The following is a 60,338-nucleotide window of genomic DNA, read 5'->3' as shown; positions in this document are numbered from 1 at the left end:
CATGTTGTAGGACGTCATTCCTTTTTATGGCCAAATAACACTCCATGGGATGGGTACACCCCATTTTGTTTATATATTCAGTTGATGGACATTTGAGTTGTTTCCATTTTTTGGCTGTTATAAGTGATGCTGCGATGAACATGCGTGTATAAGCTTTTGTGTGGATGTACATTTTTATTGCTCTTGGATCTACATCTAGGAGTCAGATTGCTGGGTCAAATGGTAGCTGTGTGTTTAACTTTTTTTTTTTTTTTTTGGTGAGGATGATCAGCCCTGAGCTAACATCTGCTAATCCTCCTCTTTTTGCTGAGGAAGACTGGCCCTGGGCTAACATCCGTGCCCATCTTCCTCTACTTTATATGGGACACCGCCACAGTGTGGCTTGACAAGCGATGCCTCGGTGCGTGCCTGGGATCCGAACCTGCGAAACCCGTGCCGCCGAAGGGGAGCACGTGAAGTTAACTGCTGCCCCACCGGGCCGGCCCCAATCTTCGCTTTCTTGATAGTGTCCTTTGATGCACAAAAAAGTTTTTACTTTTGATAAAGTCCAATTTATGCATTTTGTTCTTGGTGCTTTAGGTGTCATATTTCCTCATTCTTTTTTTACAGCTTCATCGTATTCCACTGTGTGGCTGGACAATAATTCATTTAACTAGTTGCCTGTGGGTGGACACTTGGGTTGTGTCCTGTCTTTGACATTGTAAGCCTTTTATATAATGGCATTTTTGCGTGTGAAGGTGGGTCCATGGGACACACTTGGGAAGTGGGATTGCTGTGACAGATGTCAAACACCTGTCATTTGGTAGATCTAGACAAACCTGCCGGGAGGGAGGGAGGGAGATATTGCCATTGGAATCATATGCTAATTTATACTCCCACCAGCCGTGCTCGAGTGCGTGTCCCACGGCCTTGCCAACAGCGTGGCTATTTTTTTTTTAATTTTATTTATTTATTTTTCCCCCAAAGCCCCAGTAGATAGTTGTATGTCATAGCTGCACATCCCTCTAGTTGCTGTATGTGGGACGCGGCCTCGGCGTGGCCGGAGAAGCGGTGCGTCGGTGCGCGCCCGGGATCAGAACCCGGGCTGCCAGGAGCGGAGCGCGCGCACTTAACCGCTAAGCCACGGGGCCGGCCCAGCGTGGCTATTAAAGTAAGTAAAATTAAACATTCAGTCTTTCAGTTATCCTGAAGTGCTGAGTAGTCACATGTGGCTGGTGGCTAATGAACTGGACAGTGTAGATATAGAACATTTCCACCGTCACAGAAAGTTCTGCTGGGCAGTTCTGGTAAGGACTTGTACAGGGACCTTGACTTTACATTCTAATAGGACCCCCCTGGCTGCAGGTGGACCGTGGCCTCAGGGCCCCTGCAGAGGCGGGAGAGCAGAGAGGAGGTGACTGCAATAGTTCGGGCGGGAGAGGCTGGAGGGGTAGGCGAGGGTGACCGTGGAGCGGGCAGAAGTGGTCGATTCTGGCTGCGTTTTGAAGGTGGCCGGGATTTGCTGGTCACGGGCATGTGGGGGTGAGGGAGAGAGAAGTCGAGGGTGACTCCCAGGTGTCTGGCCTGAGCCCCTGGAAAGAGGGAGGTGCCATTGACTCAGCGGGGGGAGGACAAGGTCGGGGGAGCCGGGAGACCAGAGTTCTGTGTGGGGCCTGCTCTGTGTGAGGTGCAGGCTGACGTCCCAGGTAGATGTGTCTCATGGGCATCAAGTTGTTTTTCTGGCCTAGAGAATGACGTGCTTTTGGTCACCAAGTTAGAGCAAAGCCAGAAAGGAGGGAGAGGCAGGATCACATGCCTAAGACGGGGCGAAGGTCAAGGGCAGCGATGGGCAGTGGAAGGAGCCCAGCCTTTGAAGCTTAGAGTCTCACAGTTGTGTTTCTGAGCCACGCAGGTCCATTTTCCTTCCAGGAAATGGACGAATACCTCTTCATAGGCTTGTGGTAAGGCTCACAGTGAGCACAGTGAGAGGTGGGGTACCTGGCAGGCAGGAGATACTGCAGAAACGTTTGTTACCTCTCCCGTCTGTTACGCCTCACTATGAAGGTGGTGGGATGAGATCCACACCCTCACCTGACATTCAAGACCCTGTTGATCTGGGCCCTACTGATTCTCCAGCCTTGTCTACTGACATCTCCCGCTGTCATCCCGCTGCAGGGCCTTTGCACTTGCTGTACCTGCTTCCTGGTGCACGTGCTCCCCAGAGAGTCACATCGCTGGCCCTTTCTCCTCCTTCAGGTCTCTGTTCTCTAGCTCCTCCTAGCCCTGAGACTCAGGCTACAAAGCTGCCCGAGATGGACACTCCCAAGGTGTCACAGTGTTGGGGGATGGAGCCCCCATGACTTGCCTCAAATCATGTTGATCTGGATTGCCCCATTCACTTATTCACCAAATCTCTACTGATACCTGTGGGCGGGATGCTGTGTAAAATGCTGGCAATACAGCAGCGAACAAGATGGGTGAGGTCCCTGCCCTCACAGTTGCAAGAGGGACAGACAATAAACAGGTAAAAAGATAATCTAATGTCAGGTAGGGACAAATGACGATGAGAAAGGAAGCAGGGTGCAGAGCTGGGTGGAGAATGACAGGGAGTGCTTCACTAGATGGGGAAAAACGGAGGGAGTGATTGGCATAGTGGATGAGAGCAGAAGTGCACGGTCAACAATAATGACCAGCATTTACTGGGCACCTTCTGCATGCCAGGTCATGTTATAACCTCATTGAATCGTCACATCCATCCCCAAAACAGTTGCTTAAAACAGCATTGACTTATTCTTCTCACAACTCTGTGGATTGGCTGCTGGTTCCTCTGCTGGTTTCACCTGGGCTCGTTCATGCAGCTTCACTCAACTTGCAGCTGTGCTGGAAGGTCCACGATGGCCTCACTCATACGCCCAGCAGTGGGTGCTGGTGGCTGCCTGGGGCATCTCAGTTCTGTGGGTGGCCTCTCAATGTCCAGAAGGCTAGGCTGGCTTCTTTACATGGCATTCTCAGGGCAGCATTTCAAGAGTCCTAGAGTCTCTTCCTGGCATTTTTATTGATCCAAGCAAGTCAAAGAACAGCCTGGAGCCTCCTCGTTCCTCCTTGGCTCCCTTGCATCACATGCCCATTCTTGGACCAATCACTGGCAGGGGATAAGATTACCCATAGACCCATCGGGTCCTCCCAAGGATCTGGGGATGGGGTCTCTTCCCTGAGCTGGGCTCTTGGGGGAGGGGCCATTGCTAGCCACTGTTAATGATGGGTGCAATTCCTTTCCAGGCATTTTACAGGCCCAAATAAATGCAAAGGGTCTTCCTGCCTGCTAGGCTTACACTGAGAACCCTTTCTGGGAGAGTCTTGGGACCGAGACCTGACTGGGGCCCAGATCCTGGGCAAAATCATGCAATGGTTTTCCTTTTCCTAGGAGCAGGTGGGAAGAACAGATTAAGACTATGTTTTCTCTTTTTTTGCTGAGGAATATTCACCCTGAGCTCACATCTGTGCCAGTCTTTCTCTATTTTGTATGTGGGTCACCACCACAGCATGGCCGCCCACAAGTGGTGTAGGTCTGTGCCTGGAAACCAAACCTGGGCCGCTGAAGCAGAGTGCATCAGACTTAACCGTTAGGCTACTGGGCTGGCCCCAAGACCCTGTTTTAAAAACTAGAATAAGGGGCTGGCCTGCTGGCACAGCAGTTAAGGGTGCGTGCTCTGCTTTGGTGGCCCAGGGTTCGCAGGTTCGGATCCCGGGCGTGCACCGACGCACCACCTGTCAAGCCGTGCTGTGGCGGCGTCCCATGTAAAGTAGAGGAAGATGGGCACAGATGTTAGCCTAGGGCCAATCTTCCTCAGCAAAAAAAAAAAAAAAAACAGAGGAGGATTGGCATCAGATGTTAGCTCAGGGCTCATCTTCCTCACACATACACACAAAAAGAAACTAGAATAAAACATAGGTGATTAAAATAAAACCCTTTTTAAATAATAATTTCAAATTTATAGAAAAGTTGCAAGAATAGTACAATAAAATTCCATCTCTCCTTCACTCAGATTCCCCAGTTGTCAACATTTTGCTACACTTGATCTATCATTCTTTCTCTGTGTGTGTGTAATTTTTGGAACCATTTAAGAGTCAGTTGGAGACACTGTGTCCTTTTACTCCTAAATAAAATACTTTAGTGCGCATCTCCTAAGAACAAGGACATTCTCTTACATGACCACTGTGTAGTTTTCAAAATCAGGAAGTTTAACATGGATACAATGTTATCATATAATTTTTATTGTTCATATGTTCATATTCAAATCCCTCTAATTGTCCCAATAATGAACCCAAATCTTTATTCTTTTTTTTTTGGTGAGGAAGATTGGCCCTGAGCTAACATCTGTTGCCCACCTTCCTCTTTTTGCTTGAGGAAGATTCGCCCTGAGCTAACATCTGTGCCAATCCTCCTCTATTTGGCATGTGGGTCACTGCCACAGCATGGCTTGATGAGTGGTATAGGTCCATGCCCAGGATCCGAGCTTGTGAACCCTGGGCCACCAGAGCGGAGTGTGCCAAACTTAACCGCTATGCCACTGGACTGGCCCCTTCAAATCTTTATTCTTAAACTAGTGACTTCCAAGGTCATTGCACCTCTTCCAAAGAGGTAAAACGTGAACCTGCCCAAAGAGAAGAAAATCAGTAACATCCACAAATCTGCTTAAAGAATCTGTGCTTGCTTAGAAATCCTACCCGCAGGCTCCCACATCTAGAGCAGTGGTTGTCAACTGGGGACAACTTGGGCCCCCAGGGCGTATTTGGCAGTGTCCGGAGACATTTGTGGCTGTCACATTGTGGGTGGTGACATGCTGCTGGCATCTCGTGGGTAGAAGCCAGGAATACTGCTGGACATCCTGCCACGCACAGGACAGCCCACCACAGAGAATCCTCCAGCCCCAAATGACTGCGGTGCTGAGGCTGGGAAACTCGGGTCTATGAAGTTGGGGAGAGACCCTTCCTCTGTGGCCATCGGAGCACCCGGATCTGAAATTCAACGCAGCGATTCTGCTTCTCTCCAGCTACCCGGGAAACCACACTGCTACAGGCACACAGGCCCAGCCAGGTCTGCTTACGATGGCTCCACGCTGGAACCAACCCGAAGGCCCGTTAGGAGGAGACCGGGCACATCAAACAGTGCGGTCACGCGGTGCTACAGCTCCTCGCTGGGCTCTGCTTGCTCGTCTGTGAAGTGGGGCTGGGGAGGCAGGACGGGAAGGATGCCAGGAATCGTGGGCCCAGCTGCTGCCTTATGACTAGGAGCGTAACTGCTTCTGACTCACGCGGGCCCGATGCGCTGGGATTATGTGCTGACATGTCTCGGGGTTTTTATCGACGTGTCGGGAGGTGGCCGGGAATGTCTCTCCGTTGGAATCAAGGGCGGGGCCTCTGCTGAGTCACTTCTGGCCCCTGAGGACCCAGCTCAGGGTCTGGCTCATTGTAAAAGCAACTGCCATTTCTTTAGTGCCAACCGTACACCAGGCTCAGCGCCGAGTCGGCATGGTCACTCGCACAACTCCCGCGCGGGGGGAGCACGTTTACTCTCTTGTCTCCATTTTATAAATGAGGAAACTGAGGCTCAGAGAGGTCATGACACACAGCCGCGCGAGGCGGAATCGGGATGCAAACCTAAGACGAGTCAAATTGCAAAGTCCGTGCTGTTTCCGGTCTGCTGCATGTTTTCCACTTACGGTCGGTGCTCAGAAAGGCTGTGAGTGCCAAATGGACAATACATTCATCGGTAATAGAAACCCCGGTTTCAGCAGAAAACATGGCCGCCCAGCTGTGTTAGCTGACTGACTACAGTTCCCAGCCTCCCTTGCAGCAGTGTAGGACACGTGACTAATTCAGGCCAATAGAATGAGAGGGGAAGTGGCACAAACATTCTTTTTGTGCCCCTAAAAATGTTGAAGTCTACTTGCTTTTCTCTACTTCCCACTGGCGGGAATGTAGACGTGAGGGCAGAGCTAGAGCAGTCACCTTGGACCGTGAGATGGAAACGGCTGGTTGAAGATGGAAGAGAAAATATAAGATAGCAAGCATCTGGGTCCCTGACACCATAAAGCTGCCGTCCAAACCCGGACTGCTCTCATTCAGATTGATGTGAGAGGAAAATTAGCTGTTTTCTTGTCTAGGAGACACTTGTTATTGGAGCCTTCCTTACAGCATTGAGCCTGTATCTCAACAGTGCCTTTATTAAATGAATGTATGGATGATTGAATGACGGGGGAGCAGCGATCCAGCCCCACACACATATAAAAATGCACGAAGACCGCACTGGAGCCTAGACGGCAGCATTGTCCAAATGCAGTGGACAAGTGTGTGGCCATAGGAACCAGTTCCAAACCTGGCCCTTCTACTAGCTTGCTGTGTGCCTCTGGATAACCCACGTACCCTCTCTGGGCCCAACACTCCTTGGTTGTAAACCAGGCTTAGCAAGCTCATGGAATCTGTGCAATTTAAAGATGAATCTTTGCAATTCCATTTCTAGGAATCCATTCCCAGAGAAATTCTCACCTCACAGCCCACGAACACAGGTGCAAGGATGTAACTTGGTTTGCGGAGCAAAATCTTGGAACTATCCTTAGAGGTGATTGAATAAACTATGACATGTTCATGTTCTGGAGTGCTAGACAGCTGACTGTGGCCGTGAGGAATTCTCTGGGGACGCTTGCTGGCACAGAATGATACTGCAGCCCAGCCCAGCAAGGCATTGGGAATTTCCAGAGCAAGAGAGGTTCAGGGAAGCTGTGTGGACAGTCTGGGGAGCCACAGAGCAGGGAGAGATTTGGAAGGAAGGCCCAGGCAAGGAGACTGGCCTGGGTGTGGAGGTTGAGAGCACAGACCTGGGTTTGAATTCCAGCTTCACTTCTTCCTAGCTGGGTGCGCCTGGGCAGATTTGGGACTTTCTCTGAACCTAAGTTTCTTCTTCTATAAAATGAGGCTCCTAGGGTCCACCTTACAGATGTCTGGTGAGGATTCAATGAGAGAATTCATTCATTTGATTATTTATTGAACCAACATTGAGCCCCTATGATGTGGGAGATTGATTGGCACTAAGGATACACCCAGACCTGGGTCCTGCCCTCGTGGGGCTTACGGTCTAGTGGGGGGAAGACAATAAACAAGTAAACAGGCAGATAAGATAATCTCAGGTGTTGAGGAGGGGCTCTGGGGGTGGAGGCATGTTATGAATAGGGTGCCCGGGAGGGCTTCTCTGAGGAGGTTTGAGCAGAGGCCTGAAGGAGCCGCATCTTGTGTATATAGACTACAACGTATAAGATGCCAGTGGGAGAGCGTGGCACACAGTAAATCTCAATAAATGGTGGGTCATCGTCTTATCACACAAAGGAAAGGGATTAAAGGGAGATGGGGATCCATCTCCAGGGTCTGATGCAGTACAGAGTGAGAAGATTCCTTAGGGCCTGGTGGGCAGAGGAGCAGCCCCTGGACCCGAGCAGACCCAGCTCTGGGAGGCCTTGGGCAAACCACTGTCTGGGCCTCTGTTTCCTCAAATGAGGCTGATAATGCCCATTGTGAGACTGCGGGTTGTTATGGGCTGAATTATGTCCCTGCCAAATCCATATATTGAAGTCTTAGCCCGTAGTACCTCAGAATGTGACTGTATTTGGAGACAGGGTCTTTAAAGAGGTGATTAAGTTAAAATGATAGAGTGGGCCCTGATCCATTACTACTGATGTCCTTATGAGAAGAGGAGATTAGGACACAGACACTTAGAGGGGAGACCATGTGAGGACACAGGGAGAGGACCACCGTCTACAGGCCAAGGAGAGGCTGCAGAAGGAACCAGCCCTGCAGATATCTTGGTCTTAGACTTCCAGCCTCCAGAACCATGAGAAAATAAACTTCCGTGGTGTAAGCCAGTCTGTGGTACTTGACTGTGGCAGCCATAACAAACTAATACGGGTGACGTATGATACAGACAGGCACACAAGAGGCCCTTGTTAGAGGCTGCTTTCCTTGGCCCGGAGCCTGACTAGTGAATCCTCGGCATCTCTGCAGGCTCAGAGTCAGTCTCGAGGTCGCCGCCGTTACTCTGAAGCTTGGCCCAGTGTGCCTCTGGATTGCCTCGCCTGGGGAGCCAGCCCACTTAATTTCTGCCCTCCCCTCTGGTTCATTACTCCATCAATCCACAAACGTCACGTGGTACCACTGTGGCCGTCCTGTAAATTATGGCGTGGCCGGTGTATCAGCTGGGGTCCAGTCTGGAAAGCGGAGACCACTCTCAGCATTTCAAACAGAAGGAATGGAGTACAGGGAGTTGCTCACACAGATGATGAGCCGCCAGAAGGGCAGGATGAGGCACCTCAGGATAAGCCACAGCTGGAGGCCAGAGGGACAGAAGGGGGATGTGGTGTCACTGGGTACAAAACCCAGGGCTGGCACCATGGTGGGGGCTGCCGGGTGGGAACCGGGACCAGGGAGGGAGGGCCTGTGGGGCAGGGACTGGTCCTCCTTGTCCTCGGATCCATTCCCTGCCCTTCTGCTGTTCTGCTCTGAATGAAGAGGGGCTGACCTCAGCAGGCTGCAGTTCCCAGGGTGACATCTCATTGGCCAAGGGTGGTCCTGGTGGGAGACTGGAGGCTGGAGGGAGGGAGAAGCCGGGGTATTGCTCCTCTCCTTACACCTTCTGCTGCACCTCCATCAACCACTGGGTCTCCCCAAGGTTCCAGCTCCCGCGGGACAGTCCACTGTGCGTCCAGCTTTGGAGTGACCACAGGCCCCGCGCTACTGTAGTGTGACCTCCTCCCTCCGTCCCTCCAGCTGAGAGGTGGCAATGGCCCTCTGCTGCTGCAAATCTCTGAGCTTCTTCACAGCCTCTTGTTTGGTTTCTAGGCTCCTCCATCATCTCCATAACCAGTTCCCTGCTGGAAAGTCTCTTTGTTTAAATGCTCGGTGGTTTCCTTTCCCGATAGGAGGACAGGCCCTCAGAGCACCCTGGCAAGTGGCCAGCCCAGGAGGCCTGTCCAGCCCCCTCGTCCTTCTTGCAGATAAAAACCCTGCGGCCTGCAGGTGGGAGAGGCAGCTGGGTGTTAGGGATCAAAGGGTGGCCCTGGAGTCAGACAGGCCTCCTTTTGTCCTAGCTCTGCCACTTGTCAGCTCTGTAAACTTCATCAAGTCACTTCCCCTCCCTGAGGCCTCAATTCCCTCACCTGTCACGTGGGACAAGGATCCTACCCATCGACTCAGGGCTGTTCTGAGGATTTGATGAGATGTGGCATGGAAAGAACTCAGCCACAAACTTGAAAAAGAGTAGGAGAGAGGAGACTTCCCCTATAGCAGTTAAAAGGCATACCCGACTATAATAAAATCAGTGGGGTGCTGGCACAAGGAGAGAGCAGTCGTGCCGCAGCAGTCCACGGGTACGCGAGAACTAAGTGCACAATCATGGTGGCCTCCCCGGAAAGGAGAGGTCGTTCGGAAGATGGTGTTGGGAAACTGGCCCCAAATAAAACTGGATCCTTACCTCACACTGCAAACAAAGGTGGACTCTAGGTGGGTTAAAGACGTAACGTGAAGAGCAAAATTATAAAATTAGTAAATGTTACATACACACAATGGGGTACTATTCAGCCATAAAAAGGAATGAAATTTTGACATGTGCTACAACATAGATGGACCTTGAAAACATTACACGGAGTGAAATAAGCCAGACACAGAAGGACAAACGTTGTATGATCCACTCATGTGAGTACCTAGAATAGGCAAATTCACAGACAGAAGGTCGAATGGTGGTTACCAGAAGCTGGGGGGCGGGGCATGGGGAGTTATTGTTTATGGGTACAGAGTTCATGTTGGGGGTGATGAAAAAGTTTTGAATATAGATAGTGGTGATGGGTACACAGCATTGTGAATGTCATTAATGCCACTGAATTGGACACTTACAAATGGTTAAAATAAATATTGTGTTTTATATATTTTACCACATACACACAAAAGTTTACCCCCACCCCAAAATCAGTAGAAGAAAAGTCAGAAAGTATCTTTATGCCTAGAGGTGAGAAAGGACTTGTTAAAGCAAATTTCAAAAGCACAAGTGGAAAGAACCCAATTCAAAAATGGTCAAAGAATTTGAATAGGCATCTCTCCAAAGAAGATATACAAATGGCCAATATGCACATGAAAAGATGCTCAACATCATTAGTCATCAGGGAAATGCAGATCGATACCACAATGAGATACCGCTTCACACCCATTAGGACGGCTATTATATATACATATAAACAAAACAGAAACTAACAAGTATTGGCGAGGATGTGGAGAAATTGGAACCCTTGTGCATTGCTGGTGGGATGTAAAATAGCGCAGCTGGTTGGAAAACAGTATGGCAGTCCTCAAAAAGTTAAACATAGAGTTACCATATGATCTCCAATTCCACCTCTAGGTATATACCTAAATGAGTTGAAAACGGACTCAAACAGATTCTTGTACACCCATGTTCATAGCAGCAGTATTCATAACAGCCAAAAGGAGGAAACAACCCAAATATCCATTGACAGATGAATGGACATACAAAATGTGTTATATACATACAATGGAATATTGCTCAGCCTTAAAAAGGAACGAAATTCTGACACATTCTACAACATGCATGAATCCTGAAAATATTATGCTAAGGGAAATAAGCCATACACAAAAGGACAAACATTGTATGATTTCATTTATATGAGGCACTTAGAGTAGTCAAATTCAAAGAGACAGAAAGTCAATTAGATGTTTCCAGGGGCTGGGGTAGGAGGATGAGGTGGGGCATTGTTTAATGGGTACAGAGTTTCTGTTTGGGATGATTAGAAAGTTCTGGAGGTGCCGGCCCGCTGGCGTAGTGGTTAAGTTCATGCGCTCGGCTTTGGCAGCCCGGGGTCTGTGGGTTTGGATCCTGGGCCCGGACCTATACACTGCTCATCAAGCCATGCTGTGGCGGCGTCCCACATACAAAATAGAGGAAGATGGGCACAGATGTTGGCTCAGGGACAATCTTCCTCACACACACACACAAAAAAGAAATATTTAAAAAAACAAAATAAAATAAAAAGTTCTGGAGATGGATGGTGGTGATAGTTGCACAACATGTGAATGTATTTAAAGCTACTGAATTGTACCCTTAAAAACAGCTAAAATGGTAAATTTTATGTTATCTATATTTCACCACAATAAAAAAAGCACAAATGTATAAAAGGCAAAAAAACATTAAAAAAGGTATTTTGATTACATCCAAACTGAGGAATTCTGGCCAAAGGATACCATGGACAAAGGAGAGAGATGTAAGAGTGTGAAGACACTGTCATGTCTAAAATTGCAGTGCTTAGAATATGCAAGAAACTTGCAAATAAACGACGACAGAAAAGCCAGCAGCCCCAGTGGAAACAGGGCAACGGATGTGAAGAGCAATTTACAGCAGAGGAAAACCACAAGCGCACGAAGAAGGCTCAGACTCGTCAGTACGAGGAAACGCAAATGAAAACAACCAGGAGACACCACTTTACACCCAGCAGAGGGGTAAAAATCAAAAACGGGGTGGCCCCCAGATCTTGGTTTCAGAATGCCGTTCTGCACTGAAAGGAGCCAGGGCTGGGGCACAAAAAGTAGAAACTCAGCCCGGAACATATTGTCGTGCTAGAAAATAAGGACGACGGAAGGACACAGGAGCCCACCAAAGGGGGCTTACACTGGCTAAATCTGGGTCAGTTTGAGCACCCAAATAAATAATAATAGTGACGGATTTATAACCCAGGGAATAAAATAAAATCCATGAGTCCATACTGATATAAAGGAATAAACAAATAATTGGGGGCATGGGGATTTTAAGATACGTCCACAAATTGTTTGACACCCTTCTCTTTGAGAGGTGGAATCCAATGCCTCCCCCTTGCATGGGGGCTGGACTCAGCGACTTGATTCTAATGAGTAGAATGTGGCGGAAGTGATGCTGTGTCAGCAAAGGAGGTCACAAAAGGCGTTGTGGGTCTCCGCTCTCTCCATCACTCTCTCTGGGGGAGGACAGCTTCCATGTCATGAGGACACTCAAGCAGCCCAGTGAAGAGGCCCATGTGGCGAGGAACGGAGGCCCCCCACAACAGCCGTGTGAGGGGGCCGTCTCCGAAGTGGATCCCTCAGCACTGAGTGTCCCATACAACCACCACTGGCCACATACGGCTGGAAGGACTCACAACGTGGCTGGTCCAACCTGGAACGTGCTGTGTTCGATGTCCACTGAATTTCAAAGACAGCATGAATAAAAAGATGCCAAATATCTTGGTAATACTTTTTAATATTGAGAACATGTTGAAATGAGAAAAGTTTAGATATATTGGGTTATGTAAAATATATTACTAAAATGAATTTCACTGGCTGCTAGGAAATTTAAAAGTAAGCAGGTGGTTCCATTGTGGCTCACATTTTATTTCTCCTGGACAGTGAAGCCCCAGCCCCAGCCGAGCTTTCAGATAACTGTCGCCCCAGCTGACATCTTGACTGCAACTTCAGAGACTCTAAGCCAGAACCTTCCAGCCAAACCACTCTTGAATTCTTGAGCCACAAAAACGGTGAGAAAATGAATGATTATTATCTTAAGCTGCTAAGTTTTGGGGTCATTTATTACATAGCCATAGATAGATTGATTGAAGCAAGCATATTAATGGATGTTAAAGTTAGTGGGTGAACGGTGAGGAGTAACAGGATATTTAAATAGTTAATCTCCCCATAAGATACTTATTCGTTACAGAGGGAAAAACAGTAACTCAACAGTGGTGAAACCTGGCAGGGGTCGCCTTGACCAAGTGACCAATTAATATCACCAGTAACAGGACAAATGGCTCTCAGGCGTCTCCCGATGGGGCCACCGAGGAGGACATAACACCACCTGGGTGGTTCCTGACGAAGGTGCGTGGCCTGAGTCCAGCCATGAGGAAACCTCAGACAGAGTCGAAGGAGGGACGTTCTACAAAATGACTGGCCTGGCCTCTTCAAAAGTGTCGAGGTCGTGAATGAGGAGAGACTGAGGAACTGTTCCCAATTACAGGAGACCAGAGAGAAAGGGCAGCTAAATGCAGAGTAGGTTGCAGACACCAGTACAGCTCATCCCTAAGCACTTCCGCATGCATATCTTAGCTAGGGCTCAATATTTGTTTCTCTGTCCGTAGAACTTACATCCAGTGAAATGCACACATCTTAGGTGTACTTTATTTTTGGCAAATGCATCTCCCTGTGTTATCCAAACTCTTTCCATGATATGGAACACCAAGTGGGTTGAACTGTGTCCTCAAAAAAATATAGTCAAGTCCTAACTCTTGGTACCTGTGAATGTGAAATAGGGTCTTACAGATGCAACCAAGTTAAGATGAGATTATACTGGATTAGGCTGGGCCCTAAATCCAATGACTGGTGTTTTATAAGAGAAAAGAGAAGGAGATTTGGACACAGACACACCCGGGGGAAGAAGACTATGCGAAGACGGAGGCAGAGATGGGAGTGATGCAGCCACGAGCCAAGGGGCACCAAGGACTCCGGCCGCCACCAGGAGCTGGAAGAGACTGGGAAGGATTCTCCCCGAGAGCCTTCAGAGGGGGCACGGCTCTGATCTCAGACTTCTGGCCTCCAGAACTGTTAGAGAATAAATGTGTGTTGTTTTAAGCTGCCTAGTTCGTGGTACTCTGTCGTAGCAGCCCTGGAAAGTAATACAGAACATTCGCCATCACTGCAAAAATCACCCTCGTGCCCCTGCCCAGTCCATCCCGCCCACCCCCAGCTTGGGGCACCCTCCATTCTGATATTTTCCACCGTAGATTCATTTGCTTATGCTAGAGCTTCATCTACCTGGAGCCATGCAGGATGTATTCTTTTGTGTCCACTGTCTTTCACTTGGCGCTAGATTTTGGAGATTCACCCAAGTTGGCGCATCTTTCAGTGGTCGGCACACCTGTAATTAAAGTCAATTTGCTTGAGGAGGAAGCACATTTTGAAGTTGAGAGGAGTGGACAATAAGGATGGGAAATTTGTCCCCAAAGCTGGGCTGGGAGCCCCCTGCCCTGGGGCCTGACCACGCAGGTCACAACCCACTGGGGCTTTCTCAGGTCAGAGCCGCTGCGGGGGTTGGAGGCTGGGCTCCATCGCCACCTGGTGGTGATTCTAGGCGATGCAAGGAGATGCCAGCACTGGGCCCAGCTGGGTGGGGAGACGGCGGGTCAGGCAGGTGTGTCTTTCCCTGGGTTGGGCCCCAAACCACTGGGCACCTACTCAGCACCTGCATGGGTGTGTGTGTGTGTGTGCATGCGTGCGTGTGTGTACAGGGATGACCTAGAGAGGAACTAACCCCAGTAGGGGCAGAATAAGATCCTAGAGGCACGAAGTATAGGGAGCATAGAGGAAGCAGGGAGTAATTTTTACTCGGACCTTCAGGGAAAATTTCTCTGGGTGTTTCTCAGCTGCAGGTGGAAGGGAAGGGTGTTAGAGGCAGAGGGAACAGCATGAGCAAAGGTGTGGAGGCAGGACCGTGCAATGTAAGGCTTTCTAAACCCAAACAAATAACAAGGTAATATGTATCCATGGTGAACATTTTAAAGTTAGGAAAGGACCCACCTCCCACCTCAGGCCCCCAGCCCTCCCCTCGTGCTAGACTGACTTTAGGGGCTCCAGTGAACCAGCCTCCGGGTATGTGTGCCCTTGTGTCACCCCCTGCCCTCGCATCTGGGCTGACCAATAGAATGAGACAGAAATGGTGGTGTGCCAGTTTGGGGCTTAAGCCTAGAGAAGGCCTAAGGCTTTCACTTCTGTGCTCTGGGGAAGCCAGCTGCTGTGTGAGGAGTATGGCTACTGTGCTGGGGAGACCACGTGGAAAGGCCACACAGAGAGGCCACATAGAGAGGCCACATGGAGAGAACACCAGGAGAGACAACTTGGACCACGTGCAGGGGCCACGTGGAAAGGCCACACGTGCAGAGGCCACTTGGAGAGGCCACGTGAGGAGGAAGAAACTACCTACCGGAGGAACCGAGAACTATGCCGGCAGACACACGCTCCAGCCACCATCAGCCACTGGGCCATCCTCGCTGAGGTGCCATACATGGGAACAAAGAAGTCACCTTGGGTGTTCCAGCCAGCAGCCAGCACTGGAACAGAGACAAGCTGTCCCCTGTGCCCTGTCCAAGATTCCTGACCCACAGGGTCATGAGCAAAAAAAATGGTGGTTGTTTTAAGCCACTAAGTGTTGGGGTGTATCGTTACAGAACAACAGAGCACCCCTGGCCCGAGGCTGTCACTGCTGCCAGTTTCCTGTGTCCCTTCCAGCGGGAGACTACATCCTCAAACACACACACGAGATTTCCGTGTCTCCCTTCATTTATGTGGGAGTGTGCACCCCACACGTTTTGGCTGCACTTGGCTTTTTTCTCTTAATGATAGATCTTGGAGATGGTTCTAGATGGGTGCTGTTCCATACAGTAGTCACCAGCCACATTGAATTAAAATGGAATGAAATGAAAAATTCAGTTCCTCAGTCACACCAGCCACATCTCAAGGGCTCAATGGCCACAGGTGGCTGGTAGCTCCCATATGGCACAGCCCAGATGTAGAATATCCCCACCATCCCGGAAAGTTCTATGGGACAGCGCTGGTCTAGATCCTCCCCCCACAGAGCTGCCTCAGTCTTTCTAGCAGCTGCATGGAATTTCCCGGTAACGATGGCCACGGATGTTATCTCACAAGATTTTGCTGTCACAGTGTCCGTTGGTCTTTGTGCAGGTGCGAGAGTCTCAGTCGTGTAAATGCCCAGCGACGGTTCCCATTTTGATAGCTATGGCCCAGTCACAGCTGGAGGCGCTCCCACTTTGCACAGCCACTACAAGTAAGAGCACCAATTTCCCCACACCTCAGCAACACTGTGTGGAACTCACAATCAAACAGATTTTCTAGCTAATGGTGAATGCTTTCAAGACAAACACCACTCCACCAGGGTACTGCTCTGCCCTGCTCTTCTCTCACGCCACAGCGTCAGTGGGCATCTTTCCCTGACATTGTATGAAGATCGACCTTGTCGTTTAAACAAAAATTGTAAAAGTCACGTAACGTAAAATTTACCATCTTAACTATTTTTTTTTGGTGAGGAAGATTAGCCCTGAGCTAACATCCGATGCCAATCCTCCTCTTTTTGCTGAGGAAGAGTGGCCCTGGGCTAACATCCATGCCCATCTTCCTCCACTTTATATGGGACGCCGCCACAGCATGGCTTAGACAAGCGGTGCGTCAGTGCGCTCCTGGGATCCGAACCTGCAAACTCCGGGCCACCAAATTGGAGCGTGCTAACTTAACCACTGTGCCACCGGACTAGGCCCCCATCTTAACTATTTTTAAGTGTTCAGTTCAGTGGCATTAAGTAACATTCATATCATGTGCAACCATCACCACCATCCATCTCCAGAACTTTTTCTTCTTCCCAAACTGAAACTCTATACTCCTTAAACAAGTCCCCATTCCTCCCTCCCCGGCCTCTGACAATCACCATTCTACTTTCTGTCTCTTTGAGTCTACTCTAGGTGCCTCATATAAGTGCAATCATACAGTATTTATCCTTTTGTGACTGGCTCATTTCACTCAGCATAATGTCCTCAAGGTTCATAATGTCCTCAAGATTCATAATGTCCTCAAGGTTCATCTATGTTGTAGCAGGTGTCAGAATTTCCTTCCTTTTTAAGGCTCAGTAATATTCCATTGTATGGATAGACCACGCTTTGTTTATCCATTCATACACTGATGGACACTTGGGTTGTTTCCACCTTGTGGCTACTGTGAATAATGCTGCTATGAACATGGGTGTACAAATACCTCTTCCAGACTCTGTTTTCAATTCTTTTGGGTATATACCTAGAAGTGGAGTTGCTGGATCACATGGTAGTTCTATTTGCAATTTTTTGAGGACCTGCCATACTGTTTCCTATAGTGGCTGCACCATTTCACATTCCCACCAATAGTGCACAAGGGTTCCAATTTTTCTATATCTTCACCAACATTTGTTACTTTCTGTTTTTCTTGATAGTAGCCATCCTAAGGGGTGTGAGGTGGTCTCTCATTGTGGTTTGGATTTGCATTTCCCTACTGATTAGTGGTGTTGGGATCTTTTCATGGGCTTCTTGGCCATTCATCTCTCTTCTTTGGAGAAATGTCTGTTCAAGTCCTTTGCCCATTTTTTTTTTTTTTTGTGAGGAGATCAGCTTTGAGCTAACATCTGCCAATCCTCCTCTTTTTTTTGCTGAGGAAGACTGGCCCTGGGCTAACATCTGTGCCCATCTTCCTCCACTTTATATGGGATGCCACCACAGCATGGCTTGCCAAGCAGGGCATCAGTGCACACCCAGGATCCAAACTGGCGAACCCCGGGCCGCTGCAGCGGAGCGCGCGCACTTAACCACTTGCGCCACCAGGCCAGTCCTATCCTTTGCCCATTTTTAATTGGGGTTTTTGTTGTTGTTGAGTTGTAGGAGTTCCTTATATATTCTGGATATTAGTCTCTTCTCAGATACCTGATTGCAAGTATTCTCTCCCATCCTCTAGGCTGCTTTGCTCTCCGTTGATCGTTCCTTTGACACACAGAAGTCTTAAACTTTGATGTAGTCCAATTTATCTATTTTGTCTTTTGTTGCCAGTTTTTGGTGTCATATACCTTGTCCCTTTAAATGGCTGCGCGGTGGTCCCTTGTGTGGCTGATCTATAACTGGATCTATCAGCAAATCCTGAAGGTTTTCCTTTCAAAACAGATTCAGAATTTGACCACCTCTCCCCGCCTCCATGCCCACCACCCTGGGGGAGTCACCATCATCTACCTGCATGACCGCGGTCCCTCCTCACGGGCTCCCTGCTTCTGCCCTTACCTCCAGCGCAGCCCACCCCTCCACGCAGACCAAGGGACCTGTTAGAACCTAAGTCAGCTCCTGTCCCTCCTCTGCTCAGAACTCTCCAAAGTCTTCAGGTTGGCACACAAAGCCCTGCATGATATGGGCCCACTATTTCTGAGATAATTTCCTGCCACTCTCCCTCTGCTCCACCCACAACTACACAGGGCTGGGCATGCTCCTACCTCAGGGCCTTTGCACTTGCTGCCTGCCTGCTACTCCCCCCGCAGATATCTGCATGGCCTACTCCCTCATGCATTCATGTTTTTGCTCAAATGTCACCTCAGTGAGGCCTCCCCTGACCACTATAATCTGAAGTTAAAATCAAATCCCCCAGCCTGCTCTATCCCCCTCCTCTGCTGTATTTTTCTCCATGGTACTTACTAGAATCTAACACAATGCATACTTTACTCAATTATCTTGTCTATTGTTTGTCTTCCCCAAGGGGAATGTTAGCTCCACGAGAACAGGAATCGCGCTGTCTCGTTCATGAATGTCTTGTTCTGTCTCTAGGGCCTGAACTACGATAGATGCCAAAAATTTGGGGGAATGACGAAGTGAAAGTGAGCACTTTTTTGTCTGTTTGCGGGACATTTTTATGTCTTTCAGTGGCCTGCTCGTGTCCTGTGAGCATCTCTCATATCCATAGTGCCGACCTCTGTATCACAAAGCAAGGTACCCAGTAGGTCCTCAACCAAGAGGATTCGTTTAAAGCAAGCCTGCATTCCCAGAGCCTGCCACGTGGGGGCAGCATATGTCCAGGCAAGTTTCACCAGTCAGCCCTAGCGTCTCCCAGGACGCCAGAATTCTGGATCCCAGGATATTGGGGCCTGGCAGCCCTTGGGGACCTAATCTTGGCCCCATTTAGCAGATGGGGAAAGTGAGGCCTCAAAGAAGAGGCGTGGTGGGGAAAATCCCAGACATTGGAATCAGGGGACCTGGCTTTTAAGTCCGACTCTTTCGCCAGTGGAGCACTGTGGTCTTGAGGGAAGTCCTAGCCCTCTCTGGGCCTGTCTCCCATCTGCCTGCTTGGTGAGTTTTTCATCACTTGCTGCGGTCAGGCCCTTTGTGGGGCTAAGGGGAGGTCTGATTCACTTCCATGTGTTGGGGCGGGCCAGCGGGCCCAGAACACCCGAGAGAGGTGAGATCATTATCCTCATTTTATAGGTCAGGGCCTGAGGTCTAGGGAGGACCCCGGAGTGCCACAGCCAGGAGGGCACAGAGCTGAACAAAAGTCCACCCTGCGGTCCCCCCACTCCAGAGGCATCTCCATGGACCATCTCCAGTGGTTCCCCCTTCAGCCTTATTTTTCTACTCGCTGGCTGATTTCTAATCCCCTCTGCAAACATTTTTACCACTCTCCGTCAAAGAGCAACAATGGGACTCCCTTTGAGCAAGTCACCTCGGTTTTCTCCTCCCGAAAATGGGGCTAAGGGACAGCTGCAGAGACTGGGGCAAGGAATTCTGAAAGCAGTCTGGGGCAGAGGAGGGCGGGTATCCGGGTGGGAGGGCGCCTGTTCCTCCCCAGCCTCGTCTGTCTCCTGCCCACCACTCGCAGCCACGTGGGCCCAGCCCACGGCTTCTGGTTTTAAAAGAGAAGCTGGAAATTTGAATTTTGATGTGAAGTCTCCCGATTTTTAAATGTTGGCAATAAAATCATTAAAAAGAAAAAAAAAGCAAAACACCATGGGGTTGTACTGAACCTGTCTGTGGGTTGGATTTGGCTGCTGGCTGCCAGTTTGCGACCCTTCCCTGAACAGGTCCTACAAACACCTACGCCGACGGTAGCTGGGAGAGGTCATCGTGGGTGGCGGCGGGCGGATCCTGGTTTCTGGGCTCCGCTGCCTGCAGGCCACCAGGGTGTGCTCTGGCCTCTGGGCCACAGGAGCTCAGCCTCCATCCATCACCCCTCCTCGGGGCAAGGCCGAGCGTTCGTGCTGGGGCGGCAGGCAGGGCCTGTTGAGCAACGAGCCTTGGAAAAACAAGGGCTTACGTCACCGTGCACGCTGCCTCCCCGCAGGACACCTGGGGTGGCAGCAGGTGGGAACCGCCAGAGTCCCCGTCAGGCCGATGGCGACTCCTGGGCAGGGAAGGGGGGAGCAAAGGCTCAGTGTCTGGCGGGTGAGGACCACCCTAGAGGCTGGGGGGCCGCGTCAGGTCCTTGGGGCTGGCCCCCAGGGTCTGGGTTGCCCCTTGACTCACTGTGTGACCCAGGCCATGCTTCTCTGGACCTCGTTTTTCCATTCAGAAAATGGGGTTCACACCGCCAGACCTGTTATGACTTGTTAGAAACCCAGAGGGGAAGGTCAGGCTGGAAAGACTTCAGTCCTCCCCACACCTTTAATGTGACCTTGAGCAGGCACCCTTAGCCCAGCTGGGCCTCAGTTTCCTCATCTGTAAAGTGGAGATAATAACAGGACCTGCTTTCCACAAATTATCAGGAGGATTAAATGAGTTAATACATGCAAGGAGCTTAAAATGTGGTTCAGAGACAGTGGAAGATTGGCTTGAGGACACACAGCAAATCCTCCAATAAGCTCCAGACCCCCCACCGTCAGGTCTCTGCATTTCCCCAGAACCCTGAGAGGTGAGGGGTACTGAGGCTCAGAGAGGGGAGCCATCTTGCCTGAGGTCACACAGCCCAGCTAACAGGGGAACCTCACCTTCTTCTCAACCTCCTCCATTCATTGAGGACCCTCTGTATGCCAGGCACTGTTCCAGGCACCAGGGGAACAGCAGTGAACAAAACAACAAAAATCCATGCCTGGAGGGGCTGCCGTGGGGAGGGGGCAACAGGGACAGAAAGCAAGATGGATAGGTGAGATAATTTTGATCGTAATGAGAATGTGAAGGAAATAAAGCAGGGGGGTGTGGAAGGAATGACTGAGGGCCTGGGACTTTTGATGGGGAGGTCAGGGAGGGCTTCCTGGAGGAGGGAACCTTTGGGCTGAGCCCTGAGGAGCTGCCGTGGGCAGAGGTGGGGGAACAGTGTTCTCGGTCCAGAGGGAACAGCAAATGCCTTCATTCACTGGTAAATTCTGGGCATGCCCGGCCCAGGAGTTCCAGTATTTGAGGGCCCGTCCTCATGGAGCGAGCAGTCTGTGGGGAGACTGAGGCAGACAAGACGACTAGGATAATGGTAGCAGCGATACGGCTGGGAAGGAAGTTCACTGCAGATGGGGCAGGGAGGGCCTCTGGGAGGCGGTGTCCCTCCAGCTCAGCCCTGAATGTCCCACTTTGCAGCTTGGAAGGTCTGGCTGGGTGGCCCCGGGGCCTTGGATCCCTCCTTGGCCCAGAGGCTGCTGGGAGGGTGCAGAAAGCCAGCAGGCCAGGACAGTGGTTCATCCGTCCCTCCCTGCCTCCCACCCCCAAGGGCGCTAGGAGCGGTCATTTCTCCAGCTCTCCGGGGCGGAGGTCACCCCTACTCAGCAGATAACGCCAAAGGTTGAGCAATGCCCGCCTGCCAGCCAGGGCCAGGGCTGGGGTCAGTGGGCCGGGGGTCAGCCCCAGGCTGGCTGGGAGCTCCTGCCTGGGCGGCCTGGGCCAGGAGTGGCAGAGGGGGGCCCAAGGAGCTGCCCAAATGGCCCAGGAATGGGGCCCGAGAGGGAGAGCATACTTTCAAGTCCAGGAAGGCTCATCGCCCATTGCCCACCTGTGAACCTGGGGCAGCAAAGCCCCCTCCTGGTAGGGTGAAAAGTGAGCCCCGGAGCCAGGCCCACCCTTGACGCACAGTAGGGAGTGGGTAAAAATGGGGGCAGTCCCTTATCTCTCCTGTGTGGCCCCCTCCCCACCAGCCTCAGAAACAGGAGTTTCGGCCTCACGTTGGCAAATAGGTCTTAGGGTGTCCAGGCAAGTGCCTTTCTTTGAGACGAATGGGGGACATGAGGCCATGTGACCTCGGGGGTGCTGTGCCCCCTCTGGGCCTCTCTGTACCCTCTGGGGGGCCCTTCTTTCTGCCGTGCCTCCCAGTAGAGTTAAAACTTCAGCCTTATGTTTGGGAGTCTGCGGAGGAGACTAATACAACTGATAACAGTAAGGACACCTGCGTGGACATACGCGCAGAGAAGTGACTCGCCCGCGGTCACACCGTGTGGCAGAGCGGAGCACCCCGGGCCCCCTTCCACCCTCCCCGGGCCCCAGGTCAGAGCGGGGTGGGGCTGCACAAGACCCAGGTGTGCCCTAAAGGGGCGGGCAGGTGCGGTGGGCGGGGCTAGGGGAAGGGCGCGAACTACGTGGGCAGAGGCCCCAGTGCGTCCCTAACCGGCCCCCCCCACCCCTTCTCCCATGCAGGTGGCTTTAAGAGGGAAGTCGCCGCAGGCGTGGAATCCCCTCCTTCCAGGAGCTGGGGATGGGGGCAAGTTTAGGGGCGGGGCCGCGCCCGGGGAAGGGCCGTGGAGATGGGTCACCTCTCCAGGAGCCAGAGCTGGGGTTGGAGTGTCCAGGATCCGGCGTGGGGAGCGCCCCCTCTGCGGGGCGTCGGGGCTGGGCGCCGCCGATCCTGAAGCCACCGCCTCGTCCAGCAGAGGGCGGGCGGCGGCCGCGTTTGGGGTCGGGGAAGGCGATCGCGTCGCCCCCTCTCCGGATTCTCCGCCCTTCCAGGACAGCCTCCAGCCCAGAGGGGGCGGTCCGGGGGCGGGGTCGCGCCTCCTCTTCTCGCTCCCAATCCCGGGGCCGCCGGGTGGGGGGGCCGGGGGCGTGAGGCCGCCCCCGGGGCCCGGGGACCCCCGAGGGCGCGTTCCCGGGCTCAGGTCCGGCCGCCGCGCCCCGCCGCCTCTCTCCCGGGGGTCTCGGGCGGCCACGGCCGCGGCCTCCCCGTCCCGGCGGCGGCGGGAGGGACCGGGGCGTCAGCCAGGCGTGACGCAGCCGTTACCATGGTCCGCCTTTATAAATAACCGGGCTCCGGAGAAACTTTAGCGAGTCAGAGCCGCGCACGGGACCGGGAAGGGGACCCACTCGAGGGTCCAGCCGCCAGCCCCCGCACTAATAGCGGCCACCCCGGCGGCAGCGGTAGCGGCAGCGGCAGCGGCAGCAGAGACACCGCGGCGACATCGGAGCCGGGAGGCCGCGCCACCTGCGGCCCGGCCGGAGCGGGCAGCCCCAGGCCCCCTCCCCGGGCACCCGCGTTCATGCAACGCCTGGTGGCCTGGGACCCAGCATGTCTCCCCCTGCCGCCGCCGCCTGCCTTTAAATCCATGGAAGTGGCCAACTTCTACTACGAGGCGGACTGCTTGGCTGCTGCGTACGGCGGCAAGGCGGCCCCCGTGGCGCCCCCCGCGGCCAGACCCGGGCCGCGCCCCCCCGCCGGCGAGCTGGGTAGCATCGGCGACCACGAGCGCGCCATCGACTTCAGCCCGTACCTGGAGACGCTGGGCGCGCCGCAGGCCCCGGCGCCGGCCACGGCCACGGACACCTTCGAGGCGGCTCCGCCCGCGCCCGCCCCCGCGCCCGCCTCCTCCGGGCAGCACCACGACTTCCTCTCCGACCTCTTCTCCGACGACTACGGGGGCAAGAACTGCAAGAAGGCGGCCGAGTACGGCTACGTGAGCCTGGGCCGCCTGGGGGCCGCCAAGGGCGCGCTGCACCCCGGCTGCTTCGCGCCCCTGCACCCGCCGCCCCCGCCGCCGCCGCCGCCGCCGCCCGCCGAGCTCAAGGCGGAGCCGGGCTTCGAGCCCGCGGACTGCAAGCGGAAGGAGGAGGCCGGAGCGCCGGGCGGCGGCGCCGCAGGCATGGCGGCGGGCTTTCCGTACGCGCTGCGCGCCTACCTCGGCTACCAGGCGGTGCCGAGCGGCAGCAGCGGCAGCCTGTCCACGTCCTCGTCGTCCAGCCCGCCCGGCACGCCGAGCCCCGCCGACGCCAAGGCGCCCCCGGCCGCCTGCTACGCGGGGGCGGCGCCCGCGCCCTCGCAGGTCAAGAGCAAGGCCAAGAAGGCGGTCGACAAGCACAGCGACGAGTACAAGATCCGGCGCGAGCGCAACAACATCGCGGTGCGCAAGAGCCGCGACAAGGCCAAGATGCGCAACCTGGAGACGCAGCACAAGGTCCTGGAGCTCACGGCCGAGAACGAGCGGCTGCAGAAGAAGGTGGAGCAGCTGTCGCGCGAGCTCAGCACCCTGCGGAACTTGTTCAAGCAGCTGCCCGAGCCCCTGCTCGCCTCCTCCGGCCACTGCTAGCGCGGCCCCCGCGCGCGTCCCCCTGCCGGCCGGCCCCCGCGCTGCCGGGACTCCGGGCGGCGCCCCGGCCCTGGTGGCGCCGGCGGAACTTGGGCACTGGGGCGCTTGGCGGCGCGGGGAGCTCGTCGGTAACTTTAATATTTTATTATATATATATCTATATTTTTGTCCAAACCAGCCGCACGCGCAGAGGGCGCGCCCGCCCGCGGTGTTATTTAAAGAAGAAATGTCTATGTGTACAGATGAATGACGAACTCTGCCTGTCCCTCTGCCCCTCTCCAGGCGCCGGCGGGCGGGCCGGTGTCGAAGTTGATGCAATCGGCTTAAACATGGCTGAACGCGTGTGTACACGGGACTGACGCAACCCACGTGTAACTGTCAGCCGGGCCCGGAGTAATCGCTTAAATATGTTCCTGCGGGGTTGTTGCTGTTGCTGTTGTTTTTATTGTTGTTGTTGTTGTTTTTTGGTCTTTTTTTTTTTGTATTATAAAAAATAATCTATTTCTATGAGAAAAGAGGCGTCTGTATATTTGGGAATCTTTTCCGTTTCAAGCATTAAGAACACTTTTAATAAACTTTTTTTTTTTTTTGAGAATGGTTAAAAAGCCTTTTGGGGGCAGTAGTTGGCTTTTGATTTTTTTTCTTTGTTTTGGATTGATACGGTTTTATTTTTGCTTTTCTGGTGTGTCGGGGGGTTGCTGTGTGTGTGCGTGGGCTGCTATTATTTTTGGCTTTTTTGGGGGTTGGGTGGGGGTGTTACAGCTGGTTTTTCTCCTCCTCTGCTGCTCTCCGCCCCGGGTCTGTGCTTGGAGATGGGGGTACCAGGTCTGGGGGGGAGGGGCAGAGGAGTGCTGGGTCAGGCTTACGCGGTGACTCAGCGCCCCGGGGTGCTGGGGAGGAGAGCCTGGGAACCTTGCTTGGGGAGGGGTCGGGGACCTCTGGCTGGTCCTGAGTGCCAGGCTCGGGTTTAGGGGGGCCTGGAGGTCTGTGACCTCTGCACGGTGTTTGGGGAGCAGTCAGGCAGGCCGGGTTATGTAGGAGGAGGGGGTACAGGTCTTGGTCCTGCTGAGCCCAGGTTGGAGAAGACTCTTTGGGTAAGTGTAGTGGGGCGGGCTGTTTAAAAACTACTTTGCGTGTGTGTATATATTTTAAGAGAGGAGGCTGGGTGCGTGGGCGAGCTTGTGTGTGTGTGTCCCTGGCTGGTGTGTGTGTCCCTGGCCGGCGGGAGGGAAGAAGCTGGGCCGGGTGGAGGGAGGTGGAGGAAGGGTGCTCCCTTTCCTTGGGACCCGACATTTACCACTTGTCCTCTCTCCAGATGTGGACACGAGGCCCGGCCTGCCCTGCTTGCTCAAGGTGGCTGAGCTCAGATTTGAGCCCGGGGCCACTGTCCCTGAGTCCCTGGGACAGAAACGGCTCGGGGTAAGGCTTTTGCTTCCCTGCCCCCCATACGCTCCCGCGCCCCCACGCTGCACCCCCACCCCCGTCGCAGCCCCGGACAGCATTCCTGAGAGTCGAGGATGTCGACGGGGGTTGGAGGGGTTGGTGGATCCCCGGCCGGCGGCCGCGGTGCCTGGCACGCAGGAGGTGTTATATAAGCCTTTGCTCTTGTTATTATTTTTCCCTGGGAGTCAGCCCAGTACCCGCGACAGCACATGGGCTCAGCCGCCCCTCGGATTTACCTGCTGGAGGGCGGGGGCTGGGCGCCGGACCTGGGGAAGGGGGCGACTCAGTCTTTCTGGGGGGCGCGGAGGGTCACAGCAGAGGAAGGAATCTCTCCGGTCCCGCTCTCCCCTTTGTCACGGAGAGTTGCCTCGTGGCTGCCGCTCACCCATTTTGCAGAAGACACAAAGGAGCTGAGCGGGGAGCAGCCCGGCCGAAGCCGAAGAGCGACCCCCACGCGCCCCTTTCCTGGCGCTGCCTCGGAGCCAGCCTTGAGTGCCGCTCTTTACACACTCACAGCCTGCTTGAATCGACGTAAGCGCCTCGTGGAGGGTGTTACACCCATTTCACAAAAGTAAACTGAGCCCACAGAAGTGGGGTTAGTGCCCAGGGTGGAACGGGCTGGAGCGGGTTAGGGAGCTGAGTCTGCCTCCCGAGTCTCCCGGGAAAGCTGGGGGCCGGGAGTCTGGTTTGTAACCCCAGCCCCCGCCCCCAGTCCTGCGCCGTGCGCGGGGGCTCCTTGCCCAGCCCCAAGTTCAGGCGCCCCCAGCGCCAGAGTTAAGTGACTTGCGCCCTGTTTCCCAATTTGGAAGCAACAGAAAGGGGATTTGAACCCAAGCCCATCTGATGGCCCCTGAAGAAGGCTGGGAAAAATGGTTAATAGGTCGAGGGCTCTGGTGGTGGCCTGGGTTGCCTGGTATGGGAGCACTGTGGACGGAGCTGTGCCCAAAGACATGGGGAGATGTCATAGATTGGGGGACACCCACCCCATGGATCTGTAGGCTAGGAGGGCTAAAGGCTTGCGGGGAGGGGGGACCAGACCATTCAGAAGTTGGGAAAGGAGAGTAGGAGGGGGCAAAGGGGCACTAGGGGGGCCCAGGAGGCCAGAGACGCACCTCGAGGAAGAGGAACAATAGTGGATGCGAGTTCGGTGCTTATGACATGCAAAGAAAGCCCCACTCCGAGGCCTTGGCACAGATGGACCTGCTCGATCCTTCCGTCCGCCCCAGAAGGCTGGTCGTGTTAACCGCAGGCCCATTTAGTGGGTTGACCACTGAGGCTGGCTGGGAACCCCAGGCCATGTTTGCTCAGGATGGGAGAGTTGCGAGAAGACGTTCACACCGCATGGCCTTATGCAGTGGCCCATGGCCTGGTGATTTTACCAAAAGGGAAAGTGGGTGTCAGAAATGAAAGCTGGAGACACTGGGCGGGGGGCGTGCTGGCTACTATAATTGGCTCATCAGCCTCTTGGAGGCCGGGGCTTTCGTTATTGGTGTTTCCCTGCCCTGCAAACAGGCTCAGCGAGGGGCAGTGACCTGTCCGAGGCTGCACAACTAAGAATAGTAGAAATTGGGGTAAGAAAGAGAAGAGGGACTTCCCCATCTAAACACCTAAAGAACGTGTCCTCCTCCCCCAGACTCCTGTCCAGACCTCCTGGGACTGTTTTGTCCTTGTTTCTGAGATTTATTTGTCCAGTTGTTTTTCTCATTTATTCAACATGCATTGATTGAACACCTGCTGTGTGTCAGGCCCTATGCGGGGTGCTGGGGACATGTGGTGACCCAGATGGAGGTGACAATTTATGGGGAGAGACAGACACTAAGTGTCCAGTAACTGGAACAAGATGATGACAGGTGGGGACAAGGGCTCTGAAGGAAGGAAAGTGGGTGGGAGTGGCGGGGAGGTGGCATCTGAGCAGACACCTGAGCAGGTGAGGTGTGAGGGGGACGGGCCTCGGTTCGTCGAGCGCCAGCTCTACACCACGTGTGTGCTTTCCGGGCCTTGTATCCCTAGAACAATCCAATGACTCTGGTGCTGCTTATCACCCCCCTCCCCAGTTGGGGAAACTGAGGCACAGAGAGATGAAGTCACTGGCCCCACAGCTGGTGAGTGACTCATGTGAGATCTGAACCTGAGAGTCCTTCTCCTGCCTCCGCCGTGGCCCCAAACCGCTCATTTGCTCTGCTTGCCTGTCCGGCCCCCCAACCCCCACCTGGAATCCTTTCTCAGCGTGGCTGACGTGCTGGGTGACCTGGGATGGAGACCCTGTGGCCCCAGCTGGCCAGCTGGCCGCACCTTCTTGGGGGTTTTCAACCTCGTACTGGCTGTGGCCACATGCAGGGGAGGGAGGGGGCCCAGAGTGAGCGGGGATTCAGGGGGCTTACAACCTGTCAGAGTCTGAGCCCCTCCTGGGTCCCTTTGAGGCCAGGAGGTAGGAGTCCCATGTCACAGAGTGGGGACCTGAGGCTCTGAGAGGGGACATCACTTGCCCAGAAAGTAGACAAGTTGGTGTTTGGATCCACGCCTGTCCGAGCCCCACGCTCAGCTCCTTTCCCGTCTGCCAGTCGCTGCACTGTGGGGGGGGGGGCAGATGTGTGGACCCCAAGTTTACACCCTTTGAGGGGTAAGATCCCAGGGCAAGAAAAAAACGCTCTGAGCTTTGTCCCTTACTTGCTGGGTGACCTCAGGCAAGATGCTCAGCCTCTTTGGGCCTGGGCTGCCATTCACATATTCAGCCAACATCAAGCGAGCACTTCCTGTGGGCCCGTGGTGGTCCCTCTGCCCCTGGAGCTGATGTTCTGGTGTGAGAGACGGACGACGAACAGCCAGCGGGTTGGCCAGCTAGTTTCAGATTGTGATAAAGGCCTTCAGGAAGACAGAGTGGAGGCAGTGGCGGAGGGTGACTGGGGAGGGTGTTCAGAGAGCATTCCAGGCAGAAGGAGCAGCAGGTGCAAAGGCCCTGAGACAGGGCCGAGCTCACTGTGTTAGGGAGAGAGAGAGGAGCTAGCGTGGCTAGAGCAGAGGCAGCCGGGGAGGAGTGGGAGAGGAGGACAGAGGGGTGGCAGGGTCCTTCCTGCAGGGCTGTGGAGGCCAGGGTGAGGCTGAGAGAGGTTGTTTTGAGGATGAACGAGTGGGTGAACCCGCCAGGGCCTGGCACCCGGAAAGCCCTTGACAAGTTTGTCGATGGGGCCAAACAGGCCCCTCGGCCTTGGGAGGAGGCAAAGTGCAGTGGGTGAAGGGCACAGGGGGGCCGCCTGCCCGGGCCCAGGAGACCTCGTGGGTGAGGAGCCTCTGACCCAGGGCCTGGAGCCACGGGAGCCGTTCAGCAGGCAGGAATGAGGGGAAGGGCATGCCAGGAGGGGGTGCCGGAGGAGCGGAGGCTGGGAGCCAAGAGAGGGAGAGTTCTTCGGGAAGCCGTGATTGCAGGAGAGAGGGCACCGAGGAGGGAGAGAGGCCCAGCTGCAGAGGGAGGCAGGGCCCGGTCTCCCTGAGGCCTCCAGGGTGGGGCTGGGGGGTTTTAGGGGACAGGCAGGAGGCTGGACCCTGGGAGGGGTGTTTTCTTTTTATTTGATTTCCCAATAATGCACGATCATGGTGGGAGGGTTGGTGAATGCAGAGTATCAATAAAAGAAGGAAATAGAAAGCACCCATAATTCCACTACCCAGAAATAAACCCTGTTAACACCTGCTGTGTGGCTTTGGGCAAGTCGCTTTACCTCTCTGTGCCTCAGTTTCCTTGTTTATGAAATGGAATAGTACTAGTACCTGCCTCATAAGGTTGTTGTGAGGGTTAGATGAGTTAATCCGTGCACCATATTTAGAGCAGCGCCAGCACACACATCGTTATTATTAACGAAATCATTACCATTTTGGTGGGTTAAGAATCCAGATGCTGGAATTTGGCCACCTGTATTCTGGCTCTGAATCCACCATTTCCTGGCTGTGTGATTTGTGGTAAGTTACTGCATCTTGCTGTGCCTCAGTTTCCCCATCTGTAATAAGAAGATAATAAAATTCCTCGTAGTGTTTTGTAAAGATTTGACAGGTTAGTTCATGCAGGGTGATTGCAGAGAGAGGGCTCTGTATTCAGCAGTTGTTATTTCCTTCCAGAACTTTTGTTCCATGTGTATTTTTTCTTCATGGTAGCTAACACTGCCTGATGTTCACCCCCTCCTTCTTCCTTAGCAAGGAGACCCCTCTATTGTGAAGGGCAAGTGTCCTTCTAAGAGACTACATTTCCCAGCTTCTCTTGTAGCTAGGGATGACCAATGGGATATAAATAGAAGTTATAGGTAAGGTTTCCAGGAAAGCTGTTTAAAAGGGGCTGATTCAGCTGTGAGGCACATTGCCTCCCTCCTCTGCAAACCCCACCACGACCACTTCTTTATACTTCCTGCCTGGAACTCAGATGTGATGGCTGGAGCTTCAGGGACCATCTTGAACTATGAGGCAAACATTGAAGCATGGAAGCCACATACTGAGGGTGGTGAAACCAGAAGATAAAAGACGACTTGTATTCTTGATGGTGGTGGAATAGCCACACCAGTCCTTGCTATCTTGCTCTGGACTTGTTTACATGATAGAAAAATAAATCTCTGCTATTGAGGTCTCTGTCATTTTGGCTTCCTGTTACTGGCAGCTGAATCTATTTCTAACTGATACATTTGCCAAAACGGAATCAACCTGTGTGAGCTGTTTTGTGACCTGCATTTCTTAGTGATGCCCCAGTGCTTCCTTGTCTGAGAATGTTCTACTGACACTATTGCACATGAGTGCAGAACAAGGGACTTGCTCTTTGCTTAGGAAGAATAGTTTCCTTCAGATGTGGTGGAAGGATTTCTTTTAATTCATTTTAATTACAGAAGTCATGCATGAAGACATTCTGCCATGAAAATTTTCTGCCTGTCCTCGGGTTTCTCCCCTGAGACTCTGAAATCTCAGTGTGCATCAGGCCAGGCTTGAACCAGGCTCTTGGAATGGACAGAATCTCTTTTGCTAACCCCAGCGAGAGCAAATCCTGCTCCCCACCCTCCATGTGTGATCCACCTAGCACCAGCATGCTAGGACCAGGCACCCCACACCACCCCGGATAACCCCTCTGCCCCATGCTGCCAGCACCACCTGCTCCACCCAGCCCTCGGCCTGCCAGGGCTGGGAGCCACCTTTGCCAGCCTGCCTGGGGCCGGCCCAGCTAGGATCTGTGCGAGGTGAGCCTGGAGGCTGGGGAGCCGGGCCGGGTGAGCTTTTATTTTTGTAGCTGTCACCAGATCCCTGCCTCACAGGCCCCAGCCCTGGAGTGCTGGTGGGGACGGAGGTGGCCGGGAGGAGGAAGGCTCCCGAGAGAAGCTCGTGGGTGGAGGTCAGTAGGCTGTGGAGGAGAGAGAGCTGGGGCAGGAGTCAGGGCGACCTGGCTGCTTACTTGAGCCAGGCCTCAGTCCTCATATGCCAGACGGGCCAGCCAGCAAGCTCGAGTTGCTGACCCTGGGGGTGTTGTGAGGAGTGTCCTGATGATGGGGACCCTTTCCCTCCTGTAGTCTTGAAGCTCAGGGGCAGAGAGCTCACCGTGCTTCCCGGTCTAGGACGAGATTGCCGTCAGTCCCTGCAAGGCCTGCATTGCATTTGGTTTATTTTCCCCCTTCATCTCGGCTCCCCACCTCCATTCTGCCCACTTTTCACAGCCCCCACCCCAATGTGGTTGATATCTGTCCTGATAGACACATCAAGTTGTTTTCTGTCTTTTCTTCTTAGTGAAATATACACACACAGGAAAGTGCACACAACAGAGAAATGCAGCTCAGTGGCTTTGCCCCACGTGGACTTGTGCATGTGACCAGCATCCAGATCAAGACACAGACCATTCCAGCGCCCCAGGAGCCCCTCGTGCCCCTTCTAGTCACCCCCCACCTAAGGGTAATCATTATTCTGATTTCTAACAGCACACATTAATTTTGCCTGTTTCTGCACTTTATATAGGTGGAATCACACAATATGCATTCTTTTCTGTCTGACTTCTTTTATTAAATGTTGTGACTTTAACATTCATCCAGGTTGTTGTGTGTATCAAGATTTGTTCCTTTTGTTACTGAAGAGAAGTCCACTGCACGGATATACCACAACACGTTTACCCGTTTGATTGCTGGGGGACATTTAGGTTGTTTCCAGCTTTTAGCTCTTTAGAATTGGACCATGATGAACATTCTAGAATACATCTTTTGGTGAACACACATATGTATTTCAGTTGGGCACATACCCAGGAGTGCCTTGCTGAGTCATAGGAAATGCTATGAGTATGTGTTTTAATTCCTGTTAATGGTGTTCAACCCTAGATCTTACTCTATTTCTTACTTTTTTTCTGTTTAAAGAAAACTTTCTATCTTAGTCCATTCAGGTGCTATAACAGAATACCATAGGCTGGGAGGCTCATAAACAGCAGAAATTGATCTCGAGAAGTTCTGGATGCTGAGAAGTTCAAGATCAGGTTGCCGGCGGATTTGTGTCTGGTGAGGACCCGTCCCCGGATTCACAGATGCTGTGTCCTCACAAGGTGAAAGGGGCAGGGGAGCTCTCTGGGGCATCTTATAAGGGCACGAATCCCATTCATGAGGGCTCCAAACTCATGGCCTAATCACCTCCCAAAGTCCCACCTCCTAATGCCTGCACCTTGGGTTATTTCAACACATGAATTTTGGACGACACAGACCTTCAATCTATAGCACTTTTTATTTTGAAAAAGAGCTCAAAGTTATAGAAAAGTTACAAAAACAGTACAAAGAACATTTTTTTCCTGAATTATTTGAGAATAAATTGCTGCCCTGTTGCCATATCACCCCCCATACTTTGATATATAGTTCCTACAAACAAGGATGTTTCCTATATAACTACAATGTAACCATTGAAATCAGGAAATTAACGGGATACATTACCGCCATCTACTCAGACACATTCAAGTTTCATCAATTGCCCCAATAATGTCCAGTAAAAGGATACAATTTGGGATACATGTTGCATTTAGTTGCCACGCCTCTTTGGGCTCCTTTAATCTAGAACAGCTCCTGCCTTTCCTTGACCTTCACGACCTTGACGCTTTTGAGGATGACGGGCCGCTATTTTGTAGCGTGTCCCTCACTTTGGGTTTGCCTGTTGTTTCCTCGTGGTTAGATTCTGGTGGCGCATCCTTGGCAGCAAAATCACGGAAGTGATGCTGCATTCTTCTCTTTGTCACATTGTTGATGGTGTTCACTCTTTTTTACAGTTTCCTTGAGATGTAATCGGCATGTAACATTGTATCAGTTTAAGGTGTGCAGCATAATGATTTGCTGTGTGAATATATTATGAGATGATCACCACAATAAGTTTAGTTAGCATCTGTCACCTCACATAGTTACAATTTTTTTTCCTTGTGATGAGAATGATGGTGCTCACTTTGATTGCTTGATTGAAGAGCTATCTACTAGACTTCACATCTGTAAGGTTACATTTTTCCCCTTTGCAATAGTAAGAGTTTGAGGGGAGGTACTTTGAAACCATGTAAATATCCTGTTCCTCGACAAACTTCCAATGGTTCATTTATTTTTATCAGTATGGATTCCTGGTTTTCTATTTTATTCAATGAGTTGTAGTACATTATTATTATTCATTATTTATATGCTCACATTTTCCCATATATGGCCACTGGGAGCCCCTTCTAGCTGGCTGCCGTTGCCATCATTCTTTTAGCATGTTCTTACTTTCTGGCACAAGGTGCTTCAGACTCATGGAGTACTTTCTCTGCCCCAGCCCTGGAATCAGCCAGGGAGCCCTGGCTCCTTTTAGTGGAGAGAGGTGTCTAGAAGCCAAGGTCTTGGCACGAAGTGTGCTCATTGCTGCTGGGGTGTCACTGCTGTCAGCCCCTCTTGGTGGACAGAGCTAAAGACTGTGTGTATGTGTATACACAGACACGTATTTATATCTGTATTACTTTTATATCTAACAATTCTCTCTCTCTGTCATCTATCTATGTATCATCTATTTAGAAAACTATGAGTTTACACTGGTAACTCTCCAGTGCAAAGCCACAGAATTTATTCTAGTTTTCTCTTTCCATATTTGGAACTCTTTTTTCTGACAATGAGAAAATTGGCTTCCATTTTTCTTAATATATTTACTTATTTGAGCAACCCCTGTGTGTAACCAATTTCCTACTCTGCACACCCCCGCCCCCTCCCTCCCTGCTGGACGCCCTCCTCATCCTGCTCTGGCCCCACAGCATGCCACTTTTCCTGTGGATAATCTCAGTTCAACTGCTCCATGGCCTCTATGCATTTTTCTTTTTAATTTTTTATTTAATTTGAATATATAATATATACTCATTGTTCAAAGTTCAAAAAGTATGAAAAGGTTTACAGTGAAAAGTTGGTCTCCCTCCCACTCCGGCCCTTACACCCCCAGTTCCCTTCTCCAGAGGTCCCCGCAGTTCCTAGCAGTTTTCTTGTTTCATATGGTCCGTGTGAGCGCATGCGCACGCGCACACACACACACACACACACACATACGGTATTTATACACATTACACATTGTAGCACTTTTTCACACTGGTCTGTACTTTGCAATGTTCTTTGTACATTGTTCAACAATGTGTCTTGGAGGTTGCTCATATGAGTGCTATAGAGCTGCTTCATTCTTTCTGATGATCACACAATATTGCATTGCATAGATGTACCGTAATTATTTAGCCAGTCCCCTTTGGATGGACATTTAGGTTGTTTCCAGCCTTTTCCTAGCTCACACAGTGCTGTAAGGGACAATCGGATAGGTCACATTCTGCACAGAGCAGCATGCATTCCTGGAAGGCTGTGTGTTAGCAATGCCTCCATGTCCCTCTAATTCATTGCTTTTTCTCTAATGCATCATATTCCTCTATATGTATCTGCCATATTTTAATGAACTATTCCGCACTGGATGGACATGATGTTGCCTTCAAGCCACAAACGTTGTTATGACAAACGTCATTGAATGGGCCTCTGTCTCGGGTTAGGTGTCTGCACACTGAGACGGAGTTTGGGGAGAGTGATCGAGGCATGAACTGAGGTTGACTCTCCATGGTCCCCCCGCCAACGTCAGACAGTTTCTCCTCATCGCCCTTTGCTCCTTTGCTATCTCCCTGCCAGGCTCACGAGTCAGATGGGCGTGGGTTCACATCCCAGCTCTGTCACTTAGATGTTTGACCTGGAATAAGTGACCTCCCCCTCTGAGCCTCAGTGTCCTCACCTGGGCACTGGGTCTCATCACATCCCTGACTGTTGTGCAGTGTAGGGCTTGGTGGAAAGTAAGCCCTTGATAAACAAAAGGGTCCCATTACATTAGGGCCCCAGGGCTTCATGGCATAAGTCTCTACTATGGGCTTAGGTTCGGGGACACAGTCCCCCTAAGGCAGTGAGAGGGAGAGGGGCTGACCTGGAGATGACCAGGGGTTCAGTGGGCTTGTGGGACTTTGGGCAAGTGACTTAACTTCTCTGTGCCCCAGTTTCCTCTCTGCAAAATGAGGGTGACAGTAACAGTACCTCTCTCACAGGGTGTGTCGAGATGAAAGGAGGTGACATGTGCCTGGTCCCTAGAATAGTGCCTGGCATGTGGTAAATGCTCAATGAGTATCGATTATTATCACAATTCGGTTTTTCAATGAATAATTTACTGAGAATCTGCTACATGTCAGGGTGAGTTCTCTCTCCCTGCCTGGAACTAGAACCACCTGGAACCTCAAATTCTATAAAATCAGAGCCCAGAAAAGAAGACAGGATCTTGGAGTGTAACCACCCCCACCCAGCAATCTGGCTGCCAAGGATGGTTTAAGATCCCCCAACCCTGCGTTTCCAGGCCAGGGTTCCTGATGTTCCTGTAAGCCCCCACCCCCAGCTCCCCAGAGGTTGTGACATCCTCAAACCTTCTCTAACAGTGCTGATTTGAACCCCTGTGGACTCAGAGAAAAAGACTTGGGCAGCAAAACCCCATTTGCGCAACAGGATCTCCCCTTCTTAAGCCCTAGATGCTGCTGAAGGTCCCAACTGCCTTTTCTTTGTGGCCAGCTGGGCACTGGGAGAAATCAGGCAGCATGAGTGGGCCAGGGGCTCATCCGCTGCCCGCTGTCATTAGTTCAGCGTGGACCGGGCCTTCTCGACCTTGGCACTGTCGGCATTTGGGATGGGATCATTCTTTGTTGTGGGTGCTGTCTTGTGCATTGCAGCATCCCTGGTCTCCACCCACTAGACGCCAGTGGCATCCCCACCCCAAGTTGTGACAACCAGAAATGTCTCCAGACGCTGCCAAGTGTCCCCTTGGGGGCAAAATCCCCTAAGTTGAAAACCCTGGTGTGGAGGGTGCAGCAGCCGGGCTGAGACCCCGCTGGCCAAGTGGCTCACTGTGTGACCCTTGGGGCCTCAGGTCCCCGTCACTCAGTGAGGGGATCAGGATGAGCCAGCGTCAGGGGCCCGCAGCCTGGTCTGACTCGAATTCTAGGCTCCTGCGCATTCCTGTCTCTCTTCCTATCCTGGTTGGAAGTTCTAGGAGGTTGGGCGAGGACTGGGGCTCAGAAGACAGGTCTGGGCGGGGGCAGCCCTGTGTTTATTCTTCTACACCATGCCTGGCTCTCCCTGCAAAGGCAGGAGAGATGATAATTACAGAAGAGGCCCTGGGCTGTGTCTCGTTTAATCCCGTAACAGCTCCGTGAGGTGGGAGCTTTTGTCATCCCCATTTTCCAGCAAGAGGACAAACCACAATTGTGTGCCGCCCGACAGGACACACGGGAAGAGTACAGCCTCACTTCTCTCATATCCCTGCAGGGATGTGCCACCTGGATCTACGAGGAAACATCAACAAATCCAAAGAGAAAGACAGGCTACAGAGCGGCTGGCCCGTCGTCCTCAAAAGTGTCAAGGTCACGAACGTTGAGGAGCGACTGAGGAGCTGTTGAAAGAGCCTGGATACGACGGAAGGAAGCCAGGTGTGATCCTGGACCAGAAAACGGTCATAAAGACCTTCGTGGGGACAAGTTCAGAATGTTGAACACGGCACGTGGGTTCGATGGCAGCGCTGTTTCGATGAGTCCTGAATTTGATGATGGTACCATGTGTGTGTCGTGGGGGGTCAGGGGAGTCGTGCTGGAGGGTTTAGGGATAAAGCACATCGCATCTACAGCTGACTCTCGGATAATTTAGGACAAGAGAGAAATATAGAGGGGAAGTGATGAAGCAAGTGAGACAAAAGATGAATAATCTGGGCGAAGGATATCCTGGAGTTCCTTGTAACTTGTAATTTTTCTGTAAGTTTAAAAGTTATACCAAAATCAATTAAAAAACAAATCAGAATATCTGACCTTCAATAAACCCAGGAGAAATGAAAACGTATGTCCACGGAAAGACCTATAAGCATCTTGAAAGCAGTTTTATTTATAATAGCCTAAACTGGAAACAACCCAAACGTCTTTCAGCAAGTGAGAGGGTCAGTGAATTGTAATCCGTCTATAAATGGAATACTATTCAGCAACAACACAGAGTAAGCTATTGATTCATGCACGCTACGGATGAATCTTAAAAGCATTATTACGTTGAGGGAAAGAAGCCAGACACAGAAGACCGAATACTGTGTGATTCCTCTGATAGGAAGTTCGAGAACAGGTCAGACGAACCTAGAAGTCACAACAGTGGCTCCTTCTGTGGGTAGAGGAGTTACTGCCTGGGAAGGGGCATGGGGGAGACTTCTAGGCTGCTGCAAAAGTTCTGTCTTGACCTGGGCAACCAGTGGTCACATGGGTTTATACATATATAAGTATTCATTGAGAGAAAAATTCATCGAGATAAGTTCCCTTTCTGCACTTTATCGTACATAAGTTAAACTCAAAATCAAAGTAAAAAAAATTAACTAAAGATACACATCAAATATAAGAGAATGAGGTGGGCAGGGAGGGGGGAGTGGGGTTGAAGGGAAAAAATAAAGAAGACCAGAGAGGAGCCTTGTGTGGACAATGATGATAACATGTTGTGAATTGAGGAGTCAGATAACTCGGCCCTTTGTACCTGAGGGTCAAAAGGAAAAACCAAAAAGGACACAAGAGTTCAGAGAGGGGGATTACCTTGCCTGAGGTCACACAGCTGGTGGGTGGCAGAGGCAGGATTTGAACCTGGGTCAGGGTGACCCTGGAGTGTGCTCCTTACCCAGTGCTCTGGCCTGGACTCCCTGGGCTGGATAGCCCTGTTCGGCTCCCAGAGGCTCCCCAGGGTTTCGAGAGGGATGGCGAAACCACTGCCTGGCCAAGGCCCTTCCAGCCCAGAGCTCGGGGCTCCAAGCAGGGAGGCGAGGCAGTGGGACAGAGGGCGGCCCAGCCGGCAGCTCCCGTCCCCGGAGCCTCGCTCCCTGGCCTGGCGTGGCTCTGCCAACCTCCGCCCGCCTCCCGCTGGCCTTTACCTTCCTTCCCGGGCCAGCGCATGGGCTCTGGAGCCCCGCAGGCTCGGGTGTGAATCCCAGCTCTGCCCCCATCCGGCTGTGCGACCTGGAGTGAGCGGCTCCCCACTCTGTGCCTCAGTTTCCCCTTCCAGAGCCTGCCGGTGAGAGCACCTCCCTAACAGCATCGGTGTGCAGAGTCAAAGAGTTAAATGTGTGCAAAGCTCCACATGATGGCCGCACACACTAAGTGCTCAATAATAGTAGCTGCCGCTGTTATGGCTACGCGTGGGAAGGGGGGAACCCCTGTTGCCCTTAGAGCCCATGAACACCAGCATGTTAAAACAGCTGGCACGGAACGGAAAGTTCTGGAGAAAGGAGCTTTCAGACTGCCTGAAGGTACTCAGAAAACTCCCTTAGTTTCCATTCTGGGTTTGGAAACCCTGGTGGTGAACCCAGGCAAGACCAGGGCTGGCTTCAGGGATTGTGACCCGGGCAGTCACACGGCGCCCCGTGCTCGGAAGGGCCCCGAGCTCGGTTTAGTGCGTCCTGAAATTCTTAAGGAGTTCACATCGAGGGGCTCCGCATTTTCCTGTAGCTGGTCCTGGGCCGGACGGTGGCACCTGGTGAGGTCACCAAGGACTTTCACCTGTGTTGTCTCCTTAGATGTTCAGGAACATTCTTTGAGTGTAGCTGGCGCCATCGCTACCCTCCCTGACCTCACTTTCCTTGCCTGGGAAATGGGAAGCTGTGCTGTCTGCAAGGCCACAGGGTGACAAGAGAGGAAGCCTGGCCTCGTGGCTCCTGGCTTCCACCAGTGGCCCAGCTCAGGTGAAACCTGGGAGATAGGGCTGGGGGGCCCGATGCGTGCCCCTGGGGCCCATGGTGGGTGCTCAGGAGACACAAGGTGCCCTTTGCTTCCCAGGCTGGCCTGTCTCTTTGCCTTTTCTACGATTGAAAATGATGCTAGTCATGCGCACACCCGTTCTCTTAAAATGTGGAAACAGTCCTGACCCGGCTGAAGTCGGGCTGGCACCATACGCCCCGGGGCCCGCCCCTTCCTCATCCTTGTAGGGCGGTTTTATGATTTTGGGGTGCAAACGTCCAGACCTTTGTCTGTGCATTACCTTCGTCTGTGTGCAACGTGTCTTTTCCTTCCTTCCTTTCTTCTTTTTTTCTGTTATATGTTTTAAAATGTAAACTGTTTATGGAAGTATAACCTGGGTCCAGAAGAGTCGGTACGTTTTCACCACCAAACCCACCGAATGCCCACTCGATGGTCTTCCTGCGGTTTGCACGCCCTCCCCATTTTCCGGCCCCTCTCTCTCCTAGTTTCTGTCTCCCTGTGCATCAGGTCTGTCTGTAAGCTGGTGTCCGTTACGCTCCATGATGTCTGCACGCTCGGTGTCCAGGAAATAAATGTCTGGTAAATGAACCAAGGGAAGCAAAAGGAAAAAACAAACAACGACGAACCCAGCTCTGGGTAACTGAGGGTTCCGCTGAGGTGGGTTTCGGTCGATTGGAGCTGCTTGTGAAACCTGTAAAAGTGTGGACCACATGGTGTCAACAGTAACTGTGCCCAGCATTTGCCCGAGAAGAATGACGACGCCGTGGACGTCCCAGGGGCCTTGGAAGGAGCCAGTGGGATGGCACCGGGTGAGCACTGGTCCGGGGGATCAGTTACACTGCAGGCCTCCAGGACTGTTCTGAGGTCCACAACCGGGAAGGGGCTGCATGAGGTCCTGGACCCGGGCCTCTGATGCCGCTTCCCACCATGTTTTCATTTGTTCTCTGCTGTGTCTGTGCCCCCGAGCCTGGCACACAGAAGGCTCGAAGATGTGCCCCAGGGTGACTTCACTGAGCCCCTGTGTGTGTTCGGCACTGTGCTCAGCCCAGGAATACAGCAGGAAATAAGACGGCCCCAAACCCTGTCCCCATGGAGTTTACTTCTCAGAGTGGGGGACACAGTCGGTAAGATGGTAAGGGCTGTGGAGAAAAATGAAGAAGAGGAAGGAGAGGGGTGTGTGTGTGTGTGTGTGTGTGTGTGTGTGTGTGTGATGTTGCATCTAACTACAGAGGTCAGGGAAAGCCTCATTGAGAAAAGGCGATATTTAAGCAAAGACCTGAAAGGCTAGGTAAGGAAGAGAGCCATGGGGATGTCTGGGGAAAGAGGGAACAGCAAGTGCAAAGGCCCTGAGGTGGGATCATGCTTTCTCTGTTCAGGGAGCAGAAGAGGGGCCAGAGTGGGGGGAGAGAAGTAGGAGGGGAGATGGAAGGTGGTGTGTGTACGTGGTAGTGGGTAGGTGGGGATCTGAGCAGAGGAGGGACCTGATTTGACTTCTTCCTTCCAGGGTTACAGGGTGGTGGCAGCCGGGGACTGGAGAGAACAAAATGAAAGAACTGGTGGGAAGTGCTGAGCCCAGGGTCTGGTACACAGTAGGCACTCAATAAATGCATAGTGTTACTGCAGAGTGTATGTGGAGGCTTTGGATGGAGTGACCTGTGGCTCTCATGGGGCTCCTGCTGGGTTGGGTGATGCCTGAGGGCACCCGTCCACCCCACTCTCCCCCCATGGAGGGCTTGGTGCCCTGGATGAGCGGGGGGCGGGGAGGGGGAAGACGCCCCTGCAGTGGGGCAGGATCGGCAGGTGAGTGGGAGGAGGCGGCCAGGCCGGGGCTGGCAGGGAGCTGGCGGGGGGCCAGGGAGACAGTGCTGCAACTGGGAGGGCAGGCCGGGGCTGGTTCTCCCGGGGAGACAGGCGGGAGGCAGGACCCGGTCCTGAGCGGAGCTCCCCAGAGCTTCTCCCACGTGGGCTTCCGGGGGCCTGGGTCTCTGCTTTGTGGCTCCTACCCCAGCGCCTCGGCCCCTCTGATCCCCCTCTCCCTGCAGATGGGGCTCCAATCACACTCGTCCTCAGCACAGCCGGTGTGTCCCTGCTCACGCCGACACCTCAACCCCCTCCTCACCTCCCACCCGCCCGCCTCCCAGACTTTGTCCCCTTCCTCCAACTTGCTGTTCCTCCTTCCAGGCTTTGCTCATGCTGTTCCCTCCTCAATGAACTCCTTTCCCTGCCCTTTTTACCTGGTTCATGCCTGCTCATTACTTGATTCTCAGAGGAGAGGGTCCTCACCCAAGGAGGCCTCCCCTGACCCCCCACTTGCTCCCCTGCATTCCTGTGTACAGTGTTCACAGCCAGGACCCCGTTTGGGAGGCACATGTGTGTGATTATCTGCGGTCATTCTCCCCCATAGGCGCTGAGCTCCTGGGCGGGAACAGGTCTGTCGTGTTGGTGCTGTGCTCTCAGCACTCAGAACGGCACCTGGCACGTAGTAGGATCTCTGAGTCCTGCATGGAGGATGGAGGATGGGTGTTGGATGAGTGGTTGTGTCTCTGGACAGACGGATGGATGGACAGAGAGATGGATGGACAGATGGACAGGGGTGGGCTGGTTGGTGGTGTGAGCAGTGACCAGGTGGGGGAGGCGTGGGTGAGCGGGTGGATGGGTGATGGCTAGCTGACAGGAGACTGACCAGGGTGGGATGGAATGCAACAGAAAACTCCTGGCCTGAGAGTTAGGAGATCTGGGTTCAAGCTCAGCCTTGCCACATATTAACACCAAGGCCTGTGGAGTCTTGGGCTTGTTCTGTGCCCTTTCTTTGCCCTGTTTCCCCACCTATTGGCTTTTCCGCTTCATTATTGCTTTTATTTCACTGTATAACCCTTTTTATTCCCCCCCCCCCGTTTTCCCAGAGCCTCACCACATGAATGGAACAAAGGGAGCTGCCAAGATGGGGGCACTGCTAGGAGCCCTGCGGGCTGGGAACACGGCTTGAAAACCCAGCCGCACAGCCCACCCTTTTGCCGTGGCCCCCGGCTCTGAGTCCCTCCTCTGTGGGAGCGGGTGGGTGTTTACTAAAAATGCTGATTCCAGGGTTCCTCCGCCCAAATTTCTGCTTCAGGCGGAGCAGGCCCAGAAATCTCCAGTCACCAGGCTCCCCTCCATGATCCCATCCACTCCCTGGGTGAGACCCACTGCCGCCTTCCAGACGCCTGGCTCCTACAGGCCGGCAGCCTGCATACGCGCACAGGTGTGAGCAGGCGGGCGTGTGTGAACGTACGTGCGTGTGTGTTGGGGGTGGGGGTCGCTGCGACATTTCCTATATAAAAACAGACTGGAGACAACTGAGGCATTCATCATTGGTGGGGCTGGCCCACTCCCTGGAGAACCCAGCGGGCGTTAGAAATAAGGAGGAAGGTTCTGATGAGACAAGATCTCCGAGAGACGGCTGAGCACAGAAGCAGGTGCAGAACAATGCCCATTGTTCCACCATTTGTGTTAGAGCATTCATAAAGCAGGGAGATATGGAAATGCATGGACAATTCTGGAAGGACACACAAGAAAGTGGACCAGGGTGGGCTCTGGGGAAGGAGGCTGGGGGACTGGGAGCATGAAGGAGACCCTAGGTTATGTCTGAATCCCTTCCCGAGTCCTGGGTTCGAATTCCGACCCTAATTAGCGGTGTGACCCTAAGCCCTCTCTGAGCCTCAGTTTCCCCATGCGTACGTGGGGCCTGGGCTGGTGTGGAGGGTCCAGGCAACTTGGTCCTGCCTCGGCTTCCGTTTCCCAAGACGCTCCTGGTCAGGCCTCACCTTGGCGCAGCCCTGCTGGGCCCAGGGAGGGCGGGTCCCGGAGCGGGTGGCCCAGTCCAGGGCGGCGCTGAGCTGGAAAAACCGGCAGGGTGGGAGGGCGCACAGCACCATCTCCGCTCCCCTGCCTGGAGGCTGCCCAGGGACAGCCCCACCCGCGCCCCCCGGGCTGGGACCGGAGGAGCACCCCTCACCCGTGCCTGGGAGGGGAGGGAATGAGTGGGCGCTGAGCCGGGGTGGGGGGGCGAGGAGACAGAGAGACAGAGACAGAGAGAGGGAGAGAGACAGAGAGAGACAGGGCCTGAAAGAGAGAGAGAGAGAGACGGGATATGAAACAGAGACAGAGACAGAGAGAGATAAAGAGACAGAGCCGCACACGGAGCCGGCTTCAGGCTGAGGGGGCAGAGCATCCGAGCCGGAGCGAGGAGACAGGGGGCGCTCTGGGTGGGGTGGACGCTGGCCAGGGCGCAGGAGCGCGGGGGCCGGGGTGGAGGCTGCTGGCGGCGTCCCTGGCGGGACGTCCCCACCTCGGTGGCAGCTGCAGTTCTGAGCAGTCCTAGGAGCCAGCCCAGGGCTCCTGACTTCTTGCCCCTGAGGTCCTTCCTTGGGACCTCGCCTCCCCAGGGGCCCCTCTCGGAGCAGAGCTGGGGAGGCCTGAGGTGAAACCGGGCTAGTTAGTGCTCAGAACTGAGATAATCGCTGCCTGGAATGTTCCCCAGGAGGTCCAGGTGGGGGCGGGCAGCCAGGGGGCCACGGGGTGCCTGGGACTGGCCCAGCTGGGCCTCTGCCTGCTGGCTACCAGGGCCTTGAATATTGGAAAGGGGGAGACCCAGGAGGCCTGGGTCCTCAAGTCTTAGAACCTGCATTTACTCAGGCCCCTCGAGGCCATCCTGTGTAGCAGATCCACTGGACTCCAGTCTGATCCAGTTCACCCCCAACCTCTGCCTAAAGCCTTCCATGGCTCCCCATGGCCCCTAAGCTAAAATCCAAGCTCCTCACCTGGGCCTAGGGGTGCCTGCTGATCCGTTCCTGCTCCCGCCTCATCACTCTGGCCCTCCCTTCTGCCCTCTTACTCTTCAGCATTCCACACTTGGCCGACTGCAGGACCTTTGCATATGCTGTATCCCCTCCTAGTATGCTCTTCCTCCACCTCCTCCCAGAGCTCCCCCCGTGCATCCATTAGGCCTCAGCTCAAAGTCACCCCACTGGGGAGGCCTCCTGGTACATTCTCGTGCAGCCCCCTGCACCTCTCCTGCCCAGTGCTCGGCCGGCCCCATTCTCTTAATGGGGTTCCTTATTTGATGCCTGCTTCCTCCACGCAAGTGTCAGCTCCCTGAGAACAGGCACCAGGTCTGCTGGCCACCGCGGTGTCCCACAGGACCTGACACACAGCAGGGGCTCCACGAACGAGCCCATGACCATCAAGAAGCGGCCGTGTGGATTCCTCCTAGGAAGGGACTTCTGCTGACCCCGGGCCCCCCACCACCCCCACCCCTCCCCCCGCCCCAGCCCCGGAAGATCCTGCCTGTGATCTTCAGGCTCCACGGGGCGGCCCCAGCCGTGATGTTGTCATGAATCACTGGCCAGAATCTGCTCTCGATCGTCTCCGGACTGGGCACAGCCTGCCTGTCCTCACGGAGCCGGGACCACAGGCCACGGTATCAGGGGCCACAGGTGTCCCACTGGGCCTCTTGCCTCCGGCCACAGATAACAGCACAGGCCCCGGTGGCCTCGCCTCAGCTGCAGGCACCTGCACCAGGCACATGCTGGGTGGCCTCGGGCAGGTCCCTGCCTCCCTCTGGGCTGCCGGGTCACACGGCGTGGGGTCCCGCCCCATAGGAGAGCTCGAGGAACTGGGTGGAAATGGGGTCTGTGGCTGGGAGTCCTGGCACGTAATGATCACACCGACTTCTGGAGGAGGGAGAAATGAGAAAGTGATTGGTGACGCATGACGGGATTCCCACCTGTCCCCAGCTGGGGGTGGAGGGGAGTCAGGTGCCTCACCTGCCCCAAGGTATCCTGGATGCCTGAGGTGTGCAAGTGTCCTGGGGCCACTGGGGGGGGACAGAAAGTTTTGGCAAGTGAGAGTTTGAGCCATTTCTAGGCCGTTGATCACACCATGCCTCAGTTTCCCCATTGTGAAGCAGGGGTGATAAGTTTCTACTCTGCAGGGATGTTCTTAAGTAACACTCTGTGAAGTGCTTGGAGCACTTCATGGGAAGTGATCGATAACTGCCATTATTGTCACCTCCTGAAGTCTGGCCTCACCCTGTCCCCATCTCCTGTGCCCCCTCCCCTCACCACCACTCAGGCTTGGTGATTCCCCTGAACAGTTACAACAGCCTCCAGATGGTCTCCTGTTCCCAGTCTCAGCCCCATGTGGATTTTCCACGTGCTGCTAGATGTAGCCTTACAACAGGTAAGCTGGATCACCTCTTCCCTGGCTCAGCAGTGTCCCCTGACCCCCACTGCCCTCAGAATAAGGATTACCCTCCTGATCACGGCCTGCAGGTGCTGCATGGTGGCTGACCCCTCTCTCCTAATCTCCCACTCTCGTTCTCATTCACTCTGTTAGAGCCACCCTAAGTTTCCTTTCAATGAATCTGGCTCCTGCCTGCCTCAGGGCCTTTGCACATGCTGCTTCTTCTACAGGCATGCTTTCCTCTCTCCTCTTCACTTAGTTAGTGCCAGATCTCAGATCAGGGGGACCTTCTGTGTTGGTTGCTGTGATGACCCACCCAGATTCCCTTACACTGGGCCCTGCACCCATCTCCCAGCTGCCACGCAATGTTGGCAGCTGTGGGCTTCTAGCTGGAGCCCCTTTCTGGAGAATTGCCTCACTGAATAGGAGCTGCCTCATCCGGGAGTCCCTCTCACCCCAAACATCAGAGGCAGACACAGCCAACGACTGATTAAACCGGGGGAACGAAGTCCAGCCTCTTAGTTCAAGGTGGTCAACTCCGCGGTGCAGTTCACGCGCCAGAGCTCCCCATGGGGTCAGGCTGAAGCTGGACTTCCGCTGAGACACATCCTAGCTTAGCCCTTTCCCAGGCCCTGTCCTGCTTCGCTCTCTGCTTTTCTCCTGAAGCATTCCTCAGCGAGTCACATGCATTCCAGTCTGTGTCTCGGGCTCTGCTTCTGGGCGACCTGGCCTGAGACACAGTCCCAGGGAAGCCTTCCTTCGTCCCCCTTTTGGTCTGCTCTCCGTGGAGCTCTCCTAGCAGCCCTCATTATGGCCATAGTTTACACTCGCTCAGATGCTTATTCGATTGGGGTCTGTCCTCTACCCCACAATACAAGGCAGGGATCATGTCGACTCCGTTCCCTGCTGCATCCCCAGTGCCCAGCACAGCTCTTGGCACACAGTAGGTGCTCAGTAAATATTTGTTGAATGACTGAATGAATAATGGCTGGGCAAGCTGGAGGTTGGGCGTGCTGGGCATCACTGAGGCCCGAGGTTCTTCCCATCTTGTGGTTCTGCCATCTCCTCCCAGCCTGGCTCCTCATAGCTCCATGACTGCTGCCAAAGCTCCTGCCGTCTCTTCCTCTCATAGCCACGGCCAAAGGCAGGACAAGGCCCTCACACGTCCTCTTAGGAAGAAACTGTTCCCGGAAGTCCCTTGGCAGACCTCCTCATCTCATTGGCCACAGATGCATGCCGTGTCTAGCCTCAGCCAATCACTGCAAGGGGAGGGAGAGGGTTATGTTTGACTTGGGCCAATCAGCATTTGCCCTCAGAGTGCCATGGGCAGAGTCCACCCTCGCCCAGTAAGAGGGACCAGGTCTGACCATGAGCTGTGGACCCCTGAACGGGGGGCGTCTCCAGCATCCCTGAGGCTGCGGATCCCCCACCTGCCCGCCGTCCCCCGGGAGTCTTTGGGTGACGGCTGTGAGAGGGGAGGTGGGGCTGGTGAGGGTTTCAAGCAAATTAGGAGGCCAGACACCTTGGCCTCAGGACATATTTATAGAGCCGGGAGTGGAGAGGAGGTGGGCCGGCCCCAGGGTGTGTGTGTAGGGAAGAGGGGCCTGGGCCAGAGATACCGAGGGAGAGACAGAGACACACGATAGAGAGATGGAGGGACGCTGAGGGAGAGACAGAGACACGGGAGAGACAGAGAGACAGAGGGAAAGAGAGAAGCAGGGAGATAAAGATGGGGAGAGAGACAGAGACTTTGCCAGGAAGGTCTTGCGTCAGTGCTTTGAAAGGTCAGAGGCCGTCATGGTGGGAGTGATGTCCCATCGCCTTCTCTTTGGCTTGGTGTCCTGGGCGAGTCATGTGTCCAGCCTGAGCCTTGGTGTCCCCCTCTGCTAGGTGGGGTAAATGACCCTCTTTCACAGGACTGGCCTGAGGCGCCCAACACACTGGGGTTGTCATGGACCCAGGGGCCTCCTCTGGCCTGTAAATGGCCTGGAGTGGCGGTGGGAACTGTCACCCCAGTGGACAGGGGAACGTGCAGGAGGGATCTGGGCCCTGGGTGTCCTGTCCGTGCCCCACAGGGCCAGGCGAGGTGGGGAGGGAGGATCCTGCCTGCCTGGCACCCCAAGGGTGTTGCTGGCGGCAACGACAATTCTGGTAATGGTAACAATGGCCGCCGCGTTCTGAGCGCTCCCCCGGTGCCAGACACCAGCCCACGAGGGAGCCGCTGCCTAATTCCATTTGGCTTGTAATTCCCACTTCACAGACGAGGAAAGAGCCTCGGAGAGCCGCAGCGACTTCCTAAGAACAGAGCCGGGGTTTGGGCTCAGACACGCCTGGTCTGAGTCCCTGCTCCACCCCGACAGGCTGGGTGATCTGAGTTCCTCTCTCTGAGCCTCAGTTTCCCCATTTGTGAAATAGGAAAAGGACAGTTTAAAGGCGGACATGAGGATCAAATGAGACGATGTCCAGAAAACGCTCAGCGCGGGGCCAGGCACACAGTAAGCGCTCAATAGATGTTAGATGGTATGTTGGGTAACAGTTTTAAAGTAATTTAAAAATAATTCCTTTAATCGCTCCCCTTTTGTCAGAGGAAGAGCTGAGGTCCAGAGAGGGGAAGTGACTTGCCCTGGGTCACCAGCCAAGTGGAGGAGTGGAGATTCTACCCCGATGGCTCTGAGGCCAGTGCTCACTCCTGGCCCTCTGTGCCCCCATGATGGCTCTGCCCTGGATGGCCTGCTGGGGACTCAATCCTTGTCCCTCAATCAAGAAGATGCCCGGGGCCTGGCCTGATAGCCCTCTGGCCTGGCATCAGCCACCATCACCCGTTGGGGCGGTTGCAAAATCCCACTCCTTCCACCGGTCGATAAAGGGTGCCCGTTGCAAAACTCCGCGGAGAAATTATTAAGTGTTGTGTCATCCTGCGGCCAGGGCCTGGGTGCCCCTTTCCTGCCCGGAGGCCTGGGTGGGGCTGACTCCCCGCTCTCTCCCTCCACGGCCCTGACCCGAGAGAACCGGGCTGAGGGTCGGCAGGGGGCTTCCGGCAGTGGGCAGAAGACAGAGCCGGGCTCTGGGTCCACCCATGGTCCCCCACTCTCAGGAATGGCAGCTCCATCCTTCCGGGTGCTCAGGCCCAAACCTGGGGTCGCTTGATTCATCTCTTGCCCCACACCCAGTAATTGGTCAGGAAATCCTGTCTGCTCTACCTTTAAAATACATCCAGACTCCACCCAGGGTCCCCTCCACTTCCACACCTTGAGTCACAGCACCCATGCCGGTCTCACTGCTCCCCCTTCACTCCGCAGAGTCCACTCTCCACACGCAGCCAGAGGGATCCTGTTAGATCCAGGGGGATCCTAAGTCAGATCTTGTCCCTCTGCTTAGAACCCTCCGTGGCTCCCGTCTCAGAGCACAAGCCAAAGTCTTCCCAAGGGCCACAGGGCCTGCCTCGTCTGGCCCCATTGACTTTCTGATCTCACCACCACCATTCTCTCTCCTTTGCTCACTTTGTTCCTGCCACACTGCCCTCCTTGCTATTCCTGCAACACACCAGGCAGGGTCTGACCTCAGGGCCTTTGCACTTGCTGTTCCCTCTGCCTGGAATGCTCTTCCCCCCAGCTTTTTCCACACAGCTGGATCACTCACTTTATTCAGGTCTCATCTCAGTGTCACTGCCTCAGGGAAGCCTTCCCTGGCTACCCTGCTAAAGTGTCACCTCCACCGTCACCCCCAGCCCTTTAATCTTTCTTCTCGACTTGCCATCAGATTATACATTGTTTATTTGTTTAATGTCTGTCTCCTTCCTTAGACTGTCCCCTTCTGCAGGGCGGGGACTGTTGTCTGTTTTGTTCATGGCGCTCCCCTGGCACTCAGCCTGGGCTGGCACACAGTAGGTGTTCCACAGAGATTTGCTGAATCAGTGAACGGGCGGGCAGGAGGGGCGACATCAGCCCAGATCACGCCTCCGTGAATCTCGCGAGCCCCCCCTTTCTCCGGCTGATGGCTTGAGGATGGTGCTCAGAGCACACTTCGCCCTCCTGCAGGTGGCAGTTGGAGGGGGCTTCCTGGCCATCCTGTCGAGTGGCCCCCGGCTGCCCAACTCCCACCTGGGCCCTCTACCCAGCTCCCTGACAGCACTCTCCATGACTGGGCTTGTGTGTTCCCATATTTCTTATCAGCGCCCCCGCCAGACTCCGCGCTCTCTGAGGACAGGGCCTCGTCTGCCCAGCTTCCACTGCTGTCCCCGGAGCCCAGCAGGGGGCCTGGCACCCTGTGGGAGCCGTCAGAGGCTGATCAAGCTTCCTGTCACATGCCCCATTAGCAGGGCCGGTCGTGGCCAGGAGGGAGTTAACAGGAGATGTTGTGCCGGGACCTGCGTGGTCAGGGAGAGAAGGGGGCCGCTCGGGCCTTAATTATAATAGGTCCCATAATGACATGGTGTTATAATAGGCACACTAAGTGGACTAATCTGATATTATATCTGGGCTTTTTACAATAGATATGATCAAGCGGCCGCAGTTTGCTAACTCATTCTCGCCCTATCTCCACGCTCCACCTCGATGATTATCAGCTTCCTTAATTAAGTGAAGGCGAAGCTCTGCAGGCGATGCCCACAGTCCCAGCACTGCGAGTCCAGCCGGGCCCTCCAATAAGCCGGGATAATAGCGACTCCCACAAGGGGCGGGGCCTGCACCTCCCTCTCCATCCCACCCCCTGGACAGGCCTGTTCAAGGCCCAGCGAGCCACAAATGCTAACCACCAAGGTCTCAAACTGGCGGCCCGTGGGCCGGGTCGGCCTCGAGGCGCGTTGGGTTTGGCCGGTGTGGTGCTTTTGCTGAAAGTCAAAATGAATTGCCAACACTGAAAAATTAGGACGTGGTATGCCAACATCCAGATTTCTGGCTTCTCTTGAGAAATGGGAAGATCTGGGCCCACAGGTGCTGTGTGCTGGCGCTGAGGAGTGGCTGTCCCCACAGATGGGACACATAGACGGGACATGACCACCGTTGCCTCCCACCCGTTTCACGTGTGTGTCCCTGCCTGGCTCCTGTAGGCAGCTGAGTTTGCAACCCATGCTCTGGGGTTAGAGGTCAGTTACCATTTGCAGGATGGGACATGGAGGCTCAGAAAAGGCAAGTGACTTAACTGACAGTGCCCAGTGAGCCTGGAACTCAGGTCACAATCATTTAACAGGTCTTTATGGAGCACCACTGTATGCCATGCAGTGGGGACACAGAGAGACCATGACAGATATATCCCGCCTCCTGGGGGTGACAGTCTTCTGCTCCACAGCCATACTGCCACCTTTATGCTGGGTGACAGTATCTGTTGGAGACAGGTCCTTTCTTATCCCCTTGAGACGGCCAGAAGTGGATTCCCCGTGGCTGCTGGGCCCCATCCCAGGGCACGGACTAGAGCAGCCATCCTGGAAGGAAGCCCCCAGCAAGAGTGCCCACGACAAGGCTGCCCCTACTGCCCACCCCAGGCTCTCAGAGCAGGAGGGTGAGCAGGGTCAGGTGACAGGGGTTGCGGGAGGGGCGAGGAGGTGGGAGTGGGGTGGGGGATGGGGAAGTGTGCAGAGAAGGCAGCAGTATCTATAGTCTCTGTATAGCAGAGGCAGAGCACGAGGACGTTTCCATCCTGGTTGAACCAAAGGTGAATCAATTAGGCTTCCCCCACTGCCCTCCTAAAAGCAACAAGTGGAGGGACAAGTTGCTGAACTGCCCCAGTTCCCCACCTCCTACTCCAGCGAAAAGGCGTTTGCTCAGCCAGCTTGGGAGAAACTGCTCCCTCCCCACAGCGCCGCCTCTGGTCGGGAGGAGGAACTGCAGCCTGGAGCCTCTCCCAGTCCCTCAGCCCAGGACCCAGCTGGGGTCCCAGTGACTCCAACCCACCACGGCTTTTGCAGACCTGCCGGCCTCCCAGGAGCCGCAACTGAAGAGCATTAAGCTGCCTGCACGCCCTGTGGCCAGCTCCCCACTGACGCGGGGGGATGAATAACAGTCCCAGCCATCATGTGCATTTGCTAAAAATAAATTTGACATACTTTTGCATTGGGAAACAATGTGGATTCCAAACATTCTCAAAGGGCAGAAAGGGGAAAAAAAGGAAGAATGGAAATCAAGTTTTCGAGCTTAGTAATTAATTAGCCTGTAAACAATTGACTCACGCTCTTTCCTGGCTATTTTTCTTTCCGTTTTGCGTGGATTTTCGCAGGGGCCAGGGGAAGGAGGCCAAGTTGATAGGCAAGACGGGGCCCAGATATGTCTCCCCGGGGAGGTGGATGGAGACTGTCTTGAGGAGGAGCTGGCCAGTTGGAGAGTGAGAGGCAGAGCTTCAGGTGCAGGGAACAGCATGCGTGGTGGCCCTGAGGACTGGAAGGGCTTGGCATGTTGGAGGAACAGTGAGGATGACTGTGTGGCTCCAGTAGGGTGGGCAAGGGGGTGAGATCAGAGAGGTCCACAGGGGCCGGATGACCTGGGGCCTATCAGCTCTCTTAAGGCATCTAGACTTGATCCTGAAGACAGCGGGAGCCATGGAAGGGTTTTGAGCCGAGACGGAACGTCAGCTGACTTATACAGTGATGTCATTTAAAAAATGGATGATCAGAAAAATAAATTCTAAATGTTCTCTATTGTTTGGATCCTTCTGGTATTTAGATTTCCCAAAGAAGTGATTATCTAGTGATTATATTTCTTAAGAGTTTGTGTTTAATGTCTGTCTCCTCTCCGTAAAACATCAGCCCTATGAGATCAGAGACTGTCGGGCGTGTTTACTTCTGTCCTTAGCGCTGAGACCAACGCTTGGCACACAGTAGGAGCCCAGGAAATGTTTGTCAAGTGACCGAGCCCTCTCTGTGAGGTCAGTGGCCTCATTCCATTTTACAGAGGAAGAGTGGAGGGCACAGAGGTCTCCATGGCCAGCCTGGGATGGTCCCGGGGAAAGGCAGGTTTTACTTAGTTCAAAATAAGGAGAAGTTTTATGGCTGGAAAATCTCTTCTGTAAGGGACTGAGTGCCCCAGCCGTGGGGGCGTTCAAATAGGGCTACACTACCAGCCCCACAACACCCCTCTCTGATTTGAGACAAGCTCTGTGCTGGCTCGTAGGTGTCACCTGACAATCTATGAGGTTGGCATGTTGTTATATCCATTGTGCAGACAGAGAAACTGAGACCCAGAGAGGAGCTGTGACATGCCCCAGGCCACATGGTTACAAGTGGGGGAGCCCAGATTAGAGTCCAGATCTGACCATAAAGACAGTGCTTTTCACCCCTTTTCTGAGCCATAGACATTGGTTCGAATACCAGCTCCGCCTAGATGCTGTGTAACCTGGGGCAAGCCGCTTTACTTTTCTGATCTTTGGTGTCCGGCTACATTAAATGGGGACGTGGATCCCTGCCTTGCAGGGCTGCTGGGCAGAGTCGATGAGCTCTGAGTGGATAACAGCTGGCACACAGTTGCTCAAACGTGTGCCCCCCTCCTCTCTCTGCTGAGGCCCTTCGGCCTTTGGCCTCCCTCCTGGGCTGTTGCCCCTCCTGGCCCCGCAGGTCTGTGGAGTCTCCCCTCCGGGCCCCACCCGCCCACTGGCTGTTGATTCACCCTGGCCATGAGCCTCTTGCCTTCTGCCTGTGTTCTCTTCCTCCTTTTCCTGGTAAACCCACTGCCTTCTGATTGCCAAAGCTCCTCTCAGGGACAGGCAGGCGGCGGGGGGACCCCATCGTCCCACAGAATGTCTCCACTGCTTCCCCATCCCTCCCACCCTCACCACACCCGGCTGAGGTCACCAGGCACGAGGCCTGCACCAGGGACACAGGTCACAGTTGGTTTAGCTAATCATCACAGGGCAGGTGGGGCTCTGGCTGGTCCAGGGTCCCCTGTGGGGGGCCAGGCTGGGGGGGTTGGGTGTCAAAGGAAAAATTCTAAGAAAGATGGCTCTCACAGCTCATGGCAAGCACATGTACCCGAAAGCCCAACAGAAGGCTAAAGGGGTGTGCACTGATGGGTCCAGGGGGCTTCACGGAGGAGGGGTGTCTTCATGGAGGAGGAGCCGGGTGTGCAGAGGGGAGGTGAAGGGCACGGGTGCTGGGGCCAGCTCACCTCGGCTTGAATCAGCTCTGCCCCTTTCCTGTTGTGTGGACTTGGTCAAGTTCACGTCTGTCTCTGAGCCTCAGTTTCCTTGTTTGGAAAATGAGAAAACGACAATAGCATCCCCTCACAGGGGGCGGTGAGGAGTAAGTGAGACGATGTGGGTAAGGTGTCGAGAGCAGGGCCGGGCGCACAGCTAACGCTCGGTACAGGACAGCTACTATTTTTATTCTTACCATCAGCATGGTGGAAAGTACTAGAACGTCAGCTTCAGACAGGCTGGGGTGCAGATCTCTGTTTCCCACATGTCCGTGTCCTCGAGCCCCGTCGCCTCTCTGTGCCCCCATCTCCTCCCCTGGAGATGGAGATGTGTTCACTTCATGGGATTCATCGTGAGGATGAGGCACGTGAGTCCATGCAAACACTTAGCAGAGTGCCTGGCACACAGTAGGCGCTCAATAAGTGGTGGTTGGCATCCCCTGGCCTTCTGGCCTCGTGGTTAGGAGCAGGGTCGGAGTGTCAGCTGGGGCGGTGGCCCAGCCCTGCCTCCCCGGCTTGCTGCGGGCATTAGGACTGTGGGTGTGAAATGCCTGGCACATAGTAGGGCGTGGTTGGGGGACTAAACTCGGGATCTCCGTGTCCCTGATGGCCTGTGTGAGCCCACCCTGATGTCCCAGGCAGGAGGTGATTCCTTCCCTGTGAGGTCGGGAGGGTCCTACTGCTTTCACGGCGGGGCAGCTGAGGATCAGAGAAGTGGTCAGCAGGCGGAGGGGGGACCCTCGATCTGCTTGGCTCTGGAGCCTGTCTTTCGGTCAGGGGGTCTCTGGGTGTGTGCTCTGCCGGGGGATGTCCCGTGGGGCCCCCACGGACGCTGACAGAACAGCTTTCTAATGGTTAAGGAAAGCAGTGAGAGCAGCGACTCTTGGCCGGGGGCCCCAGGGTCCGGGGTGTGTTCCCAGGGCCCCTGTCCCAGGCTGGGGACCGCGGAGTGGCTTTGTGGATATGGGGCTGGCTTGGGGTCTTGGGGCAGGCGCAGCCCCTACCAGGCCCAGCCTGGGCCCCTCTCCTTCCCCCACCAGCTCCGTGGCACTCTGCCCGTTTCTTTTTGTTTCTATTGGGCACTTTGGGCCATTCCTTTCTGTCCAGAATCTAATCTCCTTCTGATGTTTGGAGAATTCCCTGCTCTCCGAGGAGGTTCCGCTTCCCACAGAGGATGCTGGGAAGGAGACCCGTTTTCCAGCCTCCCTTGCAGCCAGAGTGTGGACATGTGACTCTGCTCAGCCAGTCAGACGCGCTGTCCTGGGCCTGTGGGGAGTCCCTTCTGGCTCCATCCAGAGGCTTTAGTTCTCTGCTGGTCTGTCCCTCCCCTGCTCAGAATCCTCTGTGGCTCCCCACTGCCCTCAGGATAAAACCCGATCTCCTCCCCGGGTCCCACAGGACTCACCGCCTCCTGTGCGTCTCCCCTCCCGCCTCCAGCCACACGGGCCTCCCTCAGCCAGACTCAACATGCCGGGCTCGGGCCTGCTTCAGGGCCTGCGTGTCTGTTCTCTCTGTTACTCTCTCTGCATCGCACGGCTGAGGAAACGGGGCTGAAGGGAACTGTGTGGGGTTGGAGCTGAGGTCGGCCTGGCCTCTGCCCCGGCCGCCCGGCAGTCTCGCCTTCCTCGGAGACCCTTTCCCAGGAAGACGAGACAGCTCCCCTTGAGGAGGTGCAGCCCTGCTCGCCTCAGCTCAGCCTAACTTACGCCTTCTCACGGCAATGGTCGGTGTGATGGGGGCGATATTGCCCCCAAGAGGGTAGAAATGGACTCTTGTGGGGTGAGAAAACTTAACTTTTTTACGTATGAAGCCCAGATATACATACAAAACATAAATAGATATACAGTAAATCTGTGGCATTACAATTTCATAGGGAGGGAATTAGGGAAAAAAAGTCTAAAAATGCTCCTTAGGGGGCAACAATAAAAAAAAGTTGACAAACACTGATTTAACTCAAATCTGTTTAAAACTCACCTAAACTAGATTTGACTCAACAAAACTCAACTTGCTTAAATTCGCTTTAACTCAGCTCAGTTGATTCATCTCAACTGAACTCATCTCAGCTCACTGTAACTCAGTGTACCTCGGCTCTATGCACCCCAGTTCAATATAGCTCAACTCAGTTGAAAACTCGGCTCAGTGTGATTTAACTCAAGTCAACCTAACTTAACTACCCTCCACTCAGTTCGGTTTCCCTCAGTTAATTCACCTCAACTCACCTCAGTCCCACCCACTTCAGTTCAGCCCGAGTCAGTCCCACTCAGCTGAACACTCAGCTCAGCTCAGCTCCTCAACCCTTTCACCTTAACTCGACCTCACTCCACTCAGCTTGGTTCAACTCCACTCGCCTTGACTTGACTCCCCTTAAACACTCACTCTATTTGCTGCCTCCCCTTCCCAGACACCCTGTTGGTATTAGAGGAGAGAGATGCTCAGACCTCGTTCCTTCCCCCACGTGCACCCCCTAGTCTAGCTGGGGACTCTGACATGTCCCTTCAACAGGTGCTGTGATCAGGGAAGCACAGGGTGCCAAGAGAGCAGCGTATGGCAGCCCTAGGGAGCCCCAGATGATTTCCCATGGGAGGAGTTAGCTCAGGTGGAATAGTGGGAGGAAGGACATTCTGGGCGAAAGGAACAGCATGTGCAAAGGGCCAGAGGCAGGATAGCCAGAATGCTCAGAGGACTGGAGGTGGCTCAGGCTGGAGGGCAGAATGGGAGGGTGAGGGTGCTACAAGAGGTAGCTGGGGACATGAACAGTCCCCTCGTGGGGACTGTGGCCTGGGGACGTGGGGAGCTGCGGCAGTGTTGAGCAGAGGAGAAACATGATTTAAAGGATCCTTCCGGTTGGAGGGAGGAAGCAGAGCCAAGAGGTGAGACTGGACTTGTCGGGCAGTGACTGAGCTGAGAAATCCAGCATTGGGGTGTTGGTGGGGGGCAGACAGGTAGGGAGCTTAGAGAAGGAATTCAGGAAATGAGTCATAAGGAATGACCAGGAATTGAGCACCTACTCTGGACCAGGCATTGTCTCCTTGCCTTTCATGTATTAACTAATTTAATCCTCCCAAGAATCTCATGAGGTAGGTCTGACTATTAACCCTATTTTATAGGTGAGGAAACTGAGGCTCAGAGAGGCCTAGACATTTGCCCAAGGCACACAGCGCCTCAGGAGCAGAGCTGGGATCTGAACTGAGGCGCTGATGCTCCAGAGCCCTCAGGAGCGGCTGGGCGTCCCCTGCAAAATTCTCATGGCAGGTGCTTCCTGCAGGTCCCTGCTGCACACAGTAGGTGCTCAGGGAGTTCTCACTCGGTGAGTTTATGGGGACTTAAATCAGCATCACCATTTGAGTTGGGTGCCCAACCCCACCTCAGAGGAAGAATCTGCTGTCTTTGTTGTTTCACAGGAGGGGAAACTGAGGCCTCAGATCACACAGCTGGGAAGTGGTGGGGCTGGGATTTGAACCTCAAGTTGGAAACTGTTCTGCAAACAGGCGGAGTGATCATCATCGGGATCTTCAGCCATTTGAATTTTAGTTCAGCCTCTACGTCGGCGTTGAGCAGGCCCTGCAAACGTGCTGGGGAGAGATCCGCCTGGCCATCGCCTGCTCAGATTCTCCCCTGGCTGCCTGCTGTCCTGAGGATGCAATCCAGGCTCCTCGCTGCATCCCCCAAGGCCCTGCCTGACGCCCACCCCACCCGCCTCTCTGACCTTGCCTCCCACAACTCTCCCCTTCCTGCTCTCTGCTCCAGCCTCCTCCAACACACCAGTTCTCACCCCAGGGCCTTTGCACATGCAGTTCCCTCTGCTTGGGATACTCTTCCCATGGCAGCTCCATCTCATCTTTCAGCTCTCAGCTGTAATGTCACCTCCTCAGGGAAGCCCTCCCTGAGCTCACGTCTTCCCCAGTTGTTCCCTATCACATCACCTTAAAAAAAAATATCCTGCTCCCTCCATGGAATTTTGTTATTTGTTTATCATCTGCCTCCTCTAGTGGAGTGAGCTCTCGTGGGCAGGGACCACGTTGGTTTTGTTCACTGCTGTACTGCCTGGTATGCAGTAGGTGCTCCATAAACGTTTGTGGAATGAACGAATGAGTGAGTGAAGGAATGGATGGAAATAGTTTAACAATCTAGGCTCTGAGGGGAGGAACAGAAGGCTCAGGGCCCAGGCTGGGGTCCGAGCGCTCCTTTCCCTGGGTCCCCCTTCCCTGGGGTGGGGCCCCTGCCAGGGCAGGAGGGCAGGCGTGGGGGGCGGTGGCAAGGCCGGGCGAGGCCTCTTCGTTCCTCACTGTTTTCATCCTCTGAGTAATTATGGGCTCAGACACTCCTCGATGCCTTCCCAGAATAATAGCCAGGCCTGTTATCAGCAGCATCTCGGGGACCTTTCACAAACAGTCATTAATCAAGTCTCGCTGCCACCCTGTGCTCCCTCCCAGTGGAAACTGAGGCACAGAGAGGTGAGGCCACTTTCCCGGTGTCACACAGCCCATGTGGGGAGGATGGGCTGTGTCGCCCCCAGTGCTCTGGTGTGGGACGGGGGCCCCTTCCCCGCTCCGCTGGGGGGAGGCTCTGAGCCTGCCGTGGCTGGGGGCCCTGCCTCCGTTCCCGGCCCCCAGCCCTCCTCGAAGCCCCGGGGGCCTTCAAGGTGGCCTCTTCATCACTGCCGGGTAATTAAGGAGGTTGCTCAGCTGTGCGGGGCCCGCCGGCCTCGCGGGGAGGAGGTGGCCGGCGGCCCCCGGGGCCGAGCGGGCGGGGGGCTGCGCCGCCTCTGCCCCGGGGCCGGGGTCTCTGGGGAGGCGCATGGAGCCCCGCTGTTGGCGGCGCCCCCTCCCCTCTTCGGCGGTGTGTGGGAGGCTCGGCTCGGCATCACCTAATGAGGCCCCGCGGCTGCCAAGGAGAGAGTGGGAGCGGTCGAGACAGGTCTGGGTGAGGTGAGTCTCAGGGCTGGGCAGAACCCGTGGCTCTTTGCCATGTGGGCGCTGCCTGGGGCAGTGCGGGGGGGCCTGGGACCCCCACCTCCTCCCTGCCCTCTGCCCCATTGGGGTGGGCACAAGGGAAGCTTGGGAGGGGACGGGGGATGACAGAGGACGGTGGTCAGGACTGGAGGCTCACATCCCGCCCTCCCACACCCCCCCACAAGCCTGTGGGAACCACAGCACGCGGGACCACAGCAGCAGGGTCTGGGGTTCCCCAGACGTTGCTGCTCTGCGCTGGGCCTCGGTCTTCTGACCTGAGAAATGGGAGTGGTTGGATGTGATGGGCTCAAAGCTTTAGTTTAGGAATACTCCAACCCAGATGGAGCTGCCTGACTTGCTGCGTGACGTTGGGCAAGTTGCTTCCCTCCTCTGGGCCCCATGGCTCTGGATGTAGCCAGTGGTGGTGGGGAGGACTGGGTGATGACAAGTGGTCGTTCCTGCTGACCCTCTGTCTCCGCTGAGGTTGCGAATGCCTGATGCCCAGACCTGCTTTCTCCAGGACACACGAGAAAGGTACTCGGTGTGTCTCTGCTGGCCCTGGGGAAACCGAGGCCCGGGAGGTAGCTCCCGGCTGGTGCCTGGATGCTCCCTGAGGCCGGGCTGCAGGGCCCAGGACCTGGACGGCCGGCCCCTCTGCATTGCAGAAGCCCTGGGGTCCACTGCAGGACAGGCTGGGGCAAGGCTGGCTCAAGGCAGGACCCACCATGTTCCAGAACCTTCTTCAGAGTTGCTCGCTGAAGTGAGTATGGGCCTTGCTGGCCCTTTGTCTCTCCAACTTTTCTTTTTTAAAGTCATTTTTTTGGAAGCATAATTTACGTACAGTAAAATTTGCCCTTTTTTGGTGTCCAGTTCTATGAATTTTGACCAACATGTGCAGTTATGTAACCATCATCACAATCAAGATAGAGGAAGTTCCATCACTCCAGAAGGTTCCCTGTTGCCCCTTTGTAGTCAATCTCTTTCCCACCGCCAGCCTCTGACAGCTACCGAGCTCCCCCAAATTTTTATTTTGAAGATTTTCAAACTTAGAGAAAAGTGCAAAAACCTTAACAATGCACCGCTGCGGCCCCTTCACCCGGATTCCCCGGCTGTTGACACTTGGCCCACGTGTGTTCTCTGCCTGAGTCTGCTGAACTGTTTGTGAGCAAAGTTTCAGACTTCCTGACCCTTCACCCTAAATACTTCAGCGAGCATCTCTGAAGAACGAGGGCATTCTCCGCAAAACCACAGTGCCCATCACGCCCGAGAAACTTAGCGTTGACTCAGTTGTATTAGCAAATATCCAGTCCGAATCCAAATTACTAAGATTGCTCTGAAATGTCCTTTATAGCTGTTTTTTTTTTTTCTGGTTCAGACTTCAATCAAGGATCAGGCCCTGCATTTGGTGGCAAGATCTCTTTGGTGTCCTTTTATTTGGAACGTTCTGTCTGTCCTTGCTTGATTATATAACACACTGTTTTTAAAGACCGCTGTCCTGCCTCTCCAAAACCTGGAGCTCAGAGGCAGGTCCAAGGGAACATGAGTGCCAGGGGAGGGGCTGCTGACCTAGGGACCCGGGGCGTCCTGAGGGTCTTTTCTGAAAAGCTTTGTTTAAAAGGAGAGACAGAGAGAGACTGAGAGACTTGGGTTCATTGTTTCAACTTCCAATAATGCTAAAAATTCAAAGCAAAAAGTAAAAATCACCCCCTTTGAATTGAGAGGGTTTTGTAGCCTGATGGTTGTGGATCAGACCCCAGCTCTGCCTCCCCCTGGCTGTGACATCTTGAGCTGGAGACTTCACCTCTTGGGCCTCAATGTCCCCATCTGTGAAATGAAGACAGTACCAGTCCGTTCACCTCCCCGCATTGTTGTGAGGATTAAATGAGTTAACACAGATAGTTCTTTCCAGACAGTTCTCTCTATGTCTTTGTGCATGGATAGAGGTGAATATTATACTATATAAAGTTGATCATCTCCTCTTCCCTCAATAATTTTTCATAAGCATTTTCTCACCTCCAAAAATGTAGCACTCCTCCATCGTTTAAATATGTTTCTTTTATTAATTTTTGCCAATAAATAATACATTTGCATGGCACCAAATACCAAAGAAATATCCAAGAAATATATAGTAAAACGTCTGTCTCCCTCCTGCCCCTGTCCCCAGCCTCTCAGTTCCTCCCTGAGACATTTTCTTGTTTTGCTTTCCAGAGGGTTCTATGCACATACAAACAAAAACATATATTTTCTTTCTTTTTGTTTTCCTACAG

At 54.0% G+C, this 60,338-nt stretch overlaps 1 protein-coding gene and 1 long non-coding RNA gene across 2 annotated transcripts; one reads left to right on the top strand and one right to left on the bottom strand.

Moving 5' to 3' along the window:
- Window positions 1–10,676: 10,676 nt before the first annotated feature.
- Window positions 10,677–14,145, bottom strand: LOC147914193 (uncharacterized). Its single transcript, XR_015555558.1, has 2 exons — window positions 13,846–14,145; window positions 10,677–13,696 (listed from the first exon to the last, which is right to left on the bottom strand). It is a non-coding gene; the product is annotated as an uncharacterized LOC147914193 (long non-coding RNA).
- An 8,508-nt stretch (window positions 14,146–22,653) lies between these two features.
- CEBPB (CCAAT enhancer binding protein beta) lies at window positions 22,654–24,677 on the top strand. Its single transcript, XM_004430276.3, has one exon. It carries the CDS (start codon window positions 23,039–23,041, stop codon window positions 24,080–24,082), a length of 1,044 nt encoding a protein of 347 aa, XP_004430333.2. The 5' UTR covers window positions 22,654–23,038; the 3' UTR covers window positions 24,083–24,677.
- Window positions 24,678–60,338: the final 35,661 nt, after the last annotated feature.

Source organism: Ceratotherium simum, chromosome 21, assembly GCF_057802395.1.
Source record: "Ceratotherium simum simum isolate JZ-2026a chromosome 21, ASM5780239v1, whole genome shotgun sequence".
NCBI classification, from domain to species: domain Eukaryota; kingdom Metazoa; phylum Chordata; class Mammalia; order Perissodactyla; family Rhinocerotidae; genus Ceratotherium; species Ceratotherium simum.
This window is presented reverse-complemented; position numbering and strand designations above follow the sequence as displayed.

What these genes read in the sequence shown, in the direction of transcription:
- CEBPB (XM_004430276.3), top strand. Translation starts at nt 23,039, where the DNA reads ATGCAACGCCTGGTGGCCTGGGACCCAGCATGTCTCCCCCTGCCGCCG.